The sequence below is a fragment of the Lathyrus oleraceus genome, chromosome 5 (assembly GCF_024323335.1).
Source record: "Lathyrus oleraceus cultivar Zhongwan6 chromosome 5, CAAS_Psat_ZW6_1.0, whole genome shotgun sequence".
NCBI lineage: Eukaryota > Viridiplantae > Streptophyta > Magnoliopsida > Fabales > Fabaceae > Lathyrus > Lathyrus oleraceus.
The window spans coordinates 73854152-73926240 of record NC_066583.1 but is presented as its reverse complement, the minus strand read 5'-3'; the positions used below and the strand labels follow the sequence as shown (position 1 = coordinate 73926240).

At 37.4% G+C, this 72089-nt stretch overlaps 4 protein-coding genes across 5 annotated transcripts; 3 read left to right on the top strand and 1 right to left on the bottom strand.

The window, feature by feature from the left end:
- The first annotated feature begins 39279 nt into the window (after positions 1 to 39279).
- LOC127086162 (potassium channel KAT3) lies at positions 39280 to 45686 on the top strand. Its single transcript, XM_051026884.1, has 13 exons — positions 39280 to 39574; positions 39649 to 39864; positions 39992 to 40156; positions 41033 to 41090; positions 41185 to 41502; positions 41636 to 41875; positions 42027 to 42125; positions 42210 to 42242; positions 42861 to 43046; positions 43350 to 43427; positions 44186 to 44240; positions 45009 to 45158; positions 45472 to 45686. The coding sequence occupies exons 1-13, from the start codon at positions 39417 to 39419 to the stop codon at positions 45573 to 45575; spliced, it is 1860 nt and encodes a 619-aa protein (XP_050882841.1). The 5' UTR covers positions 39280 to 39416; the 3' UTR covers positions 45576 to 45686.
- Positions 42401 to 46385, bottom strand: LOC127086163 (uncharacterized). Of its 2 annotated transcripts, none has more exons than XM_051026886.1 (4): positions 46236 to 46385; positions 46011 to 46062; positions 45721 to 45880; positions 42401 to 42618 (listed from the first exon to the last, which is right to left on the bottom strand). In XM_051026886.1, the coding sequence occupies exons 1-3, from the start codon at positions 46303 to 46305 to the stop codon at positions 45733 to 45735; spliced, it is 270 nt and encodes an 89-aa protein (XP_050882843.1). In that variant the 5' UTR covers positions 46306 to 46385; the 3' UTR covers positions 42401 to 42618; positions 45721 to 45732. The 2 variants fall into 2 exon arrangements, with proteins under 2 accessions (XP_050882843.1, XP_050882844.1); XM_051026887.1 differs by having other exon boundaries at positions 42401 to 42615.
- Positions 46386 to 56738: 10353 nt separating this feature from the next.
- Positions 56739 to 61097, top strand: LOC127078809 (probable LRR receptor-like serine/threonine-protein kinase At2g24230). The gene is made up of 3 exons (XM_051019234.1): positions 56739 to 56915; positions 60503 to 60877; positions 61050 to 61097. Exons 1-3 carry the CDS (start codon positions 56739 to 56741, stop codon positions 61095 to 61097), a joined length of 600 nt encoding a protein of 199 aa, XP_050875191.1.
- A 282-nt stretch (positions 61098 to 61379) lies between these two features.
- LOC127078808 (uncharacterized) lies at positions 61380 to 61862 on the top strand. Its single transcript, XM_051019233.1, has one exon. It carries the CDS (start codon positions 61380 to 61382, stop codon positions 61860 to 61862), a length of 483 nt encoding a protein of 160 aa, XP_050875190.1.
- Positions 61863 to 72089: the final 10227 nt, after the last annotated feature.

Sequence of the window (72089 nt, the reverse complement as noted above, 5' to 3'; positions counted from 1 at the left end):
GATTATTTGATTTTAGAGAAGTGAATTGTGACTCTTTCTTATTCTTCAAGTCTTCTATTATTCTGACTCTTTCTCTTCTCTGAATTTGGTGTACGGTGTTGATGATACTTGAAGGTTGAAGTGGATAGAGGCTAAGATCATCCAATCAGAGCTTCAATGTGAAACTCTAATTACTCAACAATGGAGCTTTGAGTGAAGGTTATGGGAGGTTGCACAGAGCTCTGATTTTTCAGAGTGAGTAAATTTTTTATAGCTTATAGATAGGGAATTATGGTTGCTGCTCTATGAATTATAGATTAATTTATATAGGGAGTGATTAGGTTTAGGTTGGTGAGCATGTGAGATCAAATTCAAGTGTGTGAGTGATATTTTTAGGTGCAAATCGTGTGAGCAAAGTGAGATATTTTGGAGGTGAGTGTGAAAGTTTGCTGCAAGCTGTAATAGGAAGGAAAAAATGAGATATTTGACCCTGATTTTGTAGGGGGTGGAAAAGGGAAACCGAGTGTGAGTTTTCACCATGTACAAGTGAAATTTTCATTCTCTTTCCTTGTAACCAATTCATGATTGTAATGAAAAATTCCACTCTAATAAAAAGTTCAAAGTTAATGAAATTTGTCATTTTGTGTTAATTTGATTTTGTTGATTTTTTATTATTTATAATTTGAATGAAAATGATGACAATGATATATCATGGGCTTAATGAATAAATCAAGTTTAAATAAAAAAGTGTTATTTTGGTTAATCCCAATTGGGATAGTGTTCGCTGTTGATTTTGGCGAACAACCTCTGGTTTTCCAAAACTTATTGAATTGGGTTACTTGCAGGATCAACCATACAAATCCTAGGACATGTGCATATTTAAATAACTTTGTAACTCTTTAGAACAACCTTTGTATCCTTTATTTGGTTTACTAAGTCTTTCATGTACGAAAGATATTGACTAAAAGTGCTTAAGTAAAAGTAAACTTAACAAGACTAAGATAAATGGCGAAAAATAAATGGCGAAGAATAAATTGCATAAAGTAAATGTAAAGGATAAATGACTGGTAAATGTAAAGGAAAATTGGTAAAGAACTTTGAAATTTATAAGATAAAACTTTAAAGAAATGGTGTTTGTTCACACGTACATTTTCCAGATAAGACTCTTTTCTCTCACACGGGTACTTTGAGTATTTTGCAGGAATTTTGTACGAGTTTTTCACCCACATTCTGATAACAACTATCCTATTTATATACAAACAAAGTAACTGTCACTACCGAATAAATCCTAAAACTATGACACTTGGCTCTCTACATGACTTCCTTTCGCCAGGTGCTTCCATGCGTCTTCTGCCAAACGTTATAACTCTTTTGAATTTGAATTTCCGCTTTACATCGAAACGACGCGTCTCCTCAGACTTGTCGAATTGTCGAAATATCATAACATCATCCATACTTCTCAAAGACGTCTTTTCATCTGCAAACATCTTCTTCTGTCGAAATATCGAACCACCAATATGTCGAAGTGTCGAAAACACTTATCAACTAAATTGTTGAAAATGCTCTTCAAGTATATATTTCCAGTTTTTTTTTCTTTTTGCAAGCATCTCCATTTGTCGAAAACACTATTCTGCTTATTAATTTCATGGCGTCAAAAATACATGTATACAAATTGCCCCCCAGCAAAGATGTTTCGACTACTCTGGAGAAACAATCATTTGTTGTCAACCAATATTTCGATGCCATGTCATTTAATTCCACTATTTCCAAGCTTTTATAATCTCAAGTTCCCAAACAGATTCATCATTACACTTTTTCAAAAAACGTCATGTCTAGCCCACGTTTAGACCTTACCCCCATCATTTCCTAAACCTAACATCATGGCCTTTTTCAACTTCCACATCTTCATCATCACCGTTGTGATTCAGCCACGTGTCCCACGATTATCATAAAAAAACTCAAACGTTTTTATCATCTTCCCTTATAAATACTCACAACCTATTTTCTCTGAAACTTTTTTACGCTTCAAACTTTCTTCTTCATACCCATTTTCATTTATTCTTTTTCCTTTTAAGAAATTAACCGGCTTTGACTTTGTTTTCATTTATTTCGATCCCCTTCTTGTGGACCACAAAACCTAAGAAATCACCCGCCTGCACACCAAAAGCACATTTAAGGGGATTCATTTTTAAACCAAACTTCCTCATCCTTTCAAAGGATTGTCGAAGATGGTTTATATGACTTTTCCTTGAAACAGACTTGATCACAGTATGATCAATGTACACTTGCATGAAAGTTTCAATAAAGTCATGAAAAATGGAATTCATAGCCCGTTGGTAAGTTGCTCCAGCATTTTTTAAACCAAAGGGCATTACTACCCATTCGTACGTTCCTATTGCTCCAGGACAACGGAAGGCTGTTTTAGGAACATCTTCTTCAGCAATAAAAATTTGATTATAGCCAGAGTATCCATCTAGCATACTTAAATACTCGTGGCCTGCTGCAGAATCTATAAGCATTTTTGCCACTGGCATAGGATATTCATCCTTTGGGGTAGCTGAATTTAAGTCTTGAAAATCAATGCATACCCTAAGTTTGCCATTTTTCTTAATTACAGGAACTATATTTGCAATCCATTCGACATACCTGGTTGTGCGGATGAACTTGCATTTTAGAAGTCTTTCGACCTCTTCTTTTATTTTCGACAGAATCTCTGGTGCGAAGCGTCTTGGAGTCTGCTTTACTGGCTTCTTTCCTTCCATTATTGGCAGCTGCAATTCGACCAAACTTCTATCTAAACTAGGCATCTCGTCGTAATCCCATGCGAAGCAGTCTTTGAACTCTTTCAGCAACTGGACTATTTCGACTTTGAACTGGGGGTCCATCTTTGCGCTTATGTAGGTTGGTCTACTTTCTGCCCCCAGTCCTAAATTTATTCCTTCTAATGGATCCTGCGCGACCATCTTCACGTTAGTTGACACTGGATCTTTTTCGAACCCCAGAGGTTCGTCATCATAAATGGCGTCAAGCTTTTGGTGTTGCCATTTGCCCATCTGGTTGTTATCATAATCTTCTGCAACGTCTCTTTGGGGACATTGTTCGTTGGAATTTTCTTTGTTGGCTTCGACAGCCATATATTTTACTTCAGCCTCAAGGGTCTCTTTGAGTTTGTTTTCGGCTATGTAAGCCGTAATTATTTCGAGCGCTGATTCTTTACTCATCATCATCAAATTCGCTTCCCCATTCTGTTGGCGCTATATGAGTAGTTCCCCACATGTAGTTTGATTCGCCAATTACTTCTTCGTCCCACTGAAAACCATGTGTAGGATGAAGGTACATGGAGCAGTAGGCGTTGTCTATTTCTTTTAGGTCGAACTCGGCTGGGCTGCACGGAGGTATGTGAGCCAGGTTCTTGTCGAAACTTCGACTGTTGACACTGTTCACTTCTGTCATGAAATAACTTTGATCAGCTTCAATGTTTTCGACAATCCCGTCTGGTCTCCAGATGGCTATTCGCTGATGCATTAAAGAAGGCACGGCTCCTACACCATGAATCCACTCCTTTCCAAGTAGTAAGTTGTAATTCGCCCTTGAAGCAATGACCATGAACATTGTTCGCCTTGTTATGGTTCCAACAGTCAACCTGGATAACGCCCATAGTGGTTCCTACTTTTCCTTCATAGTTCGACAACACCATGTTGTGAGGTTTTACGTCTGAATCATCCTTCCCAATCTTCTTTAGCATGAAATGAGGCATCAAATTTACTGCTGCTCCGCCATCTACTAGTATCTTGTTTACACCAACATTCTCAACCTTTCCTTTTATGAACAAAGGCTTTAAATGTGCCTTCATGGAATCATCTGGCCTTTCGAAGAAAGCACTCTGTTCTTCGACGCAACCATTGTTCATGACGTAGTAGCCAACGGGCTTATGTACCATTGTTTCCTCTTCCATCTCATCTTCCTCGTCTTCGACCTCCATGATTCTATCATAATCTTTAGGGAGGACAGAAACCACATTGCAGATCACATTAAAGGACGCTTCTGAGTCAGATTCGAAGTTGTTAGTTATTTCGTCGTCTTCTTGCACCTTCTCTTTGGACACCACTGGTTCGACCATGCTTCCAGGATTGATCTGGTGAGAGGGCTTCTCTCTGTTTACTATCTGAGCATTGTCACTGGATTCTGCTTTATCTTTGCTGTCAGCATCTTTTCCAATCACGCTTTTTTCTGCAGCTTCTTTTTCTGCCCTCTTCTGCCTCTGGAATCTTCTCCATTGGGATCTTGACATAGGATTTTTTCCTTTGTAGTTTTCTGAAGGATATGGTCTCGGCTTGTGCTTCTCCACCTCCTTCTTACCTTCCATCGAAGTGCCTCTCTGAACTTCAAAATTTCTCCATTTTTTCTGTCCTTGAGCATCTCTAATGGGTTGAACCCATTTGTCATCCGTTGATTTGTTGGATGGTTTGTAAGTGCTATGGTGTCTTTCTCCGCGCCCCTATTGGTGATGATCACTTTTTCTTGGGTCGTATCCTGTTGTCCCCCAATTTTCTTTTCTCCTGGCTTTATCCACTGCTTCCAGATTGGTTGCTGCCTTCCTGTCGAAGATTACCCTGCAACGTGGGTATAACATCACTTCAGTTCTCATCTTTTGGCACCTCTTGATGAATTCCACTAGATTTTCCTCTTCTATAGGATATGCCAGCCTTTGGTACTCCTCTCGACTGCGATCTTCATCCACTTCTGCCTGGTTTATCTGAGACACTTCCACCATATTCACCCCAACATTCCGTCCGTCAGCAATGCTTAATTTGTTCATTTTTTAAAAAAGTCTTTCTTCTTCGACTTCACCATTTCTTTTTATCTGGTCAAACTCCTTTTCTAGGCAGCAACACCAAGATATGTTCCTGGGACCATGTTTGCAACAACATTTGTTCGAATTTCTTTTGGGGTCCTCCATTACCCTACGTAGGATTCCACCGGTCACAGGCTTCATAGGACCATCCACAGCTTCTGCTTTGATTCCTGTGACCTCTTTATTGAAAGGTCCCATAATGTTGATGCAGTTTGCGACATCACCTATCCTCATTTGGTCAGGATCAAGGCCTTCAGTAGCCTTGTTTTCAATAGTGAGGTCTTCAATAACCTTCTTTTTGATGATAGGGAGATTGTCAGTTGTCTCAGTTGTTTTTTCATTGTTGCTCAAAGGTAAATCCCCCCACCCGGTTGGCTGGATTGCGTTGATGTCGATACGAGAACTTGCAGGCGCAGTGTATTTTATGAGATAATCATACTTCCCACTTGGCTGTCCCAAGCAATCCCGATTTGCTCCTTGTCGATCTACAACATCTTCAGCAATATTGTCATTGTCTTTTTTGTCGAAACCTTCAGTAGTTTCCATCTTTTTCTGGTCGTCAAAGCCTTCAGTAACTTCAACTTTGTTCTGGTTTGTAAGATCATCAGCAATCTCAACCATGTTGATATTAGTGTCGAAACCTCCAGCAGCTTCCACCATTTCAAAACTGTCGTCAGAACCAACTTCGACCTCCACCATATTCACAATGGATGTTTCAGCATAATGGGCTTCGACTGGCTTCATGGGATTCGAATCAATCCTCATCTGTTGTTTTGGCTTATCACCAAACTTCAGCCTTCCGTCACGGTGTTCGCTGTGAAATTTGGCGAACAACCTCTGGTTTACCAAAACTTGTAGAATTGGGTCACTTGCAGGATCAACCACACAAATCCTAGGACATGTGCAGATTTAGATGGTCTTGAAGATGTCTAAAATCACTTTCATATCTTTCATTTCTGTTCCCTAAGTGTTTTACGTCGAAATATGTTGATTAAAATGTTAAGTAGATGTAGATTTAACAAGATAAAGTAAATGGCAGAATTTAACTGATGAAATGTAAAGTATCGAAAAGTAGAAAGTGCAGAAAGATAAATGACTGGAAAACATAAAAGGAATTGGTAAAGAACTTTGAACTTTATAAAATAAACTTTGAAAGAATTGGTGTTTGTTTAGACATACATTTTCCAAATATGACTCTTTTCTCTCACACGGGTACTTTGAGTGTTTTCAGGAATTTTGTATAAGTAATTTTTCACACACTTTTTAGATAATAACTACCCTATATATACATAAATAACATAACTGTCATTAACGACTAAATCCTAAAACTACGACACATGGCTTTCCTCCTTTCGCCAGATGCTTCCACGCGTCTTCTGCCAAACGTCACAACTTTTTAAACTCAAATTTATACATTAAGTCGAAATGACGCCTTCCTTCAGGATTTTTGTCGAATTATCAACATACTGCAATGTCTTCCGTGTCTTGTCGAAAGTGCTTTTCTAGTTGCAAATATCTTTGTCGAAATATCAAAACTTCCATTTTGTCGAAGTGTCGAATCAACACTTATCAACCAAATCGTTCCAACCCATGTCATCATTTGTCGAAAAAATCATTTCTTACACCAAATCTCATGGCGTCGAAAACGCACGTATACAAATTGCCCCCCAGCAAAGACGTTTCGACTGTTTGTTCTTGGAGAAACAGTCATTTGTTGTCAATCAGTGCTTTGATGCCATGTCATTTAAACCTCATTAAATGCAAGTCTGATAATCTCAATTTTCAATGCAGATTCATCATTACACTTTCTCCACAATGTCACGTCTAGCCCACGTTCACAGCCTACTTCCATCACTTCCTCACGTCATGGTTTCTTTTCAACTTCTACCTCTTTTTCATTTCCATCAGAAATGGCCACGTGTCCCACTAACACCATTACCATCTAAAACGTTTCAACATCTTCTTCCTATAAATACCCATAAACCTTTTCTTTAAACCCTTTTACGTTTCAGATTTCCTTCTTCATACCCATTTCTCAAGCTTTTCACATTTTCTGAGAAATCTTCTTCAGCTTTCTTTCAGCAATGGCGCCTCAAAAACCCTCAAGCAGTAAACACTCCAAGAAGAAACAAGACTCATCTTTTCCTCCTGTGCATGATTTAAAAGGGCCAATGACCATTGGAAATCAACAGTATGTTCCGGAACCTCCAAATGAAAAGGAGAAAGACTGCATCTATAAATCTCAGGTATTAATCCCTGTTCTTATTTCTGGAAATTATCACGCTATGTTAGGTCCCCTTCCGAACCTAGAGATTAAACCAGAGCGTTTAAGAGAGTTTTTTCCCTCTTACTTTCACACAAAACCCATAGGCGCTGGAAGAAAACCTCAGCCTAAAGAGAAAGTTGTAGAACAGAAAGATTCATCAAGTTCGACAGATATTGGAGAGTTGGACTTAGCCTATTTGAATTTTCCCAGGATATTTAGAACCTGCCCATGGTCGAAAGATCCTTCTGACTACGTATCTTGGTTAGATAAAATAGAAAAGGTTAAAGGGTCTTTTTGGAAAGAAATAGGCATTTTCGACCTTATCCAGTTGTCGAGAGTAGGACCCAATATCTGCCCAAATATGCTTTTGGCTTCTCTCTACTTTTGGGACAGTACTTACAACACCTTTCACCTTCCTTGTGGGATGGTTACGCCTACCCTTTTTGACGCAGCAGCCATTGTTGGTCTTCACCCCAATGGTATAGATTTCGACCCTACTGTCTTAAGTGAAGATACCATTGCCTTCGAGACTAGCCTTGCACCCTACTCCTTATTCATGTCCTATTACCATGATAAGAGTACCACTGAAGTTTTAGATGTCGAACATATAGCCTTTTTGATATTATGGCTGTCCAAATATGTGTTCTGTTCTCGCTCTCTTCAAGTTGCCAAGAGATTTATCACCATAGCCAATCAGCTTCATGCAGGCACGAAACTATGTTTGAGCGAAATGATTCTGGCGAATCTCTATGAATCTTTGAGCGAGAGCGTACATTTCTTAAAGAACATCAAAACCCAAGGGAAAATCAACTTGTCAGGACCTTTTTGGCTCTTGCAACTATGGCTCAATGCCACATTTGAAGCCAATCTGCCTGTAGCACCAGAAATAGATGAAGAAGAAGTAAGCGATAGGACTGTCGAATGGCCAAGATTAGTGCTACTAACGCCAACTGACGAAGGAATCAGCCTTCGACAAGCTTTTAAAAGCTATGTTATGATGTTTGCTAAAAGGTATCAATTTACTTCGACCATGGCACCTTTTGCTGATAGAAAGATTGGACCTAAGTGGTTTACCCAACAACTGCCTCTGGAGATGCAAAAGGATGAAAATACATTTCTGAATGTTTGGGAATCTTTCTTAACCCCTAGGCTCCTTTTTTCTTACCGTACCACCACTAAACATCAAATTGCTTTGATAGTTTATCAACCCAACCTTGTCTCTAGACAGTTTGGTCTAATCCAAATCAAACCTCAACCTATATTTCCCAAAAAGGGATCCATCATTTTTTATAACTCCCTTCACACTGAAGACGAAGGCAAAGAGCTGTCGAAGAAACTAGCTGATGCTTCTCTCGACATTCGACCGGTTATTTTTCGACCATCATTCCTATGCACTCCTGAGTTTGATGAATGGTGGAAGGATTATTATTCCAACAAATTTTTCGACGTAGCTGCTTTTGCTACACATTTGACAAATGCTTTCGCTTTTGTGCAGGATCGGACCAAAAAAGGTATTCAACGACATATTAAGGAAATACAGAAATTTCAAAAATATTTTGAAACTGCGTATAGACCTGATGATCTTAGTCGAACCATATGCGAAGCAGCGGCTGAATTAAAACGCAAATTGACAGAGAAGTTTAAAAAACTGTCATTGCCTTCCACTCTTTCACCAGAGGCGCGCTATGACCTTGCTTTCAATTGTCATCCACCAAAGTTTCCTCCTTTGCCAACTGCTGACTTTGGGGTGGCGTTTGGTTTTCCACTTCCAGACTGGTTCCTTTGTGGGGATTTTATGAAAATTCTTCGTCAAAAGTATCAAAAACCTGCTGAGCGTGTGGTTCCGACTAAGTATCATCTGGGCGAATATCCAGGACACCTTCATATTGGAATAGAACACGTTCGCGTGGAAGGTACCATTCTTGAAGGTGTTCACAGAAAAATATGATTTTTCCTTCTGTTATTCTAACTGTCTTATCATGTATCTCTTATATTTGTTTCTGAATTTTATTTCTTTCCTTAGCCGTGAAGATCCCTGCTAAGAAAGCTGCTGTCGAAGCGTCGCCCAGTACTGCTAAAAAGCCTTCGACAAAGGTACAAAACTTTTTTTTTCTTATTATTTTCCTTCCATTATTTGGAACTAACTGGCTTTGGCCTGTATGACTAGGTAAGTCGAAAACCCCCAACAATCCAAAAGAAAAAGAATGAAGAGGAGAAAGAAGAGGATAAAGTCCCTAATGAAGAGTCTGGTGATGAATCTCCAGAGTTAATTCCTCCCCCTCAGAAGAAAAAGAAACTCACGAAGGTCTCTTCCCAAAGGTCCATTGCTAACCCAATCCGGAAGGATCCTGCCAGTGCTTCTCCTGCCAAGCCTCAGTCGAAAGATATGGGGAGCGGGAAGTCCAGTTTTAATACTGAAATTCCTGAGGTAATTTTTATTTCGACAGCATATGTTTTACCTTTCCTACATCTTTCCTTCTAAATCTTAGAATTTATTTCCAGGAACAAGTGGTTGTGGAAAAAACGCCTGAGAAAATTCTGGAGGAAATAGCCCCAGAGGAAGATGTCTCCATCAGTGACCATGATATGCAAACCGTAGGAGAGTTCGACACCACTGTGGGTGAAGCCTCTGAAGACGAATCTCCTCCTCATCCAGGATTACGTGCTGCACCTCAGGGTGATGATATTGAAATGGAGGTTGTGGTCGAAGATACTCCTGAAGATGAAGCTGCCAGAGATGGGGACAATCAGCCGAAACGAACAGAGGTCGAGCATACTTCGACGCGAAACACTCCACCTGCTCCTGGCCGGGTCCAAGGGAGTAGCAAATCAACTGGTTCGACCAGTTTCTCTCGCGAGGAGCTTGAAAATCTCAAAGTGCAAAGACCTTTGGAGTATCTGAAAGCCATGCTTAGCACCCGTTTCAATTTCCAGGATTCTTCTCAGAGTAGTTCGACCACTTCTGGGGCAACTTCTGAAGCACCATCACTTGGCAGCCTCCTGACCAAGATCAAAACGAAAATCCTTGATGTTGATTTGTTTAAAGTCTTGGAAGAGAATTCCCTTGCTCAAATTAGTCTTAAGAAACTCTTGAAGCAAGTGAATGTTTTGGAAACTTCTGCTGAGATTGGAAGTTTTGTGATGGAGTTGATGACTCTCATTGACTTGGCCACTGCGGATCTCCATCGTCAAAGGGATCTTACCGCTCAAATCTCCTCCAAGTCTGAAACTCAAACTGCTGAATGGGATGCCGTTTCGACTTCGACTGACAAAGTTTCAAAATTGCAAAAGCTTTCTGAAACGTACGTCGAAGAAGTTGCTGCTTGCAATGACAATATTCAAAAATGGAAAACACAGATAGCAGCCCTTCAAGAAAAAATCTCTCAAGAGGAGAAACGTAAGGCATCCATTCAGCAACCCAAACAGAGCGAGATTGACGAAGAATTGAGGGTGGGTATTCGACATGCAGAGAAAGCCCGTCAACTTAGTCAAGAGATTGAGACTCTCTCTACTCACAAAAGTCTTTGTGATCATCGACTCCAACTCCAGAGGCAGAAGTTTGCCACTTTGAAGGATACTTTTGCCAATTTTAATTTTTAGTCGAATTTATTTTAGCAACTCTCATCCCTGTGAGGCTTTCTTTGTAATAACTTTTGAATGCCATTTTTATTTGGCCCATCTTATCACAATTATGTTTTGCACTTATTCTGTTACTATTTTTATTTCCTGCAATATAGGCTTATATTTTTTCAAATACTTGCCATTTATTCTTAGGATTCTCTTATCCTTCTCTATTTCTTCTATTTCATACGCGCCGTTTGAGAATGTTCTCAAAACCTGGAAAGGTCCTTCCCATTTAGGAGACCACTTTCCCATTAATTTATCTTTTCGATCCATAGGAAGGATTACTTTCCACACAAGATCACCTATTAAGAAGGTCTTGGATCTCACTCTCTTGTTGTAAAATCTTTCGACTCTCCTCTTTTGTCTTCTTATTAGGTCTAGCGCACGCAGCCTTTCTTCGTCTAAGTCAACTAGTTCGTCCATCATCATACTCCAATATGTATCTGATGGGATTTCGTGATGCCTTTGCACTCTAACTGACTGCAGATATATTTCGACTGGCAAAACTGCATCATGTCCGTAAGTCAACTTGAATGGAGTCGAATTTGTTGCTTCTTTGGGGGACGTTCGACAAGCCCACAAGGCTTGATCCAAAGTTTTATGCCAATTTCTAGGCTTTTTTCCCACATGTTTCTTAATCAAGTTTATCACTACCTTGTTGGCTGCTTCAACCTGCCCATTTGCTTGAGCGTAGTAAGGCGTCGAAGTAAGGAGCTTAAAACCTGTTTCTTGTGCAAACTTCTGCATGTTTTTACCAGTGAACACAGATCCTTGATCTGTTGTTATTGTCTCAGGTATCCCAAATCTGTAAATTATGTATTTTTGGATAAAGTCTATGACTGCTTCTTGATCCACATTCGCCAATGGTATGGCTTCGGTCCATTTTGTAAAATAGTCTATCCCAACCAAAATGTACCTTTGCCCTTTTGAGGAAGCTGGTCGAATCTCCCCGATCAAGTCCAACGCCCATCCTCTGAATGGCCAAGGTTTTATAATTGAGTGCAACTCACTTGCAGGGACATGAGGTATGCCTGCATGTACTTGACATTCCTGACAACCTCTTGCGAATTCGACACAATCTTTCAGCATTGTTGGCCAATACATTCCTTGTCGAAATAAAAGCCACTTCATTTTGTGACCTGCTTGGTGCGCGCCACACGCTCCACTGTGTACATTTGACAAGGCCATGTAGGCTTCGTCCTCACTCAGGCATTTCAACAAAACTCCTTCTGCAGTCTTTTTGAACAATTCATTTCCCAAAAGTACGTAACTCAAAGCTCTGTATTTTACCTTTCTTTCTGCTTTCTGATTTGGGTCTTGTAGATAATCTTTGACAGGCTTTCTCCAGTCTGTTATTCCTGAATCATCTATGTTGAATATCTCGAAGTTTTCTTCGTCACCGTATCCTAATCTTATTGACTCTAGGTCTGATGGGGACAACCTGGTGGATACGACTCTTCTTCTGACTTCGATGGCTTCTTCTAACTTTTCCTTCGACACCTTGTATCCGGACGCTAGTTGAGCAAGATCATTCGCTTCTTGATTCTCCAACCTAGGAATGTGCCTGAAGCTGACATTGTCGAATGCCTTGAGAAGTCTATTGGCTATTACAAAGTACATGATCAAATTCTCTTTCACGCACTTATACTCTTTCGTCAACTGCTTTATCACCAGTTCGGAATCACCCATTATTTCGACTTTTGTTGCCCCCAATTTCAACAAGATTTCAAGTCCAGCGATCAAAGCTTCGTATTCTGCTTCATTATTTGAACATAGACTTTCAACTTTGTACTTGAATTTTGTTGGAATTTTTTCAGGAGAAATAATCAACATCCCAACGCCAGTTCCATTTTTATGACTGGAACCGTCGAAGTACAGTTTCCAAGGTTCCAGTTCGACGTATTCTACGTCTTCGTTTATAGAGTGGTCCGCTATGAAATCGGAGACCACTTGTCCTTTCACTGCTTTTAAAGGCAGGTATTTCAAGGAGTATTCTGTTAAAGCTAAAGCCCATTTTCCAATTCGACTATGTAAAATAGATTTAGATAACATATACTTTATTACGTCGAAATGGGAAGAAATATATACATCGACAGGTTTTATATAATGCTTTAGTTTAATACAGGAGAAATATACACATAGGCATAACTTTTCTATAATGCTATATCTAGTTTCGGCATCGTTCAGGACTCTACTGAGATAATAAATGGCCCTTTCGACGCCATTCTCATCTTCTTGACACAACATACTTCCTAATGTTTTGTCTGATGCCGAAATGTACAATCTCATATTTCTTTTTCTGCAAGGAGACATCAGGATTGGGGGATTAGCCAGGTACTCCTTGATCTTGTCGAAAGCCGCTTGCTGTTCTTGCCCCCATGCGAAGTCTTCTTTCTTTAGTCGAAGTAGAGGAGAGAAAGCTTGTGTCTTCCCACTGAGGTTGGAGATGAATCTTCTGAGAAAGTTGATTTTCCCTAGCAGAGACTGCAACCCCTTTTTGGTTGATGGCGCTTTCGCTTCCATTATGGCCTTGGCTTTATTTTCGTTTATTTCGATCCCCTTCTTATGGACCACAAAGCCTAAGAAATCACCCGCCTGCACACCAAAAGCACATTTAAGTGGGTTCATTTTCAAACCAAACTTCCTCATCCTTTCAAAGGATTGTCGAAGATGATCTATATGATTTTTTCCTGAAACAGACTTAATCACAATGTCGTCAATATACACTTGCATAAAAGTTTCGATGAAATCATGAAAGATGGAATTCATGGCACGTTGGTAAGTTGCTCCAGCGTTCTTTAAACCAAAAGGCATTACTACCCATTCATACGTTCCTATGGCTCCAGGACAACGGAAAGCCGTTTTAGGAACGTCTTCTTCAGCGATAAAAATTTGGTTATAGCCAGAGTATCCGTCTAGCATACTTAAGTACTCATGGCCGGCTGCAGAATCTATGAGCATTTCTGCCACTGGCATAGGATATTCATCCTTTGGGGTAGCCGAGTTTAAGTCTCGAAAATCAATACATACCCTTAGTTTGCCATTTTTCTTAATTACTGGAACAATATTTGCAATCCATTCGACATACCTGGTTGTGCGGATGAACTTGCATTTTAGAAGTCTTTCGACCTCTTCTTTTATCTTCGACAGGATTTCTGGTGCGAAGCGTCTCGGAGTCTGCTTTACTGGCTTCTTCCCTTCCATTATTGGCAACTGCATTTCGACCAGACTTCTGTCAAGACCAGGCATTTCGTCATAATCCCATGCGAAGCAATCTTTGAATTCTTTCAGCAACTGGACTATTTCGACCTTGAACTGGGGGTTCATTTTTGCGCTTATGTACGTTGGTCTCTGTTCTGCCCCCACTCCTAAGTTTATTTCTTCTAAAGGATCCTGCGCCACCATCTTCTCATTTGTTGACACTGGATCTTTTTCGAACCCCAGAGGTTCGTTGTCGTAAATGGCGTCAAGCTTTTGGTGTTGCCATCCGCCCATTTGGTTGGTGACATGATCTTCCGCAACGTCCTCTTGGGGACATTGTTTGTTGGAGTTCTCTTGGTTGGCTTCGACAGCCATATTTTTTACTTCAGCCTCAAGGGCCTCTTTTAGTTTGTTTTCGGCTATGTAAGCCGTAATCTTTTCAATCGCTGATTGTTCACTCGTCATTGTCAAATTCACTCCCCCATCCCGTCGGCGCTATATGAGTGGTACCCCATATGTAAGTCTCGCCAATCACTTCTTTATCCCATTGGAATCCATGCGTTGGATGCAGGTACATGGAACAATAGGCATTGTCTGTCGTCTTCAAGTCGAATCCTGCCGGACTGCAAGGAGGTATATGAGCCAGGTTTTTGTCGAAGCTTTGGCTGTTGACGGTGTTTACCTCGGTCATGAAGTAGCTTTGGTCAGCCTCGATGTTTTCGACGATTCCATCTGGCCTCCATATGGCTATCCGCTGGTGCATTGAAGAGGGTACCGCTCCTACGCCGTGAATCCATTCCCTACCAAGCAGCAGGTTGTAGTTGGCTTTTGAAGCGATGACTATGAACATCGTAGGTCTTGTTATGGTCCCTACAGTTAAGTTCACTTGGATGACTCCCATAGTTGTTCCTATCTTCCCTTCGTAATTCGACAGCACCATGTTGTGGGGCTTCGCGTCCGAATCGTCTTTTCCAATCTTCTTCAGCATGTAGTGGGGCATCAAATTCACTGCCGCTCCCCCGTCCACCAGTATCTTATTCACGCCGACATTTTCCACCTTTCCTTTTATAAACAGAGGTTTCAAATGCGCTTTCATGGAGTCGTCTGGTCTTTCGAAAAAAGTGTTCTGCTCTTCGACGCATCCGTTGTTCATCACATAGTAGCAGACGGGCTTGTGTGCCATTGTTTCTTCCTCCATTTCGTCTCCTTCATCCTCAATTTCCATGACTCTATCATAGTCTCTAGGGAGAACAGAGACAACGTTGCAAATCACGTTGAAGGATGCCTCTGAGTCAGAGTTAAAACTGTCGGTTACTTCATCATCTTCCTGCATCTTCTCTTTCGACGCCACTGATTCGACAACTCTGCTAGGATTGATCTGGAGGGGAGTCTCTTTCCTGCTCCTTGTCTGACGATTGTTGCTAGATTCTGCTTCGTTTGGACCATTCATGTTCTTTTTCGCCATCTCCGTTTCTGCCCTCTTTTGCCTTTGGAACCTCCTTCATTGGGACCTGGACATGGGATTTTTGCCTTTGTAATTCTCTGATGGGTATGGTCTTGGCTTGTGTTTTTCCATTTCCTTCTTGCCCTCCATCGACGCGCCTCTCTGAACCTCGAACTTTCCCCATTTCTTCTGCCCCTGGGCGTCCCTAATGGGTTGAACCCATTTGTCGTCTGTGGATTTGTCAGATGGTTTATAGGTGTTCTGGCGTCTCTCTCCGTGCCTCCACTGGTGGTGATTACTTCTCCTTGGGTCGTATCTCACTGTTCCCCAACTCTCTTTCCTTTTGGTCTTATCCACCGCTTCCAGGTTGGTTGCTGCCTTCCTGTCGAAGACTGCGCTGCAGCGTGGGCACAACATCACTTCGGTTTTCATCCTTTGGCACCTCTTGATGAATTCCATTAAGTTTTCCTCCTCTCTAGGGTACGCCAGCCTTTGGTATTCTTTCTGACGGCGATCTTCGCCCTCTTCGACCTGGTCCTTCTGAGATATTTCTACCATATTTACCCCAACAGTTCGTTCGTCGGTGATGCTCAATTCGTTCATCTTCCTGATGAGCCTCTCTTCTTCGCCTTCGACGCCTTTTGGTGTCTGGTCGAACTCTTTCTCTGGGCAGCAGCACCAAGATATGGTCCTGGGACCATGTTTGCAACAGCATTTGTTCCAATTCTTTCTGGGGTCTTCCATTGTTCTACGCAGAATCCCACTGATCATGGGCTTCGAAGGACCGTCAGCGGCTTCTGCTTTGATTTTTGTGATTTCTTTACTGAAGGGCCCCATAGTGTTGACGCAGTTGGCGATATCACCATTCTTCGTTTTGGCAGAATCAAAGCCTTCAGCAGCCTTGTTTTCAATTGCTGGGTCTTCAGTAACCCTCTCCTTCGTATTAGGGGTATGCTCCGTTTCGTCGACTATTTCCTCATTGTTTTCTGAAGAAGCATCTCCCCAGCCGCTTGGTTCGATTGTGTCGATATCGATCTGAGAGCCTGCCGGCGCGTTGTACTTCACAAGAAAATCATATTTCCCACTTGGCTGTCCCAAGCGGTCCCAATTCTCCTCTTGTCGAAACTCCACATTCTCGACAGCATTGTCACCGTCCTTCTTGTCGAAACCTTCAGTAGTTTCTATTCTTTTCTGGCTTGCGAGATCATCAGTGATCTCGACCATGTTGACATTTGCGTCGAAGCTTCCAGGGGCTTCCACCATTTCCGAATTGCCATCAGGAGCAACTTCGGCCTCCACCATGTTTACGACGGATGGTTCAGCGTAGTGGGCTTCGACTGCTTGCATAGGATTCGAGTCGATCTTCATTTGTTGTTTTGGTTTGTCCCCAAACTTGAGCCTTCCGTCACGGATAGCATTCTGCACGAGATCCCTGAAAAGGAAACAACGAGACGTCTTATGGCCCAGAAAATTATGGTATTTACAAAAACCTCTCTTTTTCTGTTGTTCCACAGGCGGTTCTTTAGCGCCTGGTGGTTTTATTAATTGACCATCTTTAACCAACAGATCGAAGATTTCGTCACATTTAGTAATGTCGAACGTATAAGTCCTTTTGGGGAACTTATCGTTGGCTTCGACTGGGTTCCCGTTCGACGGTGTTAGTACTTTGCACGAATAAGGTGGGCCTTGCTTTAGTTCTGCTAGGTCGATCTCTTGTTCGTCGAAATTATTTAGTTCGTTTTCGTCGAACTCGTCATCTTGGCGAACCCCTACATAGGCTACCCTCTCTTTTTTATTTTTATTTGCCCTGAATTTTTCGTCCCTTAACCTTTCGACCTGTCTCACTCTATCCGCTAATTGTGTCATATCCCTCAGATACTGGGTATCTAGTTTCTTCCTTATGGAATAATCTAGTCCCCCTGCGGCCATTTCGACCAACTCATGTTCTGGCACTGGGGTGAAACATCTAGCCTTTAGCAATCTGAACCTATTTAAATAATCATCTATTGGTTCGGAGTGTTTTCTCTTGACACTGGCTAATTCTTTCAGGCTTATTTTCGTTTGTCCCATGTAGAATTGCTCATGGAACAGCCTTTCTAATTGGGTCCACGTGTATACTGAGTTTGCAGGCAAAGATGTAAACCAAGTAAACGCGTTTTTTGTTAAGGAACTAGGGAAATATTTTATTTTCAAATTTTCGTTACGGGCTATCTCCCCTGCCTCGATCAGATAACGTGCCACATGTTCTATAGTGGACTCACTAGTGTCCCCTGAGAACTTTGTGAACTTAGGGACTTTCCACCTTGGTGGCAGTTCTTCTTGCAGAATGTATTCTGATAGTGGGGATGCGTAACTAGGCCTTTGCAAACCCATGTTCATCCCATTTTGCGCCATTATCGTTTCGACCATGGCTGCCAAGTTGTTTTCGACAGGCGGATTATTATACCGTATCCGTTGTTGCAATACAGCATCCGCGTCCTGGCCTCTCTGGATTACTATCCTTCTAGGCTCTTGTGGAATGGGGATTTCGACACGAGGCTGTTCGACTACATCCTCTTGGTTTCTGACGTTCGTTTGAGGATTGTCTAACGGTATCTGGTTTATCGTAGGCTCTTCCTGGACCGCTACCGCTGGGTTATGAATCACTTGTTCTCTGTGTCGAGTTTGAGGGACTCCAAAGAAATCAGCAATGTGCGTCATTTGCGCTGCCAATACTTGGTTTGTTTGAGTGGTGTTTTGTATTAGTGGATTAAACACCGCTCCCATTTGTTGCGTCAACATTTGGACCATATCATGATTACTCTCGTCCATCTGCTGTCTAATCACTTGCGCAGAATTATTTGTTATCGGCGGCACGTAAAATGGTTGTTGATTCAGTCTACTCATGTTTCCAGCATATCCTGACCCTTGTAAGGGTGAAGACACGTTGGCCATTGAATCTGAATATACTAACGGGGAATTATGTAAACTTGCCATCACCGAAGTTGGCATTCCGAAGGGCTGTTCCCTACCAGGCGGAGGCATGGTGAAATTCGTTACAAAAGGCCTGGAAGTGTTTCCCACAGGGGGGGGGGGGTGTCCCAATGGGCATTTGTTGTGCCCTGAAGGACGAACTAGGCGCGTTTTGTGACATCGAAACCGCTGGTATTGACCCCGCTGACGAAGGTACAGCCTCTGACACAGGGACCGATCCTATATTGCCTTCTGTCGAAGGGACAGGGTTAGATACTGGGATGGATTCGTTAGGATTATTTGGCTGGTTCGCCATTTTCCTTACTCTTGTTCTTTTAGGTATTTCTACTTCGGACACGGCTAATTTACCGCTTCTCAGTCTCATACAATGAAGAACAAATTTTGATTAGTGATTATCTAACTTTCTAAATTTTCTGCACAGTCCCACTGGGCGTGCCAATTTGTTCGCTGTGAAATTTGGCGAACAACCTCTGGTTTACCAAAACTTGTAGAATTGGGTCACTTGCAGGATCAACCACACAAATCCTAGGACATGTGCAGATTTAGATGGTCTTGAAGATGTCTAAAATCACTTTCATATCTTTCATTTCTGTTCCCTAAGTGTTTTACGTCGAAATATGTTGATTAAAATGTTAAGTAGATGTAGATTTAACAAGATAAAGTAAATGGCAGAATTTAACTGATGAAATGTAAAGTATCGAAAAGTAGAAAGTGCAGAAAGATAAATGACTGGAAAACATAAAAGGAATTGGTAAAGAACTTTGAACTTTATAAAATAAACTTTGAAAGAATTGGTGTTTGTTTACACATACATTTTCCAAATATGACTCTTTTCTCTCACACGGGTACTTTGAGTGTTTTCAGGAATTTTGTATAAGTAATTTTTCACACACTTTTTAGATAATAACTACCCTATATATACATAAATAACATAACTGTCATTAACGACTAAATCCTAAAACTACGACACATGGCTTTCCTCCTTTCGCCAGATGCTTCCACGCGTCTTCTGCCAAACGTCACAACTTTTTAAACTCAAATTTATACATTAAGTCGAAATGACGCCTTCCTTCAGGATTTTTGTCGAATTATCAACATACTGCAATGTCTTCCGTGTCTTGTCGAAAGTGCTTTTCTAGTTGCAAATATCTTTGTCGAAATATCAAAACTTCCATTTTGTCGAAGTGTCGAATCAACACTTATCAACCAAATCGTTCCAACCCATGTCATCATTTGTCGAAAAAATCATTTCTTACACCAAATCTCATGGCGTCGAAAACGCACGTATACACACGGATAGCATTTAGAACGAAATCCCTGAAAAGGAAACACCAAGACGTTTTATGGCCCAGAAAGTTATGGTATTTACAAAAACCTCTCTTTTTCTGTTGTTCCACAGGAGGTTCTTTAGCGCCTGGTGGTTTTATTAATTGACCATCTTTAACCAATAAGTCAAAAATCTCGTCACATTTGGTGATGTCGAACGTATAAGTTCTTTTAGGAAACTTATCATTGGTTTCGACTGGATTTGCGTTCGACGGAGTTAGTACTTTAAACGAATATGGTGGGCCTTGCTTCAGTTCTGCTAAGTCAATCTCTTGTTCGTTGAAGTTACTTGGTTCGTTTTCGTCGTATTCATCATCTTGACATACCCCTACATAGGCCACCCTTTCTTTTTTATTTTTATTTGCTCTAAATTTTTCATCCCTTAACCTTTCGACTTGTCTCACCCTATCTGCTAATTGCGCCATATCCCTTAAATACTGAGTGTCCAGTTTCTTTCTTATAGAATAATCTAGACCCCCTGCGGCCATTTCGACTAACTCATGTTCTGGCACCCGAGTGAAACACCTAGCCTTTAGCAACCTGAACCTATTTAAATAATCATCTATTGGTTCTGAGTATTTTCTCTTAACACTGGCTAATTCCTTCAGACTTATTTTGGTTTGTCCCATGTAAAATTGTTCATGGAATAACCTCTCTAATTGGGTCCACGTATACACTGAGTTTGCAGGCAAGGATGTAAATCAAGTAAACGCGTTTTTCGTCAAGGAACTAGGAAAGTATTTTATTTTCAAATTTTCATTACGGGCTATCTCTCCTGCTTAAATCAGATAACGTGCTACATGTTCTATGGTGGATTCACTAGTATCCCTTGAGAATTTGGTGAACTTAGGAACTTTCCATCTTGGGGGCAATTCTTCTTGCAGAATATATTCCGACAGTGGGGAAGCATAACTGGGCCTTTGTAATCCTACGTTTACCCCATTTTGTGCCATTATCATTTCGACCATGGCCGCTAAATTGTTTTCGGCAGGCAAGTTATTATACCGGATTCGCTGTTGCAACACAGCATCAACGTCTTGGCCTCTCTGGACTACTATCCTTCTAGGCTCTTGTGGAACAGGAATTTCGACACAAGGCTGTTCGACTACTTCCTCTTGGTTTCTGACGTTTTCCTGGGGATTATCTAAAGGTATTTGATTTATTGTAGGCTCTTCTTGGACCGCCACCACTGGGTCCTGAACCACTTGTTCTCTGTGTCGAGTTTGAGGGACCCTAAAAAAGTCAGCAATGCGCGTCATTTGCGCTGCCAACAATCGGTTTATTTGGGTGGTGTTTTGTATTAGAGGATTAAACACCGCCCCCATTTGTTGTGTCAACATTTGGACCATATCATGATTACTCTCGTCCATTTGTTGTCTTATTACTTGCGCAGAATTATTTGTTATTGCCGGCATGTAAAGTGGTTGTTGGTTTAGTCTACTCATGTTTCCGCCATATCCTGACCCTTGTAATGGTGAAGACATATTGGCCATAGAGTCAGAATATAATACCGGCGAATTGTGTAAATTTGCCATTACCGAAGTTGGCATTTCAAATGGTTGTTCCCTATCAGACAGAGGCATGGTGAAATTTGTCACAAAAGACCTAGAAGCATTCCCTATAGGAGGAGGTGTCCCAACAAGCATTTGTTGCGCCCTAATGGACGGACTAGGCGCATTTTGCGATATTGAAACCGCTGGTATTGACCCTGTTAACGAAGGCACAGCCTCTGACACAGGGACTGATCCCACATTTCCTCCTGTCGAAGGGATAGGGTTGGATACTGAGATGGCTTCATTTGGATTAGGATTATTTGGATTATTTGGCTGACTCGCCATTTTCCTTACTCTTGTTCTTTTAGGTCTTTCTACGTCAGATACGGCTAATTTTCCGCTTCTTAGTCTCATACAACGAAGAAGAAACCTTGACTAAAGATTATTTAAGTTTTAGATTTCGCACTGGTCCCACTGGGCGTGCCAATTTGTTCGCTGTTGATTTTGGCGAACAACCTCTGGTTTTCCAAAACTTATTGAATTGGGTTACTTGCAGGATCAACCATACAAATCCTAGGACATGTGCAAATTTAAATAACTTTGTAACTCTTTAGAACAACCTTTGTATCCTTTATTTGGTTTACTAAGTCTTTCATGTACGAAAGATATTGACTAAAAGTGCTTAAGTAAAAGTAAACTTAACAAGACTAAGATAAATGGCGAAAAATAAATGGCGAAGAATAAATTGCATTAAGTAAATGCAAAGGATAAATGACTGGTAAATGTAAAGGAAAATTGGTAAAGAACTTTGAAATTTATAAGATAAAACTTTAAAGAAATGGTGTTTGTTCACACGTACATTTTCCAGATAAGACTCTTTTCTCTCACACGGGTACTTTGAGTATTTTGCAGGAATTTTGTACAAGTTTTTCACCCACATTCTGATAACAACTATCCTATTTATATACAAACAAAATAACTGTCACTACCGAATAAATCCTAAAACTATGACACTTGGCTCTCTGCATGACTTCCTTTCGCCAGGTGCTTCCACGCGTCTTCTGCCAAACGTTATAACTCTTTTGAATTTGAATTTCCGCTTTACGTCGAAACGGCGCGTCTCCTCAGACTTGTCGAATTGTCGAAATATCATAACATCATCCATACTTCTCAAAGACGTCTTTTCATCTGCAGACATCTTCTTCTGTCGAAATATCGAACCACCAATCTGTCGAAGTGTCGAAAACACTTATCAACTAAACTGTTGAAAATGCTCTTCAAGTATATATTTCCAGTTTTTTTTTCTTTTTGCAAGCATCACCATTTGTCGAAACACTATTCTGCTTATTAATTTCATGGCGTCAAAAATACATGTATTCAGATAGATGATGAAATTGTGGGCAATTAGTGAATCAAACTCAAACCTTAATCCAAATTATGGTTTTTCCTTCTTTGTTTTGAAAATGGCGATGGCTTATGATAATAGTGTGATGAGCTTGTACTGAAATAAAGTGACATTCCAATTCATTTGATTCAAGTTTTGCACTAGTTCAAACCTTAAGTGATGATGATGGAATCATGGCATGAACTCCAAAATTTGTTTTGGTTTAACTTAAATTTGACATCAAGTTTCTTAGAAATGACCCTTGTATTATAAAAGTATTCGACACTTGGTCCATAAGAAGTCACAAAATTGGTACTTAATCAAAGAATTCCATCACATATGACCATGTATCACAAAACCATTTCAGTTTTAGAAAACCATGATAACTTATTATTTAGCCTAAGGTTGACTTTTATTAACCTCTTTATTAATGACAAAAATGATGAATGATGTGATAATGAATGGAATGTATGATGAATGAGACTAAAATATGAAAAAGGGATACGAACAAAATTGAGGTTTGACAAACACCTAACTATAATTCCCCTTTTTATTTAAATAAAATTCTATTATTTTTATTAATTCACTAACTCTCCTCAATTCTCACTAATTCCATCTTTTTTCTTAATTTTAATTTAAAATTTAATTTTCTCCCCAAAGTTCAATTTTTCATTATTTCTACTATTTAAATAATTAAAACTAATGATAATTATAATAAAATTCTACTCATCCTTAATAATACCAATAAATTAAATAGAGCATTCAAATAAAACAATATAAAGTATTTTAAACTTAATTAAAATAAAATAAACGAAAAACCGGGGTGTTACAACTCTCCTCTACTTAAAGAATTTTCGTCCTAAAAAATTACCTGAAAGAAACAACTCCGGATAAGACTCTCTCATTTGGCTCTCCAGCTCTCACGCCACGCTTTCTCCGGCAGGTCATCCCCACACTATCTTTACCAAAGAAACCTCTTTACCTCTAAAGTATTTCGCTTCTCGATCCTCAATTTGCAAGGGTGATGCCTCAACAGTCAAGTTATCTCTCACTTGCACATTATCCAATTGAAACACAATGGGGCAAATCAGGAATATACTTCCGAAGTTGAGACACGTGAAACACATCATAAAGATTCGAAATAGATGGTGGTAAGGCAACTCTGTAGGATAATTCTCCTACTCTTTGAAGGATCTGATACATATCAATAAAACGAGGTGTCAACTTTTGAGACTTCAACGCACGACAAACACCAGTCACTGGAGTGACTCTCAATAATGCATGATCTCTCTCTTGGAATTCAAGTGCCTTCCTTCGCTTATTATGATAACTCTTCTTTCTGCTATGTGATGCATTCATCTTTTCTTAAGTCATCTTAACTTTCTCAGTAGTCTGCTGAACAATCTCAGGTCCAAGCACAACACTTTCACCTGACTCATACCAACACAAAGGTGGCATACACATTATACCATACAACGCTTCAAAAGGTGGAATTCCAATAATAGAATGGAAATTATTGTTATAGGTAAACTCAATCAACGACAAGTAACTATCCCAACTACCTCATTGCTCTGAAACAAAAGCTCTCAATAAATCTTTGAAAGACTGGATAGTCTTTTCTTTCTGACCGCCTGTCTGCGGATGGTAAGCAGAACTCAACCTCAACTTGGTTCTCAAGGCTTCTTTCAAACTCTCCCAAAACCTTGACGTGAACATCATATATCTATATGAAACAATGCTCGAAGGAATACCATGCAACTTCACAATCTCACTGATGTAGATATCTTCTAGTTTCTGCAATGAGTAACTGATATTTATCGGAACAAAATGAGCCGACTTAGTCAGTCTATCCACAACAATCCAGATCGAATCACTTCCTTTCATGGACCTTGGAAAACCCACCACAAAATCCATAGAGATACTATCTCACTTCCACTCACGAATACTCAAAGGTTACATCAATCCAGACGACTTCCGATGATCGATCTTCGACTTCTGTCAAGTCAAATAATAATACACAAACTTAGCAACATCCTTCTTCATATCTGGCCACCCAAAACATCTTAAGATATTGATACATCTTCGTGGCTCCGGGATGAATGCCCAAACCACTCATATGACGTTCTTCAAGAATTCTCTTGGGCTCTAATAAATCTGACACACAAACTGTCTCCCGAAAATTCACAATCCTATTCTCATCTACTATGAAGTCCGCTTCTTTACCTTAATTAATCAAAACCAATTAATCAATCAATCCAAAATCCAACTTTTGACCTTCCTTGATATCTTATAGTACGCTACTAGTCAACTTCAACATACCCAAGTTCACACTTCCCCGCATTATCTCACCCACCAAGCTAAGATCTCTGAGCAACTCAATCAAATACATTTCTCTAACCATTAGCACCGATATAAGCAAAGATTTCCTACTCAACGTATCTGCTACCACATTAGCTTTACCATGATGGTAACTCAACTCAAAATCGTAGTCCTTAAAAAATTCTAGCCACCTCATCTGCCTCATATTCAGCCCCTTCTGATCAAACAAATACTTTACAATCTTATGATTGGTGAAAACTTAAAACCTCGAACCATACAAATAATGCCTCCAAACTTTAAGCACAAAGACTACTGCTGCCAACTCCAAATCATGGGTAGTGTACATCCTGTAAATTTTAGGGTCGATTACACTTCCTAGATTTTTATAGTCTAACAACGAGTTCCATACTCATCCCGAACTCAATTCACCGGGCTTTGAAGGAACATGCCAAGTCATAACGTTTCTGGAACAATCAAGGGTCGGAAACTGTTACAAAATGATTTATAAGTCAGTTACATATAGTACATCCCAGAATTCTCTGAGGCCGAGTTGGTGGGACAACTGAGTATGGTGAGGTTAATAGGTCAGATAGTCGTGTTTATACCTGCTAATCGGAATCTGGTTAGGGTATCAAAGTAAAAAAGACGGAATCAATTTCATGTAAGTCGGGAATGATCTAGTTCGTACAAGTCGGGTCCAATGACAAGGCTAAGATGTTATTTCAAGGATCGTAAGAAATAGTTACAGAATGATGCATTATGACAGGGGAGTTATAAGTATTGAAGAGGAACATTACATAGCAATTATAGGGACGATGGACATTACTGGAAGATGTATTTATGAGGAATATGAAGAGTAAAACGAGGGAAAAGAGAATGAGGTTGGGATCTATAAATAAGAGAATGCTTGGAGGGTAAAGAGGGGTGAATAACATGAAAAATGAGAATTGGGGGAGAGCAATATGAGAATAATATCCGTGTAAGACTCAGGGATCCCAAAAATGAACGGATCACTTCATCCTCCCCTATATCAATCACAGACATATTAGCCAATTGTTTATAGCCTTCTCTGACTAGCATTAGTGAGGTTAACTTTTTAAATTCAATCATAAGTGTCGTCTGACGACGACGAAAGGGTGAGGAGTGTTGATTCGACATGATCTTTCTATCTCAAAGCAGTGATATCATATCAGCTTCATAAATTCAATCATAAGTGTCATCTGGCGATGACGAAGACAATACCACACATGGCAGAGAAGTTGTTTTACAATTGTGAAGCAGATGGTTCAATTGATGGAATTTTCCTAACATCAAGACGTCACCTAAGTCATTTGACCCTATAGACGAAGCTATCAATGAAAGATAAGTACACTCCTTAGTTAATCACAATTCTGTTTTGGAATTAACTAATGCATGATTTAATTTATGAGAATCTATGGTAGTTGATTCACTGACTGAGGTAAGCAATTTTCTCAATGTTTTTGCTCAACAAATGAGAATTGGATTCTGGGTTGTTTGTTGAAGATTCACGAGCAGTTATGTCAAGGGAAGATGTAGTTATACAGATGACTACTTATCATGAACATAGAAAGGAACGTGGCAGCATTGAGAATAGAGGCTTCTTTAACTCAAACATGTCAGGAGATGTTGCAAGAGTGAATGAGCAGCTTGCAATTTCTTGAGCATTTGGAGACAAAAACTTGCGGTCTGATCCGACATTCAGTATGCTAACGATAACTAAGACATCGAGCTTTTGATTCTCGCTAGTGATGGTCTATGGAAGGTAATGGCGAATCAAGAAGTTGTTTATATCGTGAAAAGAATAAAAGAATCCACAAAAGGTAGCCAAACAACTGGCTACTGAGGCATAGAACAGAGACAATGCCAATTTCTGCGTACGGCCCGGATCATGTATCGTCGACTTTTTGGAAATATCCTATGCAGAGTCGTGTATGAGAAACAAGTGAAGAATGTATATCTTTATGTGTTGGTTCAATACATCCTGATGATGACGACAATGACAATGGAACAATAATCCTGGAATGGAGTCATGCTTCGAATTCACTAAGCTCCCGTAAAGCGCTACCTTCTCCAATTTCCCAGGTGAAGACGACCAAGGTTCTCTCATCGGGGTTAAGTAATGTAATGTCTTCTAATTTTCACGATAGAATGGTAGAGAAAAAGAAAATAAAGTATTTTATATTTTTATATTGACTCTACAATCACGATTTAAATACATGTGACATATTGCAATAAAGGGGAAGCTTGGATAGTTGTGCCCCGAACAGTTGGGGAAGGACAAAATGAGAAAGATCACATGCAATCATGGTGCTCTCCACTATAAGTTGGAGTATTGAGTTCCCAAGCAATAACAATTTTTCAGCAAATTTTAAAAACCCAAACATCTTCGAATAACTGACTAAAATATCAATATCTAACGTGTGTGTTTCTAGTTAATTTTGGAACCTTTATACTCAAAAAATTGAAAGATCTCTTCCAACGAGCTAGTTTCGTATCATTAAAGTCGTGTGTAGGCACAAAGACAATACCTTTGATTATAAGTAAGGAGATTTGGAGATATTCATTTGTCACCCCATAATTAAATCTGTCAATCCTACATTGTAACGGTTATTGTCTTAATATCCATACTAAATATTTTTTTGAGATTTTTTATTGTTGGAAATTTCGAAAAAAATATTGAAATTTTCGAAAAAAGTTATCGGATTTTTCTGAAATTTCTGAAAAAAATTTGAAGAAATACCAGAATTTTTGAAAAAAAAATTATATTATCTTAAAATTTAAAATTTCTGATAAACTACAACACTTTTCGAAATTATCGATAAACTACAACACTTTTTAAAATTTCTGAAAAAAATTGAAGAAATACCAGAATTTTTGAAAATAAATTATGAAAATTTTGAAAATAAATAAATTATACTCTATCTTAAATTTTGAAATTTTTAATAAACTACAACATTTTTCAAAATTACTCATAAACTCCAACACTTTTCAAAATTTCTAATAAATTACATAAAAAATGAAATTTAAAAATGAACTACTAAAAATTAGTTTATTATCAGAAATTTTGAATGAATCCCCAAAAATTTCATTCGTATTTTTTACTCAATTCTTTTTGTAAATAATTAAAAATTATTAAAATACATGAGGTCAAGTTTAAGTGTGAAGTTGGAAAGTTAGTATATCGGAGATTTGCCTATAGAATCAAGAATTCATTTCTTCCATAACACTAGCCCATATATGATGTTAATATTCACTCTTTGAAGATTTACAATCTTGGACATAACGTGGACACATATTTTACTAAATTTTAGTTTAAATAATGTTTTTTACAAAAATTATTAGTCTTTTTATCATTTGTAGTTGTATTTCATCATTAGTGATCATAGGTATTGTTTGGTCGAGTTTTTTTGACTGTTAAAATTACTTTTAAGTTAAAATAAAAAATAAGAGCTTTATAAATAAAGTTAAAGTTATTTGATAATAATTATATTTTCAATTTTTAAAAATAATTTTAAACTAAAATCGTTTGATATGTACGTAAAAATATTTTATTTGATATGAGAATGAACTAATGTAAAAAAATAAGAAAATATAAAATATAATTTTTGTTCAAATTTACACTTATAAAATATTTGCGAGTGAAAATATTGATTTTAATTTATATTTATAAAAATAATAAAATATTATATATATATATATATATATATATATATATATATATATATATATATATATATATATATATATATATATAAACTTTTTACATAAGAATGGTTACAAATTAAAATAAAATACTATTATATTACTAAAAGATGAAATATGTTTTAAAAAATTAAGTCAATGTTTTTTTTTAAATATTTAAAAATATGTGTATAAGTGAATAAATCGGTTTTTTTTACCCAAATAATCCAGTTTTTCAAAGGAAATTCCCAAAATACCCCTGGTTTCAAAAAAAATCCTAAAATACCCCACTTTTAGGAGGAGTCTCCAATTGAATTGGCGACTCCTCTTAAAACTTGAATGGAGGCGCCAATTGGATTGGCTAGGGCAGGTGCCCTAGCCAATCCAATTGGCGCATATGTGTAGGTTTTAAGAGGAGTCTCCAATTCAATTGGCGACTCCCTCATAAAATCCTCAAATTGTGAGAGAATTCTTTACCTTGAATTAATTTTTAATGATAGCAAATTGTGTGATCATCATCCAAATGTTGGTTGTGCATTGCATTACATGATACATGTGTGTTTTATTATGTTTTTCATCCCACTCTATTGTTGCATAACTGTACATATAAACCTACATTGATACTTCCCTTTAAATAACAATTAAAATGCATTTTATGTCAGTAAGCATCGATACATAAAGCCTCTGCATCGATACATACAGCATGTGATAAATCACAAAACCTTTCTGTTCAGTATGCATCGATGCATACGAGTCATGCATCAATACATGGAAGACAAAATACTCTATGCATCGATACACACGATCCCTGCATCGATACATGACCAATTGAAACAGCCTGTGTATCAATACATGCGCATTAGGCATCGATACATACCAGTGAGATAATCACATGCATCGATACACACGAATTATGCATCGATACATGATTAATAAATTTCACCAAAAATTCACACAACTTACAGTATGCATCGATACACACCCTTATGCATCAATACATAAAGTTGTTTCATGTTATAACAGCAACGGTTTTGCAGCATATAAAAGACAGGTTACAACAGCAGTGCAGAAACACGAATTCATTGAGGGAAAACAATTGAACACAGATCAAAAAGCAGTGTTGGAGCAATTGTTTGAGAGCAATTAGAAACCTGAAAGAGACTTCATCTTCTTCATCTTCTCAATCACTTTTCTTCAAGAACATTTACACATAACCATTCTTGTTCTTTGGATTAAAGAAGCATCGAGATAACGTTCAGTGGTACGATCAAGGATCTAGCTGTGGTTTGCAGTGGAACGATCGAGGATCTAGCTGAGTCGAAGATTGAAGGGGGTTTCTAGGAAAAACCTACTGGTTTGTCCTTCAAGAACTGGAGTGTTCTTGAGGGTTTGGGAGTCACATTTGCAGAACATATTCAGCCGCAGCGTTGCGTTTGGAGATCGGGGGATTTCGCAAGCAGGTCGTGGAACCGGTGAATTGTTTGCAACTTTGTGCAGGAAAATCTTGATCGTGCTCAGATCAAGTGAAGGTTTATACAAGAAGAGGTTCTTAGAGTTTAGAATTCTGTCTTTGTATCATAACCTTGTATCAACGGATTCGGCAATAATTAATAATCAAAGTTCTCAATTTCATTTGAAATTGAGAGGGAGACGTACCCACACGCGAGGACGACGTGGGGAACTTCCTTACCAAATCTCTGCGTATCGTACTCTTACCTTACTCCTCTTTACGTTTTTCAAACTGTTTTCGCAATTTCAGTTAGTGTGTGGTGATTGTTTCTTTTTCAAGACAGCAGTGGCAAGAAAACTTTAATCAAACTCCATTGCTGTTTATCATCGATCACATACACACCAACTGTTTGATAAAACGGTTAGCTAGATTTTATTCATTGGAAATAGACTTTAATGATAAGTGCATTCAATTAGTTAAAATTCTGGTGTGAATTGGTTCTGTCATTCTCATTAAAATCCAGCAATTAAACTTGTGTGTCCGGCTTTCTAGTAGCGGTTCAGAATAGACGGAAGTCGATTCGGGACTGATTTTTCCGCCAACTTTGAAAACTCTGATAAAATTTCAAATCCGTTAAATTAAAAAGAGGTGATCTATTCACCCCCCCTCTCGATCACTAGCCACACCGTCTAACACAAATGACAAAATCTCCAACATGCAAGTTGTAGATCTTTTCAAAAAAATGAATTTGGATATAAATTTTGCATCATTTGGATCTTTTGTGAGAAAGTTATGGGCACTTGAAGTTGGATTTTTTCACATTTCAACTTTTATCTGACCTATAATGTTTTGTATTATCACATGTGTTTCTTTTAGAATTATGAAATTTTGTCCAACATAACAATTGAATTAGACATCTCAAACTTTTTAATTCACTTGGTCCCACCTCAAAATCATAAAAAATGAAGGAGTTAGGTCCTTGGGAAGTTGACCCAAAATTAGGGTTTCAGTCAAAACATGTGTATGTGAATTTTGCCAAAATGGACCAACTTCAAGCCCTTCCGTTTGAATTATAAAAGCCTCAAATGACAAAACCTTCGACATAAAAGTTGTATATCTTTTCAAGACAATGAATTTGGACTTAAATTTTGCATCATTTGAATTTTTTATGAGAAAGTTATGGGCACTTGAAGTTGGACTTTTTCACATTTCAACTATTATGTGACCTATAATGTTTTGTATTATCACATGTGTTTCTTTTAGAATTATGAAATTTTGTCCAACATAATAAGTGAAGTAGACATCTCAAAATTTCCAATGCACTTGGTCCCACCTCAAAAGAATAAAAAATGAGTGAGTTAGGTCCTTGGGAAGTTGACCCAAAATTAGGGTTTTAGTCAAAACATGTGTATGAGAATTTTGCCAAAATGGAGTTTACACAAAGAAACCTAAAGTTTGGAGTTTACACAAAGATAAATTTGATATAATACGACTTGATATTAATAAAGTTTGGAGTTTACACAAAGAAACCTAATGGTGATGACCGGGATCACCTAACCGACCTCCGGTCCCACATCCCCTAGCTACCCTAACCCTTGGCCCTAACCCACGTTGACGATTCTGCACCGGTGTTTGTTCATCTGAGGGGCCAGGAGCGTCACTACCAACTACAGGAGAAGGTCCGTTGAGGTATTCAGACAACTCAGCATAGTCTTCAGTATGCAATGATGGTGTACCGTCGTAGCTGAGCTCATGCCCCATGCCAGAGAAGTTGGGATGTGGTTGACTCATGGATGGGCGACCGGGACGGTTGAAGGGAGACATGGGTATGAATGATGCGTCTAGGAAAGGTTGGAAAGGTTGTTGGGGTGTTTGGTAGAGATAGGGTTGTGGGATGTTTTGGTTTTGTGATGTTTGGGCTTCTTGGCTACGGTAGGAGGAGGGGCGGTTGGTGTTTTGGCTAAGGCAACTTTGGTAGGGTGATGGTGTGGGTGCGAAGCGATGTTGGGTCTCAGGTTGATGGTCAATTTGTTGGTGGTGGTATGGGGTATGTTATTGGTATTGGGGTTGGGTGAATGGCATGTTTTGGTTGTATGTTTGTGTGTTTGTGGAACGGAAAGTTTGACGGATAGGGGGTTGTGAGTAACCGGGCTGAGAATGTTGTTGGGGGTTAGATGTTGATCCTTCTTGTGTGTAACTTGCCTGGCGTGGGTCGTAGAGATACATATCTTCGGCGATGAATTGAAAACCAACCGATCTGTACCAAGCCATATAAGTACGACTTGGTTTTACCTCATTTGGCATGACTGCGTCAGTTAAGACATGGTCATGACGGTGCTTCCACTTGCGACACTCCGATCTTGCAAAGTTTTGCCAAGGGTTGAAGTTCCATTGGTCGTTCACTTTACGCATATGCCATTCTCCTAGGCTAGCTGGGGGATCTGGGATATTCTGGACCATACCGAACTGCAGCTTCACACGATCGGTGTTGTGCATCTCCACAGTTGTGAACCGTATTATTGGTGTGCATGCTGTCCATACGGATGCGTCTTCAGCGTTGACCTCATGATCCAGATTAAGGTATGGACGCCAAATGAACTGAAATGTTAAAGAAGATAAGATTATAATGAATGTAGAAAAAGTTAACATAATATAACGAAATAATTAAGTTATTTTGCTTACGTCTGTCGGTCGAAGGTGATCCAACAGGTTGCGATACTGAGTAATACAGTGTCTCGGACATCTGTTGTAACTCATACCACGTGCCGACCATCTACACCAAAAAGTTAAAAAAAAATAGTTTGAGGTAATAAACTTTAAGGATGTAAGTAAAGATATAGCAATTTAAACAACTTACTTTTGTGCATATGGAAAAGTGAAAGGGTTGTTATTGACCGATGCTAGAGATGGTAGTCTTGACCAACCCCATACTTGTAGCAAAACAGCACATCCAGAAAATGTAGATGTGTCTTTGTGGGAGTTTTTGCACAACGAGTTATAGAGATAGGCTAGACAAGCAGATCCTCAACTGTAACTTCCTATTCTATCTACATGTCTAAGTAGAGGTAAGTACATAATATGCATGCTAGAACCACTACCTTCGGGAAATAAAAAGGATCCTATTAACAACATAATGTAACACCTAGTTTTTATTATTCGAGCATCTTCGGTAGAATGCTCATCTAAGTATAAACTATTATAATATGACTTTAGGCGTGAGAGTAGTATACCTTGACCTCTAGCATTATCATCTAACAAATCAGTGTCTAAAAGCTCCATGCAAATTGAATTTTCATAGTTGGTCTTACCATTAACAGCTTTTCCTTCAATTGGTAGTCCTAAAAGCATGTAGACGTCTTCTAACGTCACGGTACACTCACCGGTTGGGAACCAAAATGTGTGTGTCTCTGGCCTCCATCTTTCGCATAAGGCTAGAATGAACTTGTTATCTATAGACCAAGACATAATCTTGCTAATATGACCAAAACCGGCGAGTTCAACATAAGGTTGAATCATCGGGTCCATATGGACATATTCGTGGACTCGAGTTCGAAGCCTTGATACATCCTATAATAGAAAGAATAAAACACTTGACTAAGTTGGTATGTCAAAATAAAATGGGGTTGGTGAAGATGAAAGATAAAAAGTTAACAAAAGAAAAAACTTACATATGTTGCGATGTTTGCAACCGTTCCTCTATGTGCTTCGCCCATTGTGAGTAAAGACATATTGTTGGGGAGTTGTTGAAGATGAAATTGTAAAAGAAGTATTGTAGAGGAAGTAGTGAGAGTGATGGTGTGGAAGAAGTGTTGAAGGAGTGGATGTATTTATAGGCAAATGGATGGGAGCATGAAAATTTGTGTTTGCATGGTGCCTCCATATGAATTGGCGACCATGTACAATCCTTAAGAGGGGTCGCCATTCAAATTGGCGCCTCCATAGGGACATGCATGCAAGGCTAGGTCTGAATGCTTGGTTTCGAGGTCTGAATGCATGGTGTCTCCACTTGAATTGGCGACCATGTACAAGGATTAAGTGGAGGCGCCAATCCATTTGGAAACACCATCTGCATGTCTGACACGTGGCTGTCTTGTCTCCTGCATGCTGACCAAGTCACTTGTTGATGGCTTGCATGGTTGACACATCATCTCTGACTATCTTACATGTCCGACACGTGGCTGTCTTGTCTCCTGCATGCTGAAGAGTCACTTCTTGATAGCTTGCATGGTTGACACATCATCTCAGACTATCTTGCGTGACTGACACATCATCTCTGACTATCTTACATGTCTGACACGTGGATGTCTTATCTCCTGCATGCTGAAGAGTCACTTCTTGATAGCTTGCATGGTTGACACATCATCTCAGACTATCTTGCATGTCCGACACGTGGCTGTCTTGTCTCCTGCATGCTGAAGAGTCACTTCTTGATAGCTTGCATGGTTGACACATCATCTTAGACTATCTTGCATGACTGACACATCATCTCAGACTATCTTACATGTCCGACACGTCATCTCAGACTAGCTTGCATGTCCGACACATCATCTCAGAACTAGCTAGCATGTGAGACACTGATACCATCTATTTAAGTGTCTTACTATCAACATCCAAGACACTTCACTCACATTCATCTGCAGTAAGAAAATAGTTTTTATCTCCACAATGTCATCTTCATCATTATACAGTGTCAACGTTCACTGCAACGGTGAAACTTTTGAGTTTGAGCTTCATGGTTTTTGTTTTCGAAACACTGATACCATTAGAATCACGATCAAGAGAAATGCAACCTTTTTGCATTTGAAAAAAAGAATACAATCCTTTATAGGATCGGGTATTGTGTCAAAGATCACATATCGAAATCCAATATTTTTTTAGAATGGTCAATGCAAGTTTTCCCCCCTTAAGGTACGAGACGATGAAGATGTTGAATACATGTTTGTTAGTCATGAACATTCAGGCAACAACTGTATCAAGTTGTACATTACTCTACAATCATGTATACCATCTCAACAGTCTCAACTAACCGATCAGGATGAAGCTAGTGAAGATGATGCACAATGGTCAGATGAACTCAACCCAGAAGCAGAAGCAGAAGTCGACGTTGTTGATGAAGAAGAAGAGGAGACCGAGATACAGGTTGATCACATGCTGAACAACGACGATGAAGATGATGATCAACCACCACCAATACCTCCTAGTCATGTCTACAATCCGCCTCAACATATGATAAATATGGATCTTCACGACGATGAAACATCCAACAGTGTTTTCTATAATCCGTATCCGAGATCAGAAGGCGAATTAAAGGTGGGAGACATGTTTCGTACCAAAGAAGAATGTGTTCTAGAAATCAAAAAATTCCACATGACCAACTCTGCTAACTTTACAGTGAAACGCAATGATTCTAGAAGGTATGTTATCGAATGTCGTAACATGCTTTGTAAGTTTCGTTTGGCTGCGTCTTACAAGAAGAAAAACGACTCTTGGGAGATCGCTTCAATAGACCCACCGCACAGTTGCATTGCAACTAACGTTGAACAAGATCACCGTAAACTAAGCGCAGCTTTGATATGTCAAGACATTCTGCCATTGGTAAATAAAGACCCATCAGTGAAGGTGAGTATAATTATATCCCATATCAGAACAACATATAATTATACTCCATCTTACAAGCAAGCCTGGATTGCGAGGACAAAGGCTGTTGAACAGGTTTTCGGCAACTGGGAGGATTCATTCAAGGAATTGCCACGGTTTTTATGGGCACTAAAAACATATGTCCCAGGAACTGTGGCAATTATGGAGACAGTGCCAACAATGATACTAGACGGAACCTGTGCTACAGGTAATAGAATATTTCACCGTCTCTTTTGGGCATTTGACCCGTGCATCAAAGGTTTCGCATTCTGCAAACCTATTATTCAAATTGATGGCACTTGGTTATACGGAAAATACAAGGGTACTTTGCTCATGGCGGTTGCACAAGACGGTAACAACAATGTCTTTCCCATTGCCTTTGCTCTTGTTGAAGGTGAAACGGCTAGTGGATGGGGTTTCTTTCTTCGACATCTCAGAACGCATGTGGCTCCACAAGCCAATCTCTGTTTGATTTCTGATAGACATGCTGCCATTGAGAATGCCTACAACAACCATGACAACGGATGGCATGATCCTCCTTCTACACATGTCTACTGTATCAGACACATTGCACAAAACTTCATGCGTGCTATAAAAGATAAGAATCTTCACAAGAAGGTGGTGAATGCTGGGTATGCTTTAACTCAACCGTCATTTCAATATTATCGTCATGAAATTAGACTGTCTAATGAAGACGCAGGGAGATGGATAAATAACATACCAGTAGAGCAGTGGACAAGGGCATTTGACGGTGGTTGTCGATGAGGCCACATGACAACAAACATTGTGGAATGCATGAACGGGGTTTTCAAAGGAATTTGAAATCTACCGATAACCGCCTTGGTAAGATTAACCTATTATAGGTTGGCTTCTATGTTCGCAACCAGAGGTGAAAGATGGAGTGCAGTGTTAATGTCCGGGCAAGTATTCAGCGAGTGTTGCATGAAGGTCATGAAAGAGGAGAGCATCAAAGCTACAACACACGTTGTAACAGTCTTTGACCGTCATAGACAAAATTTTAGCGTCCAGGAAACAATGGGCAACAACGAGGGAAGACCAAATTTAGCCTACGCTGTTAGACTAAACAGAAGTTGGTGCGATTGTGGAAAATTCCAGGCCTTCCGCATACCTTGCTCCCATGTCATTGCAGCATGCACTTATACTCGTTAAGATGCTTACAACCATTTATCTGATGTGTACAAGGCCAACACCATCATGAATGTATATACTCAAAGCTTCTCAGTACTACCAATGGAGGATTACTGGCCTCCATATGAAGGAGATATTATTTGGCAGAATGAAGAGATGCGTAGAAAGAAGAAAGGAAGGCCAAACAACACACGTATCAGAACAGAGGTGGATTCCACAGATAAAATGATAAGATTATGTAGTATCTGTCGTCAACCAGGACACAACAAAAACAACTGTCCCAATCAAGGAGCATCATCTAGGTCTTAAGCTTTTTGTAACATTGAATTTCTATAACATTCAATCATTATATATCATTAAGTTCTTGTTACAACGAGTTTCACAACAAACATCAGTACAAAACATCTGAAAACATAAATAATTCTAACTGATTACAACAATCAAATTGATGTCGTCTCGACCGAACATCATTTTCCTAGCATCCTTATCAGTCTTCATTCGCACCCAACCAAAGATACTGTCAAGTCTCTCAATACTTCTTATTTTTTCCCTTCTGGTATTTTCTCATCTAACCATCGAACCAGCTCCCTCTTCAGTTGATCGAACGTGGTGATGTTCCAAAATAGCATCAACATTTGAGGTTTGTCTCTCGCATAAATCACCTTACCGTCTCGGCGAAGAACACCAAACATGATAGCCAAATGATTATATGAGCTGTGGAACAATTGGTCACACAACGCATCTATTTATAAGACAAAAAAGGCATTTTAGGAGGAGTCTCCAATTGAATTGGCGACTCCTCTTAAAACCTACACATAGGCGCCAATTGGATTGGCTAGGGCACCTGCCCTAGCCAATCCAATTGGCGCCTCCATTCAAGTTTTAAGAAGAGTCACCATATGAACAACTTTCATGTTCATCAAACATCCATTTGAAACTTGGAAGGTCATCATTCATTTCAAAACATTATAGGTCATTTTGACTGAAACCCTAATTTTGGGTCAACTTCCCAAGGACCTAACTCCTTCATTTTTTATGATTTTGAGGTGGGACCAAGTGCATTGGAAAGTTTGAGATGTCTACTTCAATTGTTATGTTGGAAAAAATTTCATAATTCTAAAATAAACACATGTGATAATACAAAACATTATAGGTCAGATAACAGTTGAAATGTGAAAAAGTCCAACTTCAAGTGCCCATAACTTTCTCATAAAAAATCCAAATGATGCAAAATATATATCAAAATTCATTGTTTTGAAAAGATCTACAACTTTCATGTTGGAGGTTTTGTCATTTGAGGCTTTTATGAGGGAGTCGCCAATTGTGCCCTAGCCAATCCAATTGGCGCCTATGTGTAGGTTTTAAGAGGAGTCGCCAATTCAATTGGAGACTCCTCCTAAAAGTGGGGTATTTTGGAAAAAAAATTGAAACCAGTGATATTTTGGGAATTTCCTTAAAAAAAACTGGGTTATTTTTGTAAAAAGACCGAATAAATCACTAACTAAAAAACAATCCATATCATGGAAAAATTTAACATTTTTAAAATAAATAATTTTAGCAAACTAAACTAACAAATTGTATAATCTTCCATCTAGTTAAATATTGTCCAACAATAATGATGATGTTGGCATATGAATAAATGATTTCTTTTGTTTTGTTTTGAATAAAATAAAATAAAATAACGAGAAGAATTATGAAAATATATATTGGTGTAAAGAATTGAAAAATAATTTATAATAATCCGATAGGATAAATTATGTTCACAGAAATTAAAAAATGTGCCTAATTCTGTATAAGTAAATGTTCTGAAAAATTATTATAAAATTCCTTTTAAATACTTTAGTAGAAATTCCTTAAATTGTATTTTTATTCTTAATATTAAAATCATTTTTTATAAGAATTTTTTTAAATATTATTTTGCCTTCTCCTTTAAAGTAGAAGATAAGCCAATTAAAGTCAGATTAGTCTTTCTTTAAAATTTAATCAATCCACCTATTCCTAATAATTTGAATTGTAAATATGTCAACTTAAAATTTAAAAGATTTGATTGGAATTATAAATTATTTTTCGATCCATTAATTGATAAAAAGATATTTTGTAGTCCTTTGATATTGTTATAGATATAATCTATGGCAAATGCTTCAATTATTGATAAGAAAATATAGATTAGTTAATATTTAACTGCATCCTCTAGCTTATTCTATTTGAAAATACGTTGCTCATTAATTTGACAAACCCTTGGATCACCCACGTCTCCATCCTCTCCAATATTTTCTTTTTGAGAGTGGCCCTCCAATATATATTAAGTTATCTCTAAACATAATTATGCCATTACCACTATTAATATATTTATATGTCAAAGCTCCTTGCCACCCTTCCCATATTTTTCTAATGCTCATGGAGATTCACGCAATACAAAGTTGACTTGTTTATATTAGAATAACTTAAATATTCAAGGAAATTCATGCAAGAAGTTGAGTTATGGATTATTATTTAGTAACTAGACAAAGAGTTATTGATGATTAAATATGTATTCTACTTGTTTAACAACGTTGATAACAAGAAGTGTTGCCATTCATAAACAACAAGTGTTAACTCTCTCTCTCTCTAAAAAATGACAATACCATCTCTAGTTAGAAGGCGTTCAAGTGGCGAAATAAGGAACTTGGCCACAATTTCCAACAGTCTGTTACCAGCATTTGGCACTAATCCTGATGAAGGTTACTTCAACCTCAAAAAATATACCATTGCTCCTTATGATCGAAGATATCGGTACAAAAATATTTAATTTACCTTAACAATTATTAGTTATTTATTTATAATATTGATTATAGTTTGTGATATAGATTGTGGCAAACGTTCCTAGTGGCATTGGTGGTGTATTCTGCATGGGCATCTCCATTTGAGCTAGCTTTCAGAGAGATGTCTATTGGGTCGCTGTTGATAGCTGATCTTTTTGTGGATGCTTTCTTTGCATTTGACATAATCCTAACTTTCTTTGTGGCTTACTTGGATACATCAACTTATTTCCTTGTTGATGACCATAAGAAGATTGCTATCAGGTGAGTATATGCCATACTTTCTACATCATATAAGCTTGAAACCTAAGAGTTAGTGCGGTAACTCGACTTGCACGTCCTCAAACCCGGCTCTGTTGATTATGTAACTCAATTTTCGTTTTCAAAATAGGTATGTCAAACATTTATACTTTCCCATGGATCTAGCTTCAACTCTGCCATTTCAGCAGATGTATCAACTTATAGCCGGCAAATCACACGATAGAGGGGAAGTCTTTGGTTTTCTAAACATGCTTAGACTCTGGCGTTTGAGACGTGTTGGCGAGCTCTTCTCAAGGTATATTTACTAAGGACAAAAATAAAAAATGCATTTTCTTAGATGTTTTTTATTTAGTTCTTAGTTTATAATATTTGAGAAACTTATAAATTTGAAAAAATCGTGTAGTTTAAGTTAAAAACCATTCGAATAACATATTTACCTAAGTTTTGTATGTTTATAAAAGTGGAATCAGAGCTGAAGAAAAATAAACAAATGAAAATAAAAATGCCATTAAACATGATACATGGAATCACTTGCTTATATACACATCTTGAACAGTTCATTCTTATTCTGCATCTTAATTTTCAAAATTTTCAAAACTTTCAAAACTATTTGAAAATAAAATTTGTAACATTAAAGGTTGTCATTCTTTTTTTTTGTATGCCAGGTTGACATTCTGATATGATAAGTTAAAACTAATAAGATATTAAGTTCTTAATTCATATACCCCTTACTCCAATAAATTAAACAAAATTATAAATAAATGCTTCAAGAAGTAAAAGCCAACTTACCAAACATCCATGTCTCTTTTCATGATTCCATCTTTAAATCATAATCTCAAAAAAATACATAATTCATGATTACTTCGTTCCAAAAGTAAAGTGTCATCACTTTTATATGCCAAGTAAATAGAAGGATTTTTTTTTTGATAAAAAATTATATATGGAGGTAATGAGTACTACACCACACCCATGAAAATGTGAAAAATGTAACAGAGCATGTAATGACCTGAATATTAAAGATGTACTAGTAGTACGAAAAAATAACCATTAAGACGTGTCATCTCATCACTTTCATAGGTTAAGCTTAAAAGGAATGGCTTTTTTATGCACAGAATTTTCTACATGTTCTGCTATTTGTAAGTTGTAACAGAAACTGCTAACTGTTTTACAGGCTAGAGAAAGACATAAGGGTTAGCTACTCGTTAACAAGAGTCTGTAAACTTTTATGCGTAAGTAAATCACTAAAGTTTCTCTATATATAACCAGCAAAATGTCTGATTTAGGTTCTTAATTGGGTGCTTCACTTTTGTTGGTTTATCATAGGTTACGCTATTTGCAGTACACTTCACAGGCTGTGTGTATTTTTGGTTGGCTTACCATCACGAATCACCCGAAAATACATGGATTGGGAAGCAGGTAGAGGATTTTAAGCAAAGGAGTGTAGGGTCGGGATATACTTACTCCATGTACTGGTCTATTGTAACCCTTACTACCGTTGGCTATGGAGATTTGCATGCAGAAAATACAACAGAGAAAGTTTTCAATATATTTTACATGTTGTTTAACATCGGCCTCACTGCATATATTATCGGAAACATGACAAATTTGGTGGTTCATAGCTCTGTCCGAACCTTTGCCATGGTAAATTTTATGAAGATTTTCATGGTAGTTTAATACTTGACTAAGCATTGCAGTCGATAACACTAACATCAATATGATACAAGGATTAAAAATAGGCTAAAATTTATGCAAGAAATACTTATGTGCTTCACAGAGGGATGCCTTCAATAAAATATTACAATATGCGAGCAAAAATGGACTCCCAATAGGATTGAAGGAGCAAATGTTGGCACATACACAACTGAAGTTTAAGACAGCAGAGTTACAGCAAGAAGAAGTGCTACAGGACCTACCTAAAGCAATTAGAGCTGGTATTGCTCAGCATCTTTTTCACAACGTGATTGAAAAAACATATTTATTTAAAGGAGTCTCAGATGATTTTATATCTCAGCTGGTAATGCTTTTTTTTTCTCTCTTAACTACAGAATACTTCCTTATTTCACAATGAGTGTTAAAAATTGTTTCAAAATGCACCATCTAATTAATATTATGTAGTTTCTAAACATGTCAACGGCATTTTAACATAATGTCAGACACTGTGACAGGTATCAGATATGAAAGCAGAATACTACCCATCAAAGGTTGACATTATCTTGCAAAATGAGATGCCAGCATATTTCTACATTTTGGTATCTGGATCGGTGGTAAGACATATTGATCTTATTCAAATCCTACTCTAGTATCTGCCCTAATTAGTTAGCTTCAGACTGAACTATTTCTAATTGCAGGATGTTTTGATATACAAGAATGGATCTGAAAAGGTAAGAGGGAATTCCTCCAAACAATTGACATTTTGGAGTGCAAGTAATAAGTAGCATGTCTAGGTTAAATAAAGCAATAACTGCAGACACATAGTGAGTAAGTGGCTTAGAAAGAAATGATTTGAGAAGAAATAAAGACAGCGAAAAATTCACCCCACTTAGACAAAAGAAACTACTATTACTAAAGTAATTCATTTAGATCAGAAATTAGAGAACCTTGTATTTATTATAAGTTCTGAACTATGGAGATTGGAAAGTATCTCATAGACCTGCATAACAACAAAACATATTGCTTCAACCTGAGGTAGGAGTCATTTAGGAAGGTGTGTTTACGTTACAGAATGTTCATTATCTTCAAGCACTTCCAAGCAACCTGCTGAAACAAGCACATCAAACTAAGTTAAGCTCTTTGAACCGAGTCCAGAGAACATCTTAATCAGACGTGTAAATGGAATGGATGGTTGAGCTACACACTAAGAGATACAAGTGTACATACCAACACCGCATTTAATGGGCTAAAAGTAGAGAAACAAAAAACAATTATTCAAAAGAAGTATTTGTGTTTCTTAGCTAATTACAATCCTCAATGTATTACTAAGCTCATAAGAGTTTTTTCAGTTTTTGTTCAAACTAGAACCTGGAAGCATGGTAGGAGAAATAGGTGTGATGTTTAATATCCCACAACCTTATACAGTGAGAAGTAGAAGACTCTCCCAGCTTATACGAATCGATCATCATCATTTCAAGCAGATGGCAAAACCATTTAATGAAGATGGGAAGGCAGTCATCAGCAATTTTACTCAGGTTTGCAGATTCGTCCCTTAAAAAGCAGACAGATAGCAAACCACACACAAACACACATATACTTCCACTTGAAAGTTGATTAATTAATTCACGTTCTTAGAATTTGGGAGCAATTGATAACCCAAATCCACACTTTTTTTCCTGAAACTTATAAATATACAAGGATATTAAATTTTCACATCAAATATCATTGCCAACCACTTAGTCTGCAAGAATATGTCCAAATTCCCTTCATATAAATATCATGTCAACAAGTCCATATATTTATGTGTTAATTAATGCTTGTTCTTCTATTCTACTCAGTTTTTGAAGGGACTAAGAGGCGGGGTTCTGGAAGAAGTACCATTCGTAACAGAATTTCTGAGTGACTTGCATGAAGAGGTATATCTTTTCCTTTGAATTTCAATCACTAAAACTTTTAATTGGTCTACTGAAATGCAGAAACATTTTACTAATACTCAGATAGAAAATTTTAAATAAAAATGCACAAAACTTCATGGATCAAAAACGTTCTTTGTACATAGCTAAAACCTTATATACAATTAGCATGTGGGAGAAGATAGCAATCACAAGTCGGAGTTATGCCTCAATTTCCCAAACATATTGAATATCCCTCAGTTTTAATTTTTTAAACCATGTTTTGAGGAAGTGGAACAAAGTGAAGGATAAAAGAAGAAAAGCTTCTTAAAATCAGAAATTTTCCATTCCAATTCCCTCCCTTTGCTCTTTTTCTCAAAAGGGACAACGAGATAACCTAATGATGCATGGATAATCACTTTCCTTGAATGAATGAATCATGGAGATATTATCTCAATGGTTCATGGACCAATTCTTATGTATCATGGATCAATTCTCTCAATGGTTTACATTTTTAACAATGCCTATGAATACATGAATCAGCGAAACTAAATATACTATTTATTTTAGCGTACACTTTTACATGGCGGATAGATCATATGAACCAGAAAGAAAAATGTCACACAACAACAATAAAACTAGAGACATCTTACAGTTGATAAAATCCCTCCAGAAAATAAAGACTTTCTGGCACAGGCAAACAGATCTACAATAATTTTGGTCATATATTTACATATGTACGAATCATGTCATATATGACGAAAATTGTGTGCTTCTTGCAGGAACAGACACAAAACGAGGGCACACAAGATGAAGTTTCAGAGTTTCATAAAGAAGGTAACCTTAATCTTATATCTAGTACAAACAGTAAGAGATGTTAACACTATACTAGTGGCCAGTGGATAGACATTGTGTAGGAGCATTAAAACAAAAACCAATTGACATTCAAGGTTTCTGAAATAAAGCACCCCAGAAACATTTATGTGCTCGTTTATGAGGGTGTGCGTGAGAGAAAAAGAAACTAAAAAAACTATAGAGTATCACTCAAAGGCAGATTATGCGCTTCTCCATTAACTTGCAACAACTTGTACAGAAATTTTTTAACACATACACCAGTTAATAACCTTTTCATATAATACAAATTTAACTAATCTGACTGTATAATCATGTGATATTATTAAATGATGTATGCGTTAAGGTTTGACACTTTGTGCGTTTTGATCATATCTCTTCAATAATTGAAGCAGAATATGTTACTTGCGGCGATGTGCACATGCCTCTTGGTAAAAAGGCACAACATTAACCTTCAGCAATTCATGAAAGCAGCATTCCTTGTTGTACCAAGCTTAAAATATATCTTTAATGGAAAAAATACAACAGTCTTGATTGCTATCGTAGTTCAATTGCCAAGCTCAACTAAAACTCTACATGAAATGAATATCTTGATATGGAAAGGTGGCCTAGGTTGCTTTGCTCCGATTATTTGCTTAATCTTAGCGTCCAAAATTGACAAGGCTATGGGATACAACCAAAAAATTCAAGATTTTCTGACATCACTTACATGCTTACCTATCTTAACTCATAGACTCATGCTAATTACTGCAGGACAAACAGAAAATTCCAGTCCGCTGTCAAGCCCAGTTTCCATTAGAGTCAAAATCCACGGACACCACCCCAATGGAAAAAGAGAAACTGGAACAACACCAAAGCTCATTACTCTACCAGATTCGGTTGAAGATCTTTTCAGAGTAGCAGGTATGAGTAGAACTAGCTACATTCAAAATGCATTGCATGGCTCGAAAGTAATCTGAGTGGTTTCACAGTTGATTAATATTGAAAAAATAATAATATATAACTAAAATCTAATCCAAAAATAGAAATAGAAAGGAAAAAGGCAATGATCTCCTCAATTAACATTATTCCACACACCATTCTTCATAATAAAAATCAATTGCACATAACATTATGATTTTATTCCTGAATTCATGGCATTTAACTTATTCAGGCAATAGCAGCAACAAATTACAATAAAAATTTGACTAAATTGATTCGTCATTTGTTTACGCAGAAAACAAGTTTGGCAAAAAAGGAAGCAAAATTCTTATGGCTGACGGCTCAGAAGTAGAAGATCTAAGCGCCTTAAGAGAGAACGACGAGTTATATATCCACTAATCATAGTATCAAATAGAGTTAACTATAATCATCTTATCTAAACAGATATAATTGCAATGTATAAAACTAAGTACAAAACACATCGAATTTCGAAAGATATAGAAATAAATTCTCATAGATTAAAATTATAAAAATCAAATAATACCCTAAGGGACTTTTAATCTCTGTTAAGCATGTCGAGAACAGCATAAGCAGCTTTTTGGAAGTGATTTTTCTCTTCATCTAAAGCCGTTTTCCTCTCGATAGCAGAAGATTTACATTTCTCTATCTCCTCCTCTATCACTGCAGAATTTTGATTAATCTCACTACAAAATTAGTAAAAAAAAACTGTTCGATCATAAATCACAAAATAATCACTCGATTTTATCCTAAAACATAACAGATAAATCGTAATTATCCATAAATTGAATAAATAAGGATGATTAGGTAACTAACGCGGCCATCTTAAGCATGTTTTCCATTATTCCTTGAGCTTCATTTGATATCTCTGCGCGATTAAGCATAATCGTTAAAGTGCATTGTTAGAATTAGATTACAAAATTCAAATTATACAATCGCTGTTAGTTTGATCCGAATGGAGGAATGAAGATCGAATAGAATATGATTCGAATTAGCAACTAGGTTAATTAATCGAATCGATTTTGAGTTGTTTAAACGCACCGTAGATGAGAGAAGAGAGTTGGTTTTCGATATCTGGTTCTGCTGGTGGTGCTGATTCTGAACCCGCCATTGATTTCAATCTTGCTTCAAGGGAAATAACCGTTTCGCGCACTTTGCCTTTTTTTTTTAAATTTATACATCAAATTAAAAATGCTATGATTAATCGGATCTTATTAGGAATGATTGGGTTTCGTTTTGTCCAGGCCCAAACAGTCTTGTGTAAGAGATTTTATCCTTGACACTCCCTCACTTTGACCCGTACCCCTCACATATTTTCACAATATCTATCATGTTTTTTTTGGTATGCATTTTTTTATCAATTTTTAAAATAAAAAAAATTTAACATGTACTGGATTTTTTAATAAATTCGATATCTTTGGTATCTTGGTCAACTCCGCACTAAAGGACGGACGAATATTCTTTTTATAAAAAAGACACGCCTTAGACTTGTATACAAAACTTTCAAGTTTGTTCTATGTGGACCGTCTCTTTCAAATATTGATGTAAGAAAGTTGTATTAACATCTATTAAATCTACCTCAAGATTATATTGATCTATGTAGGTGCTTAATTGGCTGCATTATATGGTAAAACACTAGCTGGTTACTAATGTCTTGACCAATGTCATGACATGTATGTGTGACTATATTGTAGTTGCTGCAGGACTAGCTAACACAGGATTTATTGAATGTCAAACTGGATGTTGTGACATTCATACCTGTCAACAGATACTAAGAAATAGAACAGCTGGTGTTCTGTTAGAACTTAGTATTTATTTCCAGTTTGGTTATCAAGGAAAGACCAGACCTGGCATAAGGCCTACTGACTGAATGTCAAACTGGATGTTATGACATTCATTGACAGCAGCTACTGAACATTAGACAGAGTGGTGTTCTGCTATACTTCAGCATGTAACTTAGTTTGTTATTCAAGAGAATAACAGAACTAACTGAAGGCCAAATGTGTAAATGTTAAGTTGGACACTTTGACATTTATTAATGTAAGCTGTTACTGTAGTATGGTCTTTTTGATCATGTACAGGTCAGCAAAATTGTACAGTCTGTTTTCTGGAAAAACAGACTCAGCATATGGTCCTTGATGTCAAGCTGAATGTCGTGACATTCATGCCTGACAGCATATGCTATATTGTAGGTTGTTCAGTTTTCTGTTTCAGCTTTTTCTCAGGCTATTCTTCAGGGATTCAACAACTGAGAGAAAATCCAGGAAATCAACAACCAAGCTACATTCAATGAACCTAACAAATAGCCTATTTGTTAGTAACCTAAATGTTGAATTTATGGGAACTCGCGTGACCTAAAATTCAGGAGAATACAGGTGCAAAAGCCCAGAGTACTGCAATATAAAAGGAAGGCGTTCCTTCATTCAGTTTCAGGGATTTTGAGGCGTGAAGATTTTGTGTGTCCATCATACTTCACTGCTGTATTTTTGTGAGTCTTGTATTAGACGTATCTTGTAAGCCAAGCCATTATCAAGTAGATGATAGCTGTGGCATAGGGTGTTCATTGAGTTGTAAGTGTTGTGTCGCTCAAAGCTTTTAAGCGTGAGTGCTGTGTATCTTGATTAAAGTTGTGAAGCACAATCAAGAGTTGTTTGAAGTGTGACTTCAACTTGTCTTTAATATTGTTTAAAGATAGTAATCACTGAGGTGATTGAGGGGGAGTGAGTAGGAACTCTGATCTTAGGTTAAGATTGAAATTGCATTGGGTAGGGATTAAGTGATAAGTTGTAAACGGGTGAGTTTAGCTTTGAATTGATACTACTAATAGTGGATTTCCTCCCTGGCTTGGTAGCCCTCAGATGTAGGTCATGTTGGACTGAACTGGGTAAACAATTACTTGTGTTATTTACTGCACTTACTGTTAAGTTCTGCATAATTCCTGTCTGTGCAGAATTGGATGTCATAACAACCCGTGTGACATCCAAAGTCTGATAACTAGAATTTCAATTGGCATCAGAGCAGGCACCCTGCCTGTGAATTTCTGGGTGAGATCTAGGGAAGTTACTTTCTAGTACCATGGACAAGGATTTAGGACACTCAAACAGACCACCCATGTTGGATGGCTCTAATTATGATGACTGGAAGCCTCGTATGATAGCCTTCTTAAGGTCTCTAGACAGCAAAGTCTGGAGAGCTGTCAACAAAGGATGGGAACATCCAATGAGGACAGGTGAAGATGGAGTCAGTGTGCAGATTCCTGAAGAAGAGTGGGACAATGAGCAAGAGGCATTAGCTCTTGGAAATTCCAAGGCCTTGAATGCATTGTTCAATGGGATCAGCAAGAACATCTTCAGGCTGGTACACCACTGTGAACTAGCTAAAGAAGTTTGGGATACCCTCAAGGTAACTCATGAAGGTACTTCCAAGGTGAAGATGTCCAAACTTCAGATGCTGACCACCAAGTTTGAAAATCTGAGGATGAAAGAGGATGAGACTATTCATGACTTTCACATGAATATTCTTGAAATTGCAAACACCTCTGGTGGACTAGGTGAGAAAATGGCTGAAGAGAAACTTGTAAGAAAGATTCTCAGGTCCTTGCCTAAGAGATTTGCTATGAAGGTCACAGCCATAGAGGAGGCGCAGGACATCTGCAACATGAAGGTGGATGAGCTCATTGGTTCCCTCCAAACCTTTGAAATGGGCTTGGGTGAGTATGCTGAGAAGAAGAACAAAAGCATAGCTTTTGTATCTAATGATGAAGAGGAGTCAGAAGCAGGATATACTGGAGGTGATGAAAGTATATCAGAAGCCTTAGCCATGCTTGGGAGACAGTTCAACAAGTTCGTGAAGAAGATTGATCAAAGAGGTAGACCCAATGTCAAGAACATCCCGTCTGACATTAAGAAAAGATCAACTTCTGATGAGAAGTTCAATCACGGCAAGGGAATCCAGTGTCATGGTTGTGAAGGGTATGGACACGTCAGAGCTGAATGCCCTACTTACCTCAAATTGCAAAATAAGGGGTTAGCTATCACATGGTCTGAAGGAGACTCTGAAAGTGAATCTGAAGGAGAATCTGCCAAACATGTCACTGCACTAACCAGTGTTTGTGCCTCTGAAGATGACTCAAGTGCAGATGAACTGACCTTTGATGAACTTGCTGCAGCCTATAAGAAGCTGTGTTCCACCAGTGCATAAGTGCGTGCACAAGGAGAAAAGCAAAAGAAACTCATCAAGGAACTGGAAGATGAGAGACAGAAGCAACTGTCTGTCATAGAGGGTCTAAATGGTGAGATAACCCTGCTGACCTCCAAGCTGAATCAGATGACTAAATCCATCAGAATGATGAATAAGGGAACTGACACCTTGGAAGAGATTCTAAAGGTGGGACAGCAGTCTGGAACCAAATCTGGCCTTGGATTTGGGAAAAGATCCTCAACTGAACACAAACGCCCAAAGGCTAAAGTTCAGAAGTTCAAGCGGAAGTCAAAGCCAATGCCTCAACATCGAGGAACTAGGATGAATGATCATCAGAAGAGGAAATACCAGGAGTGAAGGTGTCACCACTGTGGTAGGCTTGGTCATATAAAAGCCTTCTGCTACTGGATTCATGGTTTCCCTAACCAAGCCTTGCATATCAGGCCTAAGCATAAAACACATAAGCGCTATGTTCCCATTAAGAAGCAACAATGGTATGCTAGGATAGCACACACTGCTCTAAGGGCTTCTACCAGAGAAGACTGATACTTTGACAGTGGATGCTCAAGACATATGACTGGTATGGAAAATCTACTGGTAGATATTCAACCTCACACTACCAGCTATATGACCTTTGGTGATGGTGCCAAAGGAAAAATAAAAGGTGTGGGCAAACTGGACTGTTCTGGAGTGCCAAAACTGAATAATGTACTGTTAGTAAGAGGACTAACTGCAAACCTCATCAGCATAAGTCAGCTGTGTGATCAAGGGTTTCATGTTCAGTTTACTAAGGAGCTATGCATTGTGACAAATGGTGACAATCAGGAAGTTATGAGAGGAACCAGGTCCAAAGATAACTGCTACCTGTGGGAACCTGAAGTCTCTAACTTTTCCACAACATGCTCCTCAGCCAAGGAAGAACAAGATGTGAAGCTGTGGCATAAACGTCTTGGACATCTCCACTTACGGGGAATGAAGAAGATTATATCCAAGGAAGCAGTCAGAGGAATTCCAAAGCTTCTGATTGATGAAGGAAGAGTCTGTGGAGAATGCCAGGTGGGCAAGCAAACCAAGATGTCACATCCGAAGCTGGGACATCCCACAACCTCCAGAGTTCTGGAACTGTTGCACATGGACCTAATGGGACCTATGCAGGTTGAAAGTCTTGGTGGAAAGAAATATGCATACGTGGTGATGGATGACCATTCCAGATACACGTGGATAAGCTTCATCAGAGAGAAGTCAGATACATTTGATGTCTTCAAAGACCTGTGCATAAGACTTCAAAAGGAAAAGGATAGTTGTGTGGTCCGGATTAGAAGTGATCATGGTACGGAGTTCAAGAATTCCAAGTTTGATGAGTTTTGCTCGTCTGAAGGAATAAGTCATGAGTTCTCCTCCCCTATAACTCCTCAGCAGAATGGAATAGTTGAAAGAAAAAATAGAACTATTCAAGAATCTGCCAGAGCAATGATTCATGCAAAGAAGCTCCCCATGCACTTCTGGGCTGAAGCAATGAATACCGCATGCTATGTTCACAACAGAGTCACCTTGAGAAAAGGAACCTCCTCCACTCTATATGAAATATGGAAAGGCAGAAAACCCACTGTGAAGTACTTTCATATCTTTGGAAGTAAATGCTACATTCTCACAGATCGTGAACAGAGAAGGAAGCTAGATCCCAAAAGTGATGAAGGTATATTTCTGGGATACTCCACTAACAGCAGAGCCTACAGAGTGTTCAACTACAGGACCAATGTCCTGATGGAATCCATAAATGTCATTGTGGACGATAAAGAGGAAGGAACCGATGTCATGGAGGATGTTGAAACATTCCTTGACAGTTCAACTGACAGTCCAGTCAAGTCTGAAGAAGTACAGGAACCTCCTCCTGAATGTGAAGTAGATGCAACCACCAAAGTGCCATCTATCAGAATTCAGAAAGACCACCCTAAGGATCTTATCATAGGGGATCCCACCAGTGGTGTAACTACCAGGTCAAGAGGAATAAACTCAAATTCCTGCTTTGTATCCAAGGTTGAACCAAAGAATGTGAAAGAAGCCCTAACTGATGAATACTGGATCACTGCCATGCAAGAGGAACTTGAGCAGTTCAAAAGGAATGAAGTCTGGGAGCTAGTTCCAAGACCTGAAGGGACCAACATCATTGGTACCAAGTGGATCTACAAAAATAAATCTGATGAGAAAGGAGTAATTACTAGGAATAAAGCAAGACTAGTAGCTCAAGGATACACTCAAGTTGAAGGGGTAGATTTTGATGAGACATTTGCTCCTGTGGCTAGGCTTGAGTCCATCAGATTGCTGTTGGGGGTAGCATGCATCCTGAAGTTTAAGCTATTCCAAATGGATGTGAAGAGTGCATTCTTGAATGGCTACCTGAATGAGGAAGTCTATGTGGAACAACTTAAAGGGTTCTGTGATCCTAACCAACCTGAGCATGTATACAAGTTGAGGAAAGCCTTGTATGGGTTGAAACAAGCACCTAGAGCATGGTATGAAAGGTTAACCGAATGTCTGACCTCAAATGGATACAGAAAGGGTGGCATAGATAAAACCTTGTTTGTAAAGGATGAAGAAGGCAAAATCATGATAGCTCAAATCTATGTTGATGATATAGTCTTTGGTGGAATGTCAGAACAAATGGTTCAAAAATTTGTTCACCAGATGCAGTCTGAGTTTGAAATGAGTCTAGTGGGAGAACTGACCTATTTCCTTGGAATGCAAGTAAACCAAATGGAGGACTCTATGTTTCTATCCCAAAGCAAGTATGCCAAGAACATAGTTAAGAAGTTTGGTATGGATAATGCTAGGCACAAGAGGACTCCTGCTCCCACTCATCTAAAGTTGACCAAAGATGATGGAGGGCCTAGTGTTGATCAATGCCTGTATAGAAGCATGATAAGTAGTCTGTTATACCTAACTGCAAGTAGACCTGACATTTCTTATGCAGTTGGAGTGTGTGCCAGATATCAAGCAGAGCCTAAGGTGAGCCACTTGAATCAAGTCAAACGGATTCTCAAGTACATCAATGGGACCTGTGACTATGGGATGCTGTATTCACATGGGTCTGAGCCTGTCCTATCTGGGTACTGTGATGTTGACTGGGCTGGGAGTGCTGATGACAGAAAAAGCACATCAGGTGGATGCTTCTTCTTAGGAGACAACCTCATATCTTGGTTCAGCAAGAAGCAGAATTGTGTTTCTCTGTCCACTGCAGAGGCTGAATACATAGCTGCTGGAAGCAGTTGTTCCCAACTGGTTTGGATGAAACAGATGCTCACTGAGTACAATGTCACTCAAAATGTCATGACATTGTTCTGTGATAATCTCAGTGCCATCAATATCTCCAAGAATCCCATCCAACACAGCAGGACCAAACATATTGACATTAGGCACCACTTCATCAGAGATCTGGTGGAAGACAAGGTGATCACTTTGGAACATGTAGCCACGGATCTTCAACTGGCTGACATATTTACAAAGGCTATGGATGCTACTCAGTTTGAAAACTTAAGGAGCAAACTGGGAATATGTCTCTCTGAGACCTTATAGCAACCACTGATGGTTGGGATAAATTGTTTAATATCTCTGCCTATTAAACAATTTGTACTAGGCCATGATTGGTCAACAGATCATAGCTATGCTACTTGCAACAAGGGTGGATACAAGAGGGTAAGGAGACACCCTACTGTGAGAAGGCCAATGTACCTGCAGGAGTTCAAGGATGCTGTTCATGCAGGAGTGGTTCTGGATGTCAGAAACAAAATCATGGCATCTGATATGGTGGTACCTACTGTAAAGCAAAAGTGGGTGATTACTTGATCAAAGCTGTGAAGCAAGATCAAGTGGATGGTAACTTGGTTGAAACTGTGAAGTAAAACCAAGTCTGTAACTCTGTCGTTATTCTCTGGTTATGTTGTTGGCTTTGGCAACATTTTTGACAAAAAGGGGGAGTAACCCCTGACAAACAGAGTGGGTCTCTACAACAGACTCTCATGACGACAGATTCCTCCCCTGCAGCGATTGTGTGTTGAAGTTTCTATTTAACTTCCATATGTGTGAGTGTGCTGCCACTCTGAGTGTATTAGCTAGTATTAATTCCTGCTAGGCGTGTGATTCCGCTGCCATGAACTCTGTTATGGGGATCAAAGTGTTTTAGCCAAAAATTTGCCAAAGGGAGAGTTTGTAGGTGCTTAATTGGCTGCATTATATGGTAAAACACTAGCTGGTTACTAATGTCTTGACCAATGTCATGACATGTATGTGTGACTATATTGTAGTTGCTGCAGGACTAGCTAACACAGGATTTATTGAATGTCAAACTAGATGCTGTGACATTCATACCTGTCAACAGATACTAAGAAATAGAACAGCTGGTGTTCTGTTAGAACTTAGTATTTATTTCCAGTCTGGTTATCAAGGAAAGACCAGACCTGGCATAAGGCCTACTGACTGAATGTCAAACTGGATGTTATGACATTCATTGGCAGCAGCTACTGAACATTAGACAGAGTGGTGTTCTGCTATACTTCAGCATGTAACTTAGTTTGTTATTCAAGAGAATAACAGAACTAACTGAAGGCCAAATGTGTAAATGTTAAGTTGGACACTTTGACATTTATTAATGTAAGATGTTACTGTAGTATGGTCTTTTTGATCATGTACAGGTCAGCAAAATTGTACAGTCTGTTTTCTGGAAAAACAGACTCAGCATATGGTCCTTGATGTCAAGCTGAATGTCGTGACATTCATGCCTGACAGCATATGCTATATTGTAGGTTGTTCAGTTTTCTGTTTCAGCTTTTTCTCAGGCTATTCTTCAGGGATTCAACAACTGAGAGAAAATCCAGGAAATCAACAACCAAGCTACATTCAATGAACCTAACAAATAGCCTATTTGTTAGTAACCTAAATGTTGAATTTATGGGAACTCGCGTGACCTAAAATTCAGGAGAATACAGGTGCAAAAGCCCAGGGTACTGCAATATAAAAGGAAGGCGTTCCTTCATTCAGTTTCAGGGATTTTGAGGCGTGAAGATTTTGTGTGTCCATCATACTTCACTGCTGTATTTTTGTGAGTCTTGTATTAGACGTATCTTGTAAGCCAAGCCATTATCAAGTAGATGATAGCTGTGGCATAGGGTGTTCATTGAGTTGTAAGTGTTGTGTCGCTCAAAGCTTTTAAGCGTGAGTGCTGTGTATCTTGATTAAAGCTGTGAAGCACAATCAAGAGTTGTTTGAAGTGTGACTTCAACTTGTCTTTAATATTGTTTAAAGATAGTAATCACTGAGGTGATTGAGGGGGAGTGAGTAGGAACTCTGATCTTAGGTTAAGATTGAAATTGCATTGGGTAGGGATTAAATGATAAGTTGTAAACGGGTGAGTTTAGCTTTGAATTGATACTACTAATAGTGGATTTCCTCCCTGGCTTGGTAGCCCCCAGATGTAGGTCATGTTGGACTGAACTGGGTAAACAATTACTTGTGTTATTTACTGCACTTACTGTTAAGTTCTGCATAATTCCTGTCTATGCAGAATTGGATGTCATAACAACCCGTGTGACATCCAAAGTCTGATAACTAGAATTTCAATCTATAATAGTAATTGACACCCTTATGGAATAATGCTTATCATAGGTGAAAATATTTTATTGTAGCCAAGGTGTTTCTATGTACCTTAGAGCTTCATGTATGACGGGCTCCCTCATAAGGTGGGAATTATCATTCATTTAGAAAGAAAAAAAAGAAAAAGAGAAAAAGAATAAAAGAAAAACAAAAGATTTTATTAGATTTTTTTATTTTTGTCAAACTCATTCGACATATATTTAGAGATATTTTTTAATCCCTAAAGCAACAAACAAATAAGCAATTTACAAGGGTTTTAGAGAAGAGAAAAAGACACAAATGATATAAGAGTGTGTAGTAAATCTTATCAGTCTGAACTATAAATTCAGTATGTTGTTTCTATCACTTAACTAATTTTATTGATATTCTTGTTGACTAGTTTTACCTTCTCTTGGAGTCATTTTGATACACCTACAATTTGTGAAAGTGTTGTTTATAGTGAGTTTCCACCTTTACTGTTTATCGGTGAAAATTATTATTTCTTAGTGTTACTAGGAAGATTTTTGTATGTCCATTATTGATATAGTGGAAGCTTTTATTGTACTAGGAGTTGTGGTTTTTATTCTCTCGCTTTGAGGGAAGCTTTCCACGTTAAAAATATGGTGTTCTTGTTATTTATTTTTTCTGTTATTAATATTGTGCTTTTAGAATTAGCTATGTTGGTTGTCTGTTTAAATTGCACAGGTTTGGAAAAGTATTTCGCTTGAAAACATATTTTGATTATTTGATAATTTCTCAACAAAGTGGTATCGAGAGCTCTGTTTGGCTTGTTTTATGCATTTTAAATGGAGAAAAATAAAGAACTCAATATGATTAAGCTCAACTCTACTAATTATACACTCGGAAAGACTCTCATAGAAGATGTGTTATACAACAAAGATTCGATATGGATTATTGATTTAGGTGCCTCGTACCATGTTACTCCTACGCGTGATTTCTTCTCATCTTATATTGCTGATGATTTTGGAACGGTAAAAATGGGAAATGAGTGAGTTTGTGAAATTATTGGTATGTGAGATATTTGGGTTGAAACTGAGATTGGATGCAAGCTTAAATTGAAGAATGTGAGACATGTTCCTAATATTCGTCTAAACTTAATTTATGTCAAAGCCTTGGATATTGAAGGTTTCCACACTTACTTTGGTAGTGGTGGCATGTGTAAGATTACCAAAAAGTTACTAGTGGTAGCAAAGAAGCAAAGTTCCACAAGTCTTTATAGGGTACCTGTAAAGCTATGCAATGAGAAAGTGAATATAGTTAAAGACACATCTAGTGAGTTATGGCATACACGCATTGGCCACTTAAGTGAGAAAGGACTCAACATTCTTGCAAAGAAAAATTTTCTTCAGGTGAAAGGTACTCCTCTAAAAACATGCACTCATTATTTTTCTAGTAAGCAACACAAAGTCTCCTTTAATAGTAATGGTCATCATTGGAGGCCAAATATTCTAGATTTAGTTCACAATGATGTTTGCATGATGGATGGTACATCTCTAGGTGATGCATCATATTTTGTAACTTTTATTGAAGACCACTCTAGAAAAGTGTGGGCTTTTGTTTTAAAATCTAAAGACCATGTAATCGGTGTTTTTAAGCACTTCCATGCAAGTGTTGAAATAGAAAAAGGAAAGAAGTCGAAATGTGTTAGAGCCGATAATGGTGGTGAAATATGTTAAGCTTGAGAAGATTATTCCAAAGATGCCTCAACATAATGAAGTTGTAGAGAGAATGAATTGTATGATTAATGACATAATCAGGTGTATGTTCTGTCATGCAAAGTTATCAAAAGCCATTTGTGCGGAAGCATTGACAACTGCAATGGATTTGATCGATCTTTCTCCATCTGTTCCACTTGAAGGTGATGTTCCAAACAAAGTATGTATCACATCCTAATTTTTAACCATAAGATCCCACATATCATTTGCATCCTTGTATACAAACAAGGTCACATCTTGGTCTCTCCCTCTCATTTTTGGGTTTTCCATCAAGCACCTCATTTTTGGTGTTTTACCTTTGTGTTTATATGTTCATTACTTATCTAACCACTAATCAAAATAGAAAAGATATGTCTTGTCATATTTAACTTTATTGTGCAAGGTCGGGTTTCATAAAGAGCATCAAGCATGGTTCCTCAGCTAGGGTTTTGATTTCTCAAGTTAAAATGTGTTCAACCATTGATTGTCAAGGGTCTATATCTGAATACATAATCTCTAAGGTCCTAAAGCATCTCTCAATATCATTTTGATCAAAGATATCTCAAAGTTTTGTTGCTAACTTCTCAAGGAGAGTCAAAGGTTCATGTGTTTATTTCCATGCCTTCCTCAACAAGTTACCTCAAACTTTGAGCAATCTAACCAATATACATTAAAGGACACCTTATTTTGAGTTCATATGATCATCCATGTACCTTGAAATGCAAGGAAAGTCCAAGTGCACAAGATTATTCAAAGGGGTTTGACCAAAAAGTTAACATTTGAAGTCAAAGTTCTACAACTCCTTCAATTCTCAACATTTTTGAATGCTTCTTTTGCATATGGCTCTTCTCAATATACTCTACGACGTCTCTTTACATGATAAGAGTCAATTATGCTTGGAGGATCATCAAAAGTTTGGAGACATTATAGGTCATTTGTGGACTTAGTGAAATTTGACTTATTTTCAAGTGATTTTTTCTCAACTTCCAAGATTCATAACTTCTTCAATTTTCAAAATTTGAGGCTGATTCTTTTTGCCCAATATCATTTGTTATGCCCTCTACAAGATTGCTTCAAAGATCAAAGTCAGATTATGCTTGGAAGACCATGGAATTCATTAAGACATTACATGTCATTTTCAGGCATTTAGGACTTAGGGTTTTCTAAGTTAAATGACTAGTTTTTCGTGCCAACTTCAACATGTCACAACTTTATGCTCAATCCAAATGCAACCTTTCTTGGCACATTATGATCTTTGATATTATGTCAACACATTGAAAGAAGAATGGGATTAAAAAGCCTCTTGAGCAAGATGCCTCATTGAGTTGTACATGGTGATTTAGAACTGAAGAAATCACCATGGTCCGAATTTGAACTTCACTAATTATCAATTCCAAGCCAAATTAGCATGCGTTTTGGACCTAAACGTGTTTAACCAAGTCTCCAAATGTTAATTTACTCTTGAAACACATCATTTGGATGAGTTTTGATGGATTAGAAGTCACATTTTTCTCACTTCATGATCAAATTTTTCTTGCACGAATTAAGCTTGATTCCACACGTATTTGGATCCAAACGCATTCCCTATAAATAGAGGAAGCTACTGCATTCATTTCCAAGCTTTTGAGAGCCAAGAAACCCCTACTTCAATCTGAAATTTTCCAAAAAAACTCAACTATCATGTTTTTAATCTCAACTTGTTTCAACCCAGTTTCTTGATTCCATTAGCATCTTCGGCCTTCTCTGAAGCTTTTGCAACAATTCCCAAGCTCTGAGACCTTCTGAAGTGACCTGACTAGATAAAGCTTCATCAACTTCTGATCATCATTTGGATAAGGTAGTTTTGAGCATCATTTGAACTCAAACAAGTTACCACAATATATTCCTTCACTCTCTGATGATTTCCCCTAACTTATCTGGTGTTGATTGATCGTGTTCATCATTTAATTTAATTTTTTGTGGCTTGCTTGCTTCTGAAACTTCTCTGAAATTCCCCATGCTCAGTTTAGATAAATGAATTTGGAACACGAGGTTGAATTTGTGATGCTGAGGCGATCACATTGGTGGTGATCTCGTGTTCTGAGTTTACCAAACGAAGAAACTCCGGTGAGGGACCATCAGAAAGATGACCAGAGTTCATCTTAGGTCATCTGAGTTTGGAGACACATTGGACAACTGAAATGTCCTGATTTGTTCAATTTAAATGCAATCTTGTGTTTCAGTTTTGCTAAATTCCATCGTGCACCATAGTTTGAGGAATGTTGGATATGCCTCGTTAGTTAATGAGGCCAGATCCAACGCTTCATATTTTTTATGGTTTTTATTTCTTTTTCTTTTTTCATTTTAATTACATTCTATTTAAAAATTCATAGAAAATTCATTTTACATCCAAAATATCCCAAAATAATTTTTAAAATTATCTTTTATTTTTCTTCATATGGTTTTTATTTTTTTCATATTTTATTTTATTAATTTTCTATTTTTCATGAAATTTCTCTTTTCCCCTTTATTTTAATTGGTTTAAAAATAATTTTCTTCATTTTTAAATTTTGAAGAAATTATGTTATGTCTTTTATTTTATTTCTAACATTCCATAATTTTCTTGGCCATTTATTTGATGTTTTGAAGGGCTTTATGGATTTTCTCTTTTATTTCCCTTTTAAAATTTATTTTAAAAATCTTTTTGATACATTTTATTTTATCTTTTTGAATTTTATATTTGTTTGACCTTGTGGACTTCTGTTGGCCTTGGATCATGGTTGTTTGATCATAGGTCTCATCAAACTCAATGGATATTGGGTGTTGATGGGGTGAAACCCTAATCCACCAAAATGGATGATTGATTTTGATGATGACTTGATCAAACCTTTGATCCAATTTGGATGTGATCTCTCTTATCCTCTTCATCCTCTTCATCTCTTTCTTTTCCTCTTGATCAATTGGATGGTTTTTGTCAATCTTGTTCATGATGTGTGGATTGGTGTTTGATGAACTTTCATAATTTCAAATCTACCTTCTAATTGATCATGGATAATTTGAGGTACTTTGGATTGATGCATAAGTTTGTCCTAAGTATCATGAAGTATGCATTAAAGTAATGGGTCACTCTCCTAGCCTTTGTGCTTGATTAATCCTATTTTCTTTTTTTGTGTGACATAATTTTAGAAGAATAATTTACATATCATTCCTCTAGCATGTATTAACACAAACATTATTATTGGCCGACCTTAGATAGTTGTGACTTCTACATAAGTACAATTAGGGATGGACAAGAACCGTTCACCCGGCCAAATCCGCCGGTAACCGAAAAAGAAAACCGAAATGGGCGGGTTCAAACGGTCTACCGGGTCAGTGATTAAAATATAGCAGTTTCAATTGGGTTTATATGGGTGGGTCGGGTTCAAAATTCTGAACCGCGGATACCCAAACCCGCCCAATTGAGATACCCTCCTAGGGTTTTCCAGCAACCAAAGTTCATTCTGTTCTCTCACTCACCGTCATTCACCACCCACCACCTTCAACTATCACCACTCACCGTCCAATTTTCAATCCACGCGCCGCTTTCGGTTTCCGCTGCTTCCACACCTCAGCTCATCTTCCAACGCTTCGTGGCTCGCCGCTCTTTTCCGCCAACACACTCACCGCTAATTCCGTTCCGGTATGTATTCTCACCAGCCTAGGTTTTTATATACGGTGGAGTATGTATTCAATTTTTATGTATTCAATCACCGTTCCGCTTTAGTTTCAATTGATCTTTCGGCAAATCAGTTGAATGGAACACTTCCACATGGTTTTGGTGATGCTTTTCCTAATCTTAGGACATTGAACCTTGCAGAGAATGATATCTTTGGTGGTGTCTCAGATTTTTCAGGGTTGAAATCTATTGTGAGTCTTAACATATCAGGAAATTCATTTCAGGGTTCTGTTACAGATGTTTTTGTGTTAAAGTTGGAGGTTTTGGACCTTAGCAGAAACCAATTTCAAGGTCACATTTCTCAGGTAAACTACTACAATTGGTATCATTTAGTTTATCTTGATTTGTCGGAGAATCGGCTTAGTGGTGAAATTTTCCAAAACTTTAATGGCACACCGAATTTAAAGCACCTTAACCAGCCTAGGTTTTTATATACGGTGGAGTATGAGGTTTTTCGGATGATGCTCGGAAACGCACCGTAACGTACCTATGAATTTCATGTGGTTGATGATTTTTGGAGTTTTATACGTATTATTTTGATTGGATTTAGTCTTCAACAGTTTTGATTGGATTTTTGGAGTTTTATACGCATTATTCTGAATTGTTCTTTATTCTCTGCAGGTTGGTGTTGTTTCTGATTATGACTTGTCTAAAGCAGAAAACAAGTAAGAGCTTGCACCATTTATTGCTTTTTTTCATACTTTAAGTGCTTTTCTTAGGACCTTTCAAATTGTTTTTACAAATTATCTTGTTGAACTTATAATTAAAAGTAAATTATGTAGAAATTCAGTGCATTTCATTTTTAACTCAAATAGCTATCATCTATTTTCATGTTATTTTATCTGTTAATGACTTTTTTCAAATAGCCAATTTTTACTTGATTTCTATTTTAAATTTTACAACCTGCTTTTCCTTCAATTATGTTGATTATGGCTCCGTCATTTTTCAGTGATGGGTCAGCCTAATCAAACTATACCTACTGAATATGTCATGAATGAAGTTGGTTCAACAGCAACAACTGAAGTTGTTGGAGCAGAATTAGTTAATACCCAACCTACAAAGAAGAGGAAAGCTAGTGCAAGTGGTTGTAGGCAATCATCTGCTTGTTGGGAGCACTTTATTAGATTACCAGATGACTTAGTTGATACACCAACTGCAGCTTGTAAACACTGCCACAAAAAATACCTATGTGACCCTAGGACTCATGGCACCACCAACATGAACCATCACATTCTAAAATGTGCAAAGAAGCCTAGAACCATTGATCCCACCCAAACTATTCTGACATACCCCTCTGCAGAAGGATCTAGTTTGGGTCATGTTAGCTCCAAATTTGACAAGCAAGCTTGTAGAAAAGCTTTGTCAATTTTTGTGGTTCTAGATGAACAACAATTTAGTGCAGTTGAGGGGGAAGGTTTTAAGTACTATTCTTAAGTAATGCAGCCCCAGTTTACTCTCCCATCTAGGCGTACAGTAGCTAGAGACTGTTTTCAGCTACACTTGGATGAGAAACAAAAACTAAAAGCCTTCTTTAAGTCTGACTGTAATAGAGTAGCACTTACTACTGATTGTTGGACTTCTATCCAAAATCAAAACTACTTAACCCTTACGGCACACTTTGTGGATAACGAATGGAACTATCAAAAGAGAATTATAAGCTTCACAGTTATTCCAAACCACAAGGGTGATACGGTAGGTAGGAAGATTGAAGAGGTGTTAAGGGATTGAGGAATTAGGAATGTGTCTACCATAACTGTTGATAATGCAACTTCAAATGATGTAGCTGTAACATATTTGCATAGAAAAATATCAACTATGAATGGGATGATGGGGGATGGAAAATGTTTTCATATGAGGTGCGCTGCTCACATATTGAATTTGGTGGTAAATGAGGGTTTGAAAGATAAGCATTTGTCTATTACTAGTGTTAGGGATGCTGTTAGATTTGTCAAGTCCTCACCTCATAGGGCAGCCAAGTTTAAAGAGTGCATTGAATTTGCTGGAATAACTTGTAAAAAACTAGTATGTCTCGATGTTTCAACTCGTTGGAACGTGACATATTTGATGCTTGAGGCTGCAGAGAAGTTTCAAGCTGCTTTTGATAAGCTTGAGTATGAAGAGTCGAGCTATAGGGAGTTCTTTGGAAAAGATAGTCCTCCTAGTAGTGATGATTGGGAAATTGTTAGAGCTTTCATCTCTTTTTTAAAGTTATTCTATGAAGCAACTAATGTTTTTTCCACCTCTCAAAGTGTGAGTTTGCATAGTGCTTTTCACCAAGTGTCTGCGATCTATTGTGAGCTGAAGCAAGCTACTATGAACTTGAATGGTGTTTTTGCAAGTGTGGGTGGGGACATGATGGAAAAGTATAATAGATATTGGGGGTGTGCTACTAAGATGAACAAGTTGGTTTATTTTGGAATCATTTTGGATCCAAGATACAAGTTGAGTTATATTGAGTGGACTTTTAAGGATATGTATGGAGTCGGATCTGTGTTTGCTACCGGGTTGATCAAATCTATAAAAGAGAGCTTATAAAAATTGTATGATTGGTATAAGCAAGCTTATGACCAAAATCATAATAGACAACCTCTTGGTAATGGTGAAAACAATGTTTCCAATGATGAAACAACAGCTGGCCGTCCTTCACTAATGGCTAGAGCCGATGCTTTTGAGCAACATTTAGAGGAACAAGACTCGATTGATCAACAAAATGAGCTTGAGGGTTTTTACTCTAGTAAGTGTGTCAAAAGGGATCCTAAATTTGACCTTCTTGTGTGGTGGAAACACAATTCAACACAATATCCTATTTTATCTACAATAGCTAAAGATATTTTTGCCACACCAGTGTCTACGGTTGCATCAGAAAGTGCCTTTAGTACGGGAGGGAGAGTCTTAGAAACTTATAGGAGCTCCCCAAAACCTGAAATGACAGAGGCATTAATTTGCACCCAGAATTGGTTAAAGCCGTCTTTTACCTATTTCAAAGACTTGAACCTCATGGAAGATTTTGAGCTTTCTGAAGATATTATAGCAGGTAAAATTATTTTTAAAAATGTTATATCTTTATTTCATAATTGTTATATATTTCTAAAAAAATGTTTATTTCATTATTTTAGAATTTGAAGAAATTTCTTCTACAACAAGAAGATGATCTTTACCGTCTCAGCCACAACCTTCTGGTTGTGCTTGAAAAATATGGAGGTATATTTACTTTATTAATTTGATTTATTTATTACTTTATTCCTTTTTAAAGCTTAATATTTTTCTTGTTTAATTTTTCAGTTCAACTATGTTTTTTGAAGTCATATGTGACTTATATTTTGTGACTACTCAATGGTCAAATAATATATATTTTGTCCCGTGGATTTTGAAGATATTCAAGCTAGCCAAATTTTGGTATATGCATCAAACAATATATTATTGTATTAATTATCTATGTGGTTTTTTAGTTGGATTTACTACTAATTAATTATGAATTGAAGTTGGTAATGTCATGGTCGGTTGTCCATTAGTTATATGAAGTATTGCTAATTGTGTCAATAGAACATTTTGAGGCCATGCAGGAACAATTTGGAGCTAAGACATTTTTGATATATGTAGAACCTGTGTTTAGCAAAACAGGAGAAACAATTGGAGTAAACTATATGGGAATGGAAATAACAGATCAGGTAAAAAATTGTTGTTTTGGTTTTTGAAAGTACTTAATTAATATCTTATTCTTCTTGTGAAGAGAATATTCATAATATTGAAAAAAACGCAGGTGAGAAAAAGAGAAAGAATGGCTAAGCTAAGGGAAGAAATTGTGGTTTAGAAAGCTAAGGAAACAGAACTTAATAAAACCATTCATATTACAGGTTCGCTTAGTCATTCACGCCAAATCTATTTTTTTTTTGTTCTTAATGTTGTTGAAGGGTGCTTAATTCTCTTTTGGTTGCTGCACATTTGTTTTCTCAGATGGTGTTGTTTCTGTTATGAGTTCATTCTGCAAGCAACTTAGTTGATAATGTGCACACTGTCTCTGGCAGATGCACATCTTAGTTATTGCATCTTATGTGTTAAACTCCTAATTCATGAATGCACATCTGTCTTCTGATGCATCTTTTGTGTTGAACTCCTAATGCATGAATGCACACATCTGTTCTGATGCATCTTATGTGTTAAACTCCTAATGCATGAATGCACACATATCTGTCTTCTGATGCAACTTATGTGTTAAGCTCCTAATTCATGAATGCACATATATCTGTCTTCTGATGCATCTTGCGTGTTAAACTCTTAATGCAGGAATGCACATATATCCCCCCATATATCGATCATGTACGGTACTTTTAAGAAAGCTACGACACTATTTTTGTTTAGAAGTCATTACTCTGATGAATCTTATTGAGTAAACACCAATACTTCACACAGCATCTAATTCTGTTTCTAGAATGAATAGTCATTAGTTTTCTTCTGATTGATAGGTTTTGCATCTGATACATACTTTTAAGAAAGCTAGAACACAATTTGGTTTAGAAGTCTTACTGATGAATCTTATTGAGTACACATCAATACTTTACACAATTTATCTAATCCTGTTTCTAGAATGAATAGAGTCATTAGGTTTCTTCTATTGATATGTTTTGCATCTGATTATATAATTGCATTATGATAGTGTCTTGTTTTGTATTTTGTCATTTCAAACGAGAACTTAAGTTCTGGGTTTTGGCTGCTGCTGTGCTGCTCTAACACATGACTAAGCAAACTGATCATTGAAAGTGGAAACATAATTCAACATAATCCATTATTTTTTCGAATTGATATTAACAATTAGTAAAACAGTTATCCAGACATATTAAATGTATATTAATTTTTACCATTAGAGATTGTGATTTGACACAAATCAAATACATGGTTTTAGTGCTGATTCCACATTAGTGCCACCACAATTTGCCTGCCAAATTTATGTCTAAAGAATTAATTTGTTAGTTATTACCCTATGCACAACTGCAATTATTGATAAATTTAAGCAGGTTGTTTCAAAGATTATTGATAATTTTACTGTTTACCATTGTATGAACATTTGCAGAAAGTGTTTTTGTTGAAGTGGAGCCAATTCTAAGATCTGCAATGGACGGGCACAATGTGTGCATTTTCGCTTATGGTCAAACCGGCACAGGCAAGACATTCACCATGGTCAGTGATGTCAAAATTGTGTTCATCTGCTAATTAATGTTATCCAATGTATGTTGTGGTTTCTGATTGTATATGATTAATTTTAGGATGGTACAAATGAGCAGTTAGGGATTATTCCTCGAGCTATTGAAGAACTCTTTCGTCAAGCGTCAACGGATGCTTCGTCCTCTTTTACTTTTTCAATGAGACATCTGAATGAACCAACCATGTGCAGATGTAATATGGACAGTCAACTGTTTAATATACTTTCAAAAGTTCTCTTGTTTCTCATGTATTTTGAGTTTTTGTATATGATACAGTGGTTGTAATTTATTAATTTCTTTTTAAGGTCTGTGTGGAAGTAGCATAACAGTTGTTATTTTGGATTGAAGTTTTTAATACTTTGAATTTATTTTGAATCTAAATTGTAGTAATTTGTAGCTCAAAATATTATCAAAATGTATTATTGGGCTCAAAATAATATCAACCCAATAAAACCGATTAAACCGATTGCATAACCCGCAACCCGTCCTAACCCAACCCGTCCAAACCGATTACAAAAATGGGCGAAAATGGGCTTATATGGCTTAACCGCGGGTTGGGATGGGTGAGGCTTTTGGGCCCGAAACCGCCCAACCCGGTCCGTTGTCCACCCCTAAGTACAATTACGATTGCTTAACATAACGCTAAATTTGTCCCAAAAGTAAGTCATTTTCATAAGTGAGATTGTAAGTCTCCTACTCCTCATGGTATTATGTGAAAAATATTGTTTCCTTTTCACCTATGAGAGCTAGTAGCATAGTTGTTGATTTTATTCAAGTTGGAACCCTTCTCATAGATGATGTAGATGTCCATATTTTTTACACTTGTCGGTGAATAGTTGAGTGTTCTCCAAAAAATGACCAATTTCCTTTCTCTTTTTGATTACTAACACAACTTACTAACATATTAATGTCATTTATCTTATGCTTTTATTTCTTGCTATTTACTTTATGCTTTTATTTCTTCCTATTTACTTTATGCTTTTATTTTAGCATCTCATATCATATTTTTTGTGCTTATGTTATTTTCTCTTTGTCCATTTGGACTTCTTTTTTTTTCTTTCTTTTAAAGACATTAATAAAGGAAAAAACCCTTAAAATTTGGTTTTCTTGATTTATGGACTTGTGGTTACTATCTTTAGCATTGTTGTGGAGTTATGGTCTTAGGATTAGGATCTTGGCCTTTGCTTTGGGAACTTATGCTTTGAAGACCTTGGGATTCACCTGATACCTTAGACTTTGGGTTCCTTTTGAAGACTTGGCTTGGTTAACTTGGTTTCATCTGATACATAGATCATTCTTTGCTTATTTGGCTTGCTTGAGGCTTAATCCAAATGAGGGAATTCTTGTTTGACTTATGTCATAAAGTTTTCTATCTCTTGGTTAGATTTTTCCTCCCTAGCCTTTACTTTATGTTCTAGGATAGTCTCTTCTTCTCCTCCCCTTCTTTAATTTTTAAAATCTTTTTTTTTTAAACTTCTTGTTTTCAAACTTAAACTACTTTCTTAATAAACCTTGACTTTTGTCAAGTGATTTTCACAATCTTTTCTTAATAAATGCTAATACATCTTAAGCATACTTAGACCAATTTCAAAAGACTTATAAAAATGCATAACTCATCTAAATCACTATGTGTCCTTTGTGCACTTTTTCTTTTAAAACTCTTTTCCCAAGTTTAGACATGAGTCATTTCCATAATTGAGATATAATTCTCTTATCCCCATATCATTAATGATAATTATTTTGCATCTAAGATAGCTAATGTCATACTTGTTGATCTTTATCCAAGTTGGAGTCTTTCTCATGGTGATGCAAAGTTCTCATACTCGTTGGTGACTAGTTGAGTATTCTCCTTAAAATGATAAAATGTATTTTCATTAAAAGTGAATCAAAACAAACATCTTTTTCACTTTTATTACGAACTACGAAGTTTTGATCCTCCATTGCACTTTGTTGGTACGTAGGCATGAGACTCAAAAAGTCTTGGCAAACACAAAATTATAAAAAAAAGAAAACATCTCTCTTCTCATCTCCCTAATCATTTGCAAACAACATCATTTTAAAGCCAAAATATACAGATTTTCAAAGAGGTTCCTATAGAGTACTATATATGTTTAGGGTGCTAATATCTTCCCTTGGCATAACCAACCCCCAGATCCTTATCTCTTTTTATTAGTTTTGTTTTAAAAACTTCTTTGGGTTTTGTTCGTACTTTTTCCATTTCCTTTGTAAATAATAAAAGCACGGTGGCTACTCTTGCTTTGTGAGTTAAGTTAATCAATAACTTAATCTCAAAAATTTTACAGCTACAGTATGGATAGGGAAAAAAGATGTCTCTTATGGGTACTTGAGAGTGTTTGGTTGCATGGATTTTGTTCATATTCCAAGAGATTAGAGATCCAAGCTTGATAAAAGATCTAAACAATGTGTGTTTGTAGGTTATGGTCATAAAGAGTTTGGTTATAAATTATGGGATCCAGTTGAAAAGAAAATTATCATAAGTCGTGATGTGATATTTCTTGAAGACCAAACTATTGAAGATTTTGATAAAGCTGAGAAGTCAAATTCAGATGCTAGAAGTTGCATTGATGTTGTGCCTAAACCTCCTAGTGGAAATTTTGTTGATGAGGGAGATATACATGTAGATTATAATAATGTAAAAAATGAACAAGAACCTTATCCTGATGAGAAAGTTGAAGAGGCTTCACCTGAGCCACTGGTTAAGCCCGAGCTGAGAAGATCTACTAAAAAGCGTCATGTTTCTCAGAGATATCCTCCACACGAGTATGTGATAATCACTGATAATGGAAAGCCAGAATAATACCAAAAGGCTATTTCAAATGTTGATAAGGAAAAGTGGCTGGAGGTCATGCAAGAAGAGATGAATTCCTTACATGAGAATCACACATTTGAGTTGGTGAAATTGCATAAGGGTAGAAGAGCACTCAAGAATAAACGGGTATACACGATAAAGTATGAAGAGAATAAATCTCAACCAAGATACAAATCAAGATCAGTTGTGAAAGGTTTAATCATAGAAAAGGTATTGACTTTGAAGAAATTTTCTCACCTGTGGTGAAAATGACATCTATTCGAGTTATGATGGGATTAACAGCTAGCTTTAATCTAGAAGTTGAACATCTTGATGTGAAGAATGTTTTTCTTCATGGTGATTTGGAGGAAGAAGAGCTTGTTTTATATTGAAGAAAAGTTTGTATTGTCTCAAGCAAGCTTTACGATAATGGTACAAAAAGTTTGATTCTTTCATGAAAATAAACGGTTATGGTAAATCTACTGCTAATCATTGTGTGTTTGGAAGAAATTCTCTGATAATCATTATATTATTCTTTTATTATATGTTGATGATATGTTGATTGTTGGTCATGACACTAAGAAAATCCAAAGCTTAAAGAAAGAGTTAAGCAAGTCCTTTGCAATGAAGGCATTGGGTCCTGCACAATAAATCATTGGCATGAGAGTTTCTCGTGATAGGAAGAAAGGTAAATTATGGTTGTCTCAACATAATTACATTGATAAGGTGTTATAGAGGTTTAACATGAGCAGTTCAAAACCTGTGAGTACTCCACTTGCTAGTCATTTCAAACTGAATCTTGAGCAATGTCCTACAAGTGAAGAAAACAAAGAAGATGTGAATAATATTCCTGGTGCATATGCAATTGGTAGTTTGATGTATGTTATGGTGTGCACAAGACTCGACATTGCTCGTGTTATTGGTGTTGTTAGTCGGTTTATCTCTAATCATGGTAAAGATCATTGACAAGTAGTGAAGTGGATTCTTATATATCTTAGAGGTACTTCTAGAGTGTGTTTATGCTTTGGGAGCGGTGATCTTGTGTTAGATGGCTACATAGATGAAGATATGGCCGATGATATTGATTCCAGAAAATCTACTTCTGGATAAATGATGACTTTTGCAGGGGAAACAGTGTCTTGGCAATCAAGATTATAAAAGTGTGTTGATTTATCCACTACAGAGGCTAAATGTATTGCAGCAACTGAAGCCGCTAAAAAACTTTTGTTGATGAAGAAATTCCTTCAAGACTTGGGTATTGAGCAAGAGAAGTTTGTGTTGTTCTGTGATAGTTAGAGTGCAATTCATCTTGGTAAGAACCCGATGTTTCACTCTAGGTCAAAACAGATTGAGGTACAATATAATTGGATACGAGATGCATTGGAGACGGAGTTATTTTCACTTGAAAAGATCTATATTGACGATAATGGTTCATATATGATGACAAAGACTTTGCTTGTGACAAAGATGATCAACTGCAGAAATAAGGCAGGCATGGTGGACCAGCTCCTTCCCACTTGAATTGTGAGGAGGAGGTTTGTAGTGTGAAATCACTCCTAAAGTGGGACCCACCGTTTATTTACAAAATGAAAAAAAAATGATCGGTAACCTTCTTGTTACAATCTCCCTCCTTACCATACCATTAGTCAACATATTCCTTATATCTAATCTCACTAGTAAGAACTTCTACCTTAAATTAGGCTTTCTCCATCATAGTTTTTGAATTTTCAACTTCGACTTCGTTGCACTTCATATCCATATGGAGGGAGAAGTCATAAAGATCGGATCATCCATCTTCAGTCGATGAGAATGAGCCTTGCTATATTCTGCAGTCGCAAGGTGGCATTGGCTGATTATCTTCGAATTCACCATAACTTAGAGAGTTCAATATCAAATTATTAAGCAAGAGATCGGTGTTTACGAGGAAGGATCAGAGATTTGAATATGCAATAGAGAAACATTTGTTGTCCATGAAATTTGTAGGAATCAAAAGTTCATTCTCACAGACAATGTCAATGTTATGCTCAAGAGTCAGAAATAATCAGTGGAATTGTGAAATAGAATATTGGATCAATGGAGCAAACTTTCGATCTGGTAGAGAGGAGATTAACTTACAATGTTAGAATTCCAATGCCTAAGTCGGTGAGAGAAATAAGAGTAAAGTGAGAGTGAAAATTAAGTGAGAGTGAAAATTAATTTGTATATTTAAAATGATGTGTTATGTAGACGTAAGTGATAAAATCGTTGGCATGAAAGAAAACATGTTATATCTAATTCGACGCTGAACAATATATCTGAAGAACGAAATCCTTTGCCACTCGTTGAATTGAAGAACATCTATTTCATGCGCTTTTCACTTAATACACGTTTCTCTATGAACTTTGTTTATCATTATTACATGAATTTGGGGCGTGAATTACAATGTTCGATTTCTAAAATTAAAGTACTATGATTACTTAAATCTTGAGGAACACACTTATTCATGAAACCGACGACAGTGCTCCCAAAAAAGTTCAAATAGTTTAAAATAATACTGCATCTTATAATCCCCTGTAAGAATTTTTTGATTTCTGGGAGCATATGAAGCCTTAAAAAGACGTTGAGAAAATGATAGCATCAAGAGATTTATAAATAAAAAAAATGATGACGACAGAAAATTGTTTTGAAAAGTACTAATCAAACATCCCATAAATCACCTTTGCATTTTTAATTAATCGATAAAAGTGTAACATGGATTATGTACCTCCACACCGAAAGTGTCTGGTATATGCCCAACACTTCTATTTCTTTTTAAAGTATTAACTTTTTTTTAAAAGGTATACATAAATTAGAAGACTAGTAAATCCGAAACATTAGAAGAGAATTTCACCAAATAAAATCATTATTTTAAAGAACAAATGAAACATCTTGTTTGTGCAACGGTTGTCTTTTTTAAAAATATGGAAAATAATGAAACATGTAGTTATAATTACTACAACACAATTCATTAATTTTCAAGAAACCACGATTTTTGAAAGGAGAAGTAATCAATTGAGAATCTTTTTCCAACCAAATAGTGCCATAGAGTAGTTATGCATAAAAAGTAGTAGTAGATATGTTTAGGATTTGAAATACTCCTAATAATATATATTTAAAAAATAATTATATGAAATATTAATTTGATAATGTGGATAGTGATATCTGTTGGTGCAAAGGTAGAATGAAAGATGAATATTCTATTCAGAGAATGACGGCTACAAATATGATTAAAAGTTACAATGATTGACACCCTATTTATAAGCTAAAACTAGGGTTACTACAATAGGATAAAATACTAAAATACCCTCTAACAAACTTAGGGGCTAAGAAAATAATACAATTTAAATATGAATTAAATCTAATAAAATCTAATACCATCCCTTAATTCATATTCCATCAAAACTTGTAACACCAATTCCATCCCTTAATATGAGAAATTGGTCAGTCTTGATAGCTTTCGTCAGAACATCTGCCAACTGCTTCTGAGTGCTGCAGTGTACAACTTCTAACACTCCCCTCTGAACTTGATGTCTCAGAAAATGATACTTGGTCTCAATGTGCTTGCTTCTCCCATGCAACACTGGGTTTCTGGCAAGATTGATTGCAGACTTGTTGTCAATCATCAGCTTCAGAGGT

Bases quoted from the DNA above. Each gene is read 5' to 3' on its own strand.
- LOC127086162 (XM_051026884.1), top strand. From the start codon at position 39,417: ATGACAATACCATCTCTAGTTAGAAGGCGTTCAAGTGGCGAAATAAGG. The intron at 39,575-39,648 runs GTACAAAAATAT...TTTGTGATATAG, and splicing joins CCTTATGATCGAAGATATCG to ATTGTGGCAAACGTTCCTAG. The intron at 39,865-39,991 runs GTGAGTATATGC...TTTTCAAAATAG, and splicing joins CATAAGAAGATTGCTATCAG to GTATGTCAAACATTTATACT.
- LOC127086163 (XM_051026886.1), bottom strand. From the start codon at position 46,305: ATGGCGGGTTCAGAATCAGCACCACCAGCAGAACCAGATATCGAAAAC. The intron at 46,063-46,235 runs GTGCGTTTAAAC...TTAATCGCGCAG, and splicing joins ACTCTCTTCTCTCATCTACG to AGATATCAAATGAAGCTCAA. The intron at 45,881-46,010 runs GTTAGTTACCTA...CTAATTTTGTAG, and splicing joins AACATGCTTAAGATGGCCGC to TGAGATTAATCAAAATTCTG.
- LOC127078809 (XM_051019234.1), top strand. From the start codon at position 56,739: ATGCCTCAACATAATGAAGTTGTAGAGAGAATGAATTGTATGATTAAT. The intron at 56,916-60,502 runs GTATGTATCACA...TCGGCAAATCAG, and splicing joins AAGGTGATGTTCCAAACAAA to TTGAATGGAACACTTCCACA. The intron at 60,878-61,049 runs GTTTTTCGGATG...TATTCTCTGCAG, and splicing joins TATATACGGTGGAGTATGAG to GTTGGTGTTGTTTCTGATTA.
- LOC127078808 (XM_051019233.1), top strand. From the start codon at position 61,380: ATGGGTCAGCCTAATCAAACTATACCTACTGAATATGTCATGAATGAA.